We start from the raw sequence: 72,089 nt of genomic DNA, 5'->3' as shown, positions 1-72,089 counted from the left end.
TGCTCAACCTCACATATTTTAAATATACCACAATGTGGGAAATGTAGCATCAAATGATAAATAATTAGGCAATATAAGCAGCAACTTCCTTTAGTTATTATATTATTTGGGCAGAAGAAAGTTGCTTACTTCTAAAAACTTCAGAAATCTTATGAATTCTACATAGCTTTTTATCAAAATATATTAGAAATCCTCCTTATCTCATTTTATGGCCTAGTTTTAACCCCCTGGGCATTCTTTTAATACAATAGATAGGCCATAAAATATTTCCTTAACATGCAGCAAATAAACCCGCTCTTTCCACACAGCTTTAATCTAGTATGTGATTCTTAAAATCCACAATTCTTTGTAGACTTAAAAAACTTTGTTTTTGAGATTTTACTCTCTATAATTAAAATTCATTGCTTATTTCAAGGTTAATATAGAAACGAGAAGGTCCTTTCTAAAATAATTGAGACTGTCCAATGATAAACTATATTTTATGAAATGCTGTGTTTCAGAAATTAATTACTCAAAATTCTTTTTATAGATTATATTAAACTTATATAATTTTATTATAAATTATTAATATTAGAATACTATACTGTTGTATTCTGTCTATTAATACTGTACTGAGAAATGCAATTGCTATGAAAAGTTTTTGTTTTTAACTTTAGAGGGCTTTTTATACTTCACAGATAGGAGATATGAAATAAGCAGATGTTTAAATATTTGTAAAAGTCCATTTAATTCATACAATCGCACAGCTGCTTAAATATGGACACAAGAATTCATTCCTTGGTGAGGAATATTAACCAGGTTCAATCTTAAACAGGTATCTCTGCTCAAGAGATTCAGCACTCAGTACTGACCTTTGGGTAGCAATTAGCTCCAATGTGAAGGACAATTCATAATAATTTTCCACTTAGTTTAGTTTTTTGTGGCCTGTCAAGAAACATATTCAGGTATTCCAAACCCTAACCTATATTTCCCATTACAGTGTCTCATAAACTCTATATCATTTTGTTGGAAGGTTGTATAGAATGTTTTATTTAAGCCAAAGACACAGTTGGAAAAAATATGAAAAGAACATGATCTCTAAAATGTAATTGCTTATTATTAATAAAGCCAGCCAAAATTAAGACATTCTCAGGAATGATAAAATAAAACCTACTGGTGTTTCAACCAGTTCTTATCATTAATGCTCCTCGGAATGGTGGTTACATGGTAACTCTAACACATTTGCAGTGTTCTTCAGCATACTGTTTGGAATCCTGGTTCATGAAGCCACCTGCTCTTCCTTTTCAATCTGTTCAGGTTTCTTAGACACCTGCCTCTAGAAAACTGTTCCTGCTCTCTGTCTTCTCCTGGGGATTTATATATTCAAACTATTTCTTACTTTTAAAAATGCTTCTTATTGCAGAGCAGAGAGCTCAATTTGACACTGTTTCAGAATATAATTGTGGTTGGTACTAACATAACCCTCCTCAGTCTCCTCTCATTGTCCACATTGTGGCATAAAATTACTTGCTAATTGCATAGATTTTAGGAACTTCTTCCTGGGTCATTTTTAAGAATATCAATAACTCCAATATTCTCTTATATACTCATAACTATAAATTCTATCCTCATAGAGACTTGGGGATTGGGATAGGGAGTGTGAATACTTTTTCTGCTTTTGAAATTTAAGAAACAAAAATAAATAATACTGAGGCGTGCCTTGAAAAGAGAAAATTAAAGTTATGGAATTTTAGCCAATGCTAACAAAAGACAAGTGTAAAGATTTGTGACCTTACTACCTAGAAATAATCAATGAACTTCTCCAACTCTGCTGATTAGAATTGCCAATGAGTTTAAGCCCTCTAGTTATGATGGCATGCATTACCTTTTTGTAGTGGTAATAAAATATCATGACAAAAGTGACATTTGAAAAAGTTTCTGTTCACATTTAAATGGTTTAGTCTATTCTGCATTGAAAACTTGGTGGCAAGAATGTAAGGTAAATGGTAACTTTGTTACTGCATAGTTAATTCCTCACAGCCATACTGCAGGTTTGTTTCCTAGGTGATCCAAAGTCTCATCAAATTAGCATTCAACATTAACGCTTATAATTTTGTCATTTTGTTATTTTGTCATTTCCTTAAAAGTGAGAGCTTAGGGCACAGCATAAAATTTTTGTTCAGTTTCAATTTCTAACATTTCTTCATTACAAATTGTTACTTATAGAATTATAGTTTTAAAGTATAGTGGTATATTGTATGGAACAGATAATTTTCTGAGTGAATGCTCATTATTTATATGATCTTGGCTATGTGAAGGACTCCAATGGCTTGTACTCAGAAATGGCAAAGACTTCCTGTTGTCAGGTTCAGAGGTATGTCAAGACCTTCTCATGGTCACAGTATAGATGTTAAGGATGGTTGACCCTTGGCTTAAGCCTGTGTGTGCAGAACTAGCAAACTGTCAGCCACAATTGTCCTCCCTAGAGACAACACCTGTGAAACTGCCCTGCTACAGAGACCACCTGCTGAGATTAGCTACCCCACTTCCTGCTCATGCTGCTCTATAAAATAAACCTGTCTTCTTGGCTCAGGTTCATAAAATAAATGTGCTGAGCTTCCAGGCTGCCCCTAGTACTTTTCCATCAGTGTTCACGCACAACCCAGCTTGTGTGTGTGTGTGTGTGCGTGTGTGTGTGTGTTTTCTTCATCACTTTATTGCCAAAGTCAAGTCAACTCTGAAGCCATACAGATCTACATGTAGAAATTCTTTTGACTTTTCTCACTTTTGGGATCATTTACATAGGGCTTGATGAGTAGGCTTTCACAATTATTCCAGTGTTTGGAACTTTTTATCTTTGCTAACAAAAGTTTTTTGTTTTTCTTCTGAAATTTTGTATCATGACACATTACTTCCACTCATGTAAAACTGCTTGTGGCAATCATGGCTCTATTGCAAGAAAAGTAATCACATTTTTGAGTACTTAATTAACCCCAGCCAAGAGGTTACTATCACCAAACTTAGCATATTCTGTATCAATAATACTTTTCTATTCTTATATCATTTTGCACTCATTCAATAGAAGGATCCATAAAAGTTTCTGATTTCGGAAGCAGCATATATAATTCACATGTAAGACCTTATTTATAAACCAAACACCTTACAGCACAATACCTTGTCTTGCCTCCAATTTTTAAAAACCCATGCTTTCATATCATATTTGGTTTACAAATTGTTAAAAATGTTAACACTTTGCCTCACTTTCCCCCAAAGAATGTTAAAGGCTTCTAGACAATTGTAGTAAATAAACAATTAAGAAAATGTAACAACCAATTAAATAAAAATATGCCATACTCGTTGATTGGAAAAATCTGTGTTATGAGCATTGTTATTTCCACAAGTAGTCATTTATATTAAATGTCATCATCCTAAAATCCCATTAGATTATACTTCAGAAAGTATAAAACTTAGGTAAAATTAATTTACAAATTCTAAATACTTAAAATAGAATGTGGTAAAACTACATGGACTCAAGCCTTATTATAGTTACAAAAATTAAAATAAGGATATGAGCTATGGCTCAATTGGTTTTTTTTTTTGTTTGTTTGTTTTGTTTTTTGTTTTTATTGATTTTCGAGACAGGATTTCTCCGTAGCTTTTTCGTTCCTATCCTGGAACTAGCTCTTGTACACCAGGCTGGCCTCGAACTCACAGAGATCCACCTGCCTATGCCTCCCGAGTGCTGGGATTAAAGGCGTGTGCCACCACCGCCTGGCTCTATGGCTCAATTGGTAAGAGAACTTATTTCTTCTTCATAGGATGCCAGTTGTGTTCCTTGGTTCCATACCATGACAAAACTACCTGTAACTCTGGGGTCAGGAACTAAAAATTTTGTCTAGCCTACATAGACGGTAGTACATTCAAAAAATATATTTATAATACACATGAACACACACACACAAAACTCACAAACACCCATATATTCGCACACATTCATGCACAAGCAAAGATAAATACAAATGCAAATCTTGAGAAGAAGAAACTAAAAGAAAAAATTAATAGTAAATATTGGTTTAACTTAGCAGCCCCCAGAAAGAAATGTCTTTCTGCAGTCAAAAACTTCAAAGAAAACACAATAACATGCATAATGAAGACTCTGTGCATTTTCCATCTTCATATGACTTATTTTTCTTTTCTCCTTTTGTCTATGACTGTCTGTACTCTTTTATATTACTTTTACTATCTCTTTTTATATTACTTTTACTATCTCTTTAAAGACTAGTTTTGTTTTGTTTTTATAACTGTCTATACTCTTTTTCCTTTCCTTTCCAAGCCTATGTACATTTCTAAACACACTGTGTCTTGTTTAGAGGTCTTTTATGTCCATCTGTCTGATGATGTATCTGAAAACTCTTCTGACATGGAGCATTTTAAACGGGTAAGTGGTAGGGCTGCTGCAGCCCTGGATGCTGGCTCCACCTCTCTTGTCCTTTCAATAAGGCAGAAGTATGTTTATCTCCAGCTCTGGGACTTTTGGGTGGGAGCTGTGCTTACCACCTCAGCTCTGGGAAGCACCACTCAGCCTATAACCCTTCTTGTATGAGTAGAAGCTAAATCTGCCATGCAGCATGCTGTGAGGCCTGGAAATGCCTCCGTGTACAGTGGTAGGAATCCACCATGCTCTCCTGACTGTGCACACCTAGAAGACCCGATCCAGCTGCTTACCCAGGAGGTGGGATTCCACCATGTTCTCCGGCATGTGCACACCTAGAAGACCCGATCCAGCTGCTTACCCAGGAGGTAGGAGTGCTGAGAGGGAGGAGTGCTCTCAGCTACTTTCCTGCTAACTCAGAGCGGGCATACCATCATCCAGATTCGAAGTGTGTGACTGGCAACGTTGTTTAGCCCCAAGAGTCTGGGCACCATTTTTTTTTTAGGGGGAGACTGCTTTTTTGCTTCCTGGCAACTCAGACCCAAATAATCACATAGAAACTATAATTAGTTACAACACTGCTTGACATAATAGCCTAAGCTTCTTATTAACTAACTCTTAAATCTTATATTAACCCATTTCTACTAATTTATGTACTGGCAGAAGCTGTGGCTTACTGGTGGGAATCGGAGTCTGTCACCTTCAGCAGCTACATGGCTTCTCCCCGACTCCACCCGCGCTCTCACTCTATTTCCTGCCTGGCGTTACTCTTCTAAGCCATTGGCCAAAACAGCTTAATTCACTAACCAATAAAAGCAACACATATACAGAAGGACATACCTCATCAAAGATCACTTATGGTCCAAATAATAATAAAGAAAATAGCTATTCAAAATTTCAGTTTCAAAGGTTTAAGTATGAGCTAACTTTAAGTGGGTTTAAATCTAATCATGTGTCCTTTGAAAGTTAGTAATAATCACAGTAATATTGAAAAGAAATACTGGAAAGAGAGCTTGCTTAATACTAATTGTCCTCAACACCATAATTTCTTTTCTTCATCTGTAGTTCTGCTTCTAGTCCAAATTTCTGTTGAAAAATCTTTGTAACTAGACTCAGTGAGCTATGCAAAAAGAGAGAAAAGGAAGTAAAGAAATAGATACATTGGTTTATGGAGCCTGAGTGAGGGTGGACATGACCCAAAATACTTTGTGTGTATGTATGTATATATATATATATATATATTGAAGAAAATTTCAGAGAATAAGAAAATGTTAAAGTTTTACTTTGTCTGATAGGAATTCAAGTCCCAGTATCCACACCAGTATATCAGTATTTTTACATATAATTAAGGGCAGGTATGACCAAAAACCTTAGTTAAACAAATTCAAAGTTCTTAATTGATGAAATATTTTCATATTGTATTTCACTAATTTTTTCATTGAACATATTTCTAAAAGCATAGAACACTAATGAGCATAAAATAAAAGGCTTGAAAACATAAACAATTTAAGATTCTTAATAGAATATTAATGTTAAGAAATGTCATAAAATTCCACTAAATATCAGTCGTTTAGTTCTGTTAACGCTTCACACACTTGGAGTATTTATATTTTCTACTTTTCCTGGAGATTTTTCAATTTAAGACTTTGGGTATTTTTGGCAGATTACCAATTAAATTCACCCTGTGAGTCTATTCCCCATGTGAAAGGAATAGATGTGTGTGTATTGGCTCTGCTTCATTACCTGAAATTTAGGCTCAGGAGAACAATACCTTCAGTAATGTGCTTAGAATTTAGTTCATTCCCATTGAGAATTGAGACTAGCAACTCCAAAAAAAAAAAATCCTAAACAGGCAAAGCACAACTGATGCTTTTGTTAGAAAGAAAAAAAATGTGTCTGTGAGTACACCCTTAGTGTGAAAGCTAGAAACAGTTCAGCGTCTAAGTGGAAGGAACTCTGCCCACTTAAAATGCATGTACTGTGCATTTATGATATCTAGTTTGGCTTTCATAAAACACCAGATTGTCTTCTTAAACAGAAGCTTCAGGTGCTGTTTTTTAATTTGACTGACTTAAAACTCCAGGGATTGGTCTTTCCTTGTTACTATTAGAAAATCAAGTAGTTAAAAACCTTTATAAATAACAGAAAATAAATTTCTTTTTCATGTTTCTTAAAATAATTCAATACAAAAAATGCAGTCTATGTAATTTGAAGACAACTGAAGGGGTAAAAGAAAATTAATTTTGTTTTTAATTGGACTTTTTATCTTTTCATAGTCCACTCAGAATTTCAATAACTCTGATAAAACATATGGATTTAAAATTTACAACAATCAAAAAATCTCAAAGACAAATTAAAACAAAACCAGAGTCTGTGCTGTACATTTTGGATGGTGATGGTGCAAACCTTTATTCCCAGCACTCAGGAGGCAGAAGTAGGCATTCAAGGACAGCCTGGTCTGCAAAGTTACAAGTGAGTTCCAGAATAGCCAGAGCTGTTACACAGAGAAACCCTGTCTTAAAAGACCAAAAATTTAAATTAAAAATTAAAAAAATAACTGAAAAATTTAGAAGAACACATTAATCTATTATGTATATATGAATATTATATGACTACTAGAGACAGGGGTCTGTATTTAAGCTCATGTTACCAGAGGATATATATTCTTAGCATTTTGCCTCTTCACTGACTATTGTAACACCCTTCATCTTTGTCAGTCATTACCTACCAGAACTAAGAAAACAATACAGATTCTGTAATTTTCCACCATACTCATAAAATAGTCAAAGTAAATTAGAATTAAAATTATTAGTGGAAAGCATAATATTAATTTAAAGCTAGCTGTTTAGAGCTATCTGACCAGGATGATCAATTCTGTGGCTTATAATATATATAGCCTTAGAACTACCGCTTGTCATTTTCCCCTTGACAACTTGCATAGCACCTTCTGATCCTACAAGATGCAGGACTCAGGAGGAGAGTTTTAGGTTAGTTCCCATTCAGTTCCTTCAATCCTGTGCTCAAAACTTTGTGGTATCTTCAGAAGTAGCATCCTACCTTCAGGTTCCGGAAGGCAGTCAAGGGCAATGGCACTAGCCCATAATATATACAAAATTCTGCTATTCCCCTGGCCAGCATTTTGAGGGAAAATTTTTCTATTCCTGTGCCTGGTACTGAGGGTTTGAGCATTGCTTATGGGATGTGCACTATCACCCCAACTGACATAACTCCAATTGAGAATGAAAGAAGTATGTATTTATACACATGCTGTGGGATATTTGATCACACTGTGAACCTTGAGTTTGTGTTTGTATTAAATAAAAACAAACACTTTTGGGTCAGAAGGCCAAGTTAGCAACTAGTTGACAGAAAGCAATCATGGAGAGTTAGGGTATTTGTAAGATAATAGAAACATGTACAGAAAGTAGTAGGGAGGGACTTGGTGTAGCATGGGTTCTTTTGTGTTGACTGAGCGGAAGAATGTTCTCTTTCAGAGATACTTGCATAAAGAGCAGGTCAGCTAGTTGTTACTCAGCCTCTCTGGGCAAGCAGGTTTTCACTCCAGCCTCTGATCCTGAGTTTTATTGATAAACAGAATGATAGAGATTTAGCTACAAGTTTTATTTGGCAGCAAAGACATAGCCACTGCCTGTTGGAACAGAATTCCTTCCAGGTCATGGACTAAGCTGCCTGATCAGTGCCAGAGAAGCAGGTCAGTACTGCAGAGCCATATTTGCTGGCTAAAATGGCAGCAGATGAGAGGGCATCCTCTGTGCTGATAGAAGAGCAACAGATAGACATGAATGAATATATGTATATTGTGTTACATATGCGTTGTCTATGGATTTTTAAAGTAACACAATGTGTTTCACTGTATGTTTTTAAAACTTCCCTAGTGTTGTTTATCTCTTTTTCCCCATCTCCTTCTATTCCTCTTTCCTCTCTAAATAAAGCCTTCCATATTTTACCCACTGTTCACTTTATAGTTCGTTTCCTACTATTCCCTGCTTTGAGGAGCCTTCTCCCTTCCCTAACCATGATTTCTGTCTACCTTTTTTCTTCTATGGCTATTTCAAATTATAATCAAATATTAAGATTTAAAGCTAGAATTCTCAACCAAACAGGAACAAGTATATTTATATTTCTAGGTCTGGCTTATTACACTCTGTGTAGTGCTTTCCAGATCCATTAATTTACCTACCAATTTCATAATTTCATTTTCTTTGCCATGCAATAGTGACACTCTATATTGGAAGTAACAGCTGTCAATTGGATTTAAGACATGTTTGATGGGAGGGAGTTCACGTCTGATTGTGTAAAATTAATCAAAAACCCATGGTTAGAGAGGTAATAGACACTAGAGGAAAACCTACTCAGCCACTTTCCAGGATTAATATAGCTTCTAAATTCAAGATACTCTTCATTATATTCACAGTTTTATGGGGAATTTACCTCTGTGAATATGTTTGATTACCATTGGTTAATAAAAAGGCTACTTTGGTCTATAGAAGGACAAAATATTGGTAGGTGGGAAAACTACAGGAAATTCATGGAGAAAGAAGATGGCATCAGGCGGGCACCATGTAGCAGCTGAAGGCACCATGTAGCAGCCATGTAACCACCAAGAATCAAGAGATAGCAAACCATGAACCTTGTGGTAAAATATAAAATAATAGAAATGGATTAATTTAAGATGTAAGAGTTTGCTAGAAATATGCCTGAGTCACTGGTCAAACAGTGCTGTAATTAATGTAGATTCTGTGTTATTATTTCCAGTCTGGGCGGCTGGAAAATGAAAGAACAGTCTGCTTACAAAAGATAAGTGTAGTTCTCATTCCTCATCAAAGAAACTTCTTTTTGCAATACATGGAGCCTATTTCAGAGATCTATATCTGGTAAATGTAAATGTAGTACAGTACAGTGTTCAACCTTTTTTTTTTTTAATTTCCGCCTCCTCCCTGCCTCCCATTTCCCTCCCCCTCCTCCCACTCCTCTCCCCTCCCCCTACTCCTCTCCCCTCCCTCCACTCTTCTCCCCCAACTCCTCTCCCCCTCCCCCCACTCCATTCCCCCTCCCTCTCCAGTCTGAAGAGCAGTCCGGATTCCCTGCCCTGTGGGAAGTCCAAGGTCCTCCCCCCTCCATCCAGGTCCAGGAAGGTGAGCATCCAAACAGGCTAGGCTCCCACAAAGCCACTTCATGCAGTAGAATTGAAACCTAGTGCCGTTGTCCTTGGCTTCTCATCAGCCTTCACTGTCTGCCATGTTCAGACAGTCCGGTTTTATCCCATGCTTATTCAGTCCCAGTTCAGCTGGCCTTGATGAGCTCCCAATAGATCAGCCCCACAGTCTCAGTGGATGGGTGCCCCCCTCGCTGTCCTGACTTCCTTGCTCATGTTCTCCCTCCTTCTGCTCCTTATTTGGACTTTGGGAGCTCAATCCGGTGCTCCAATGTGGGTTTCTGTCTCTATCTCCATCCATCGACAGATGAAGGTTCTAAGGTGATATACAAGATATTCATCAGTATGTCTATAGGATAGGGTCAACCTTAACTGATACATCTTCATGCAATCTCTACTCGTAAGATGTAGTAGGGAATGCCACTAGTTAGGTCCTGGCCATTTAGCCCTGAAATAATCACACAGATATTATACGAATTAAATCATTGCTTGGCTCATTAGCTCTAGTTTCTTATTAGCTAACTCTTACATATGAATTTAACCCATTTCTATTAATCTGTGTATTGCCACGTGGCTGTGGCTTATCGGCTAAAGTTCTAGCCTTTGTCTCTGGTAGGACTACATCGCGTCTCTCTGACTCTGCCCTTCTTTCTCTCAGCATTCAGTTTAGTTTTCCCCACCTAGCTAAATTCTGCCCTGCAATAGGTCCAAAAAATTTCTTTATTCATTAATGGAAATCACAGCATACAGAGGGAAATCTCACATCATAAAACTCAGGAGATAATGTAGAAATGAAAGGAGAAAAATTTGAAAATCAGAAGACCAGAGTACTTATTGGAACATAGTGTCACCAAGATGTAATAGGGAAAATGTACCTGTGAAATTTCAACAATATGGTTGCCTGAATAAAACAGGTATAATACAATACCAGATCACATATTATGTTAACCAGGAAAATGCCTCAAATTACTATCCTTCGAGGAAGATTTACAGGTGACCAATGACTGTTGAGAGGAAATCAATTTCCTCTAGGAATGATAGCCTAGTTTTCTTCCTTTGGCTGTGATTAAGATTATGACCAAGAGCAACTTGGATTGATAGAGGACTATTTATTCTACTTATCCTAAATCCCAATCTATTGAGGGGAGTTAAGATAAGAACTCATGGTAGGAACCTGAATACAGGAACTGGAGTGGAAGCTATGGATTTAGAACACTTACTGGCTTGCTTTTGTGGGATTCTCGGGTTGCTTTCCTATACAACCCGGGATCACTTGCTCAGGGTTGGAAATGTCTACAATGAGACATTAATTAAATTTCCCACTAACTTGCCTACAGGCCAATGTGATAAATTTATTACATTAGTTGCAGTTTCCTCTCTCAAGATAACACAGGCTTTTGTCAAATTGCCAAAAAAAAATCTAATAAGCACAGTTAAGCTCCCAAATATTCAACCATGGATACAGATTCATAAAGGTAATGCTAAATGGATCCAGTAGATTTTATATATGTTATGCATATCAACACATAGCTCAATAAATACAGCTATCAAACATCTGGATTTCCAACATAACTTCCATCAGAGAAATTATGCAAAGAGGATTAGCACTCTATATACTGTCATATACTCATAAAACATATACTGAAAATCTTTAATGGGATCATAAACATAAAAAGAAATTTGATATTGAATATGTAGTCTCTCTCTCTCTCTTTCTCAATCTCTCTTTGTGTGTGTGTGTTTGTGTGTGTATGTTTGTTTGAAGAGATTAGTTTGCAAAGTGCAATTACTGAATTAAGTGCCAACATCAAGTACTATAGAATAACTGCTTTGAGAACATAAAATATCTTTTAATCTAGAATCAAAGAAACTAAAAATACGAAATTATGGAGTTTTAACTTAGAAGCATTATTTTCAGCTATGGGATTTCAATGATAGAACTTTCTCTCTGACTTACTGTGCCATTATAAATATTACAAATTAGGCATTTTGTGAACTTGAGAAATGTATTTCTCAAAAGTTGTGGAGGCTAAGGCATTAAAAACCAGAGCACATAGAGATCCAGTTACTGGTGAGTTCCCTTTACCTGGTTGATAGATGACCACTTTTTTGTAAACAGAGAGATCTCATCTATTTCACCCTTTTATGAATTCCATGCAGAATTTTTATACTGTATGACAAACAAGAATAACTACCTCTGGAAATATTTTACTTTCCAGCTTTTACAGGTTATCATCCAGGGAAGTCAGTGCAGGAGCTCAAGTAGGAGAGGAAGCAGAAAAAAGCAGGGATACTGCTTACTGGCTCAAAACTCAGCTAGGGATGAGCTCATGCTCATTCCTAGGGATGGTGCTGCCAAGAGTGGGCTTGACCTTCTCACATTAATCTTCAATTACAGCAGTGTTTTATAGATATGGGCACAGGCCACTGTGATCTTGGCAATTCTGCAATTAAGATTTTATCTGCTCAGGTAGCTCTAAGATGTGTCAACCTGGCAATAAAGAATATCGAACACAGAGTCCATCAGCTAATGGATGGACCATTTTAGACCTTTATTCTCCAAAGCAATTTAGGTGTTCTTGTTGCTGCATATCCAAAGTTGGAGAAACTAATACCATGTCCCTAACTGAACATCAGTCTTTATGAAAGTCAGTCAGTCACTTAAAGATTTTTCTCACTGAATCATATACTCTGGAAAGGTAGCAATTATTATTGGTTGGCATAAATGTGACATATTTCAGGCACAGATTAGTCTTGCCTTCTACAATATTATGGTAGATTTATTATATAATGTCTTATGAAATGTTGATTCAGCAAGACATCACATCACATGATATCACTCCTGGCCAGAGGAGCTCTGTTTTACCAGAAGTGAAATGATGACCAGAATGACGCCACTGTATCTAGCAATCATATAACATTCCACAGAGGCCACAAGCTTCTAGATTGGTGTTCAAATCTACACAAGAATCTTCCCACCTCAGGACTATCGGTATTTTGAGACAAGAAATTTTTTTTCACATGTAAACCCTAGAGGAGATTGCTGTGTTGGCTCAATTGTTTTATTTCAACTCAAAACTGTACTTTATTTTCTCCCATAATATAAATACTTCAATTAAGTCTGGACAGTTGGCTCACCAGTTACAAGCACTGGCTGTTCTTCCAGAGCATCCATGTTCAATTCTGACCACCCACTTGCAGCTCATAACTGTCTGGAACTCAAGTTCCATAGCATATGACACCTTCCCACCAATGGACATAAGATAAAAAAAATAAATGAATAAATAAATAAATGAATAAAATACTTCAACCAAATACCAGTAAAAAAAAAAGTAACCAAACTTTAAGGTAACACTACTGCTGATGTATTAGGTTTGTTCTTTGTGTCTAAATTCAGAAAAGTAAGAACATAAATTACCATAGAAAGGAAAAACCCACTTTCACCATTTGGAGGAAATAACACTGCCTTAACAAGGTAATAAATAGAAAGAATGAGAATTAAATTTAGCTGATCTATTTGAGTACTTCTTGATATTTTTGGCCATATCTTAAGGTAAAAATATAAAGGAAAAAGAGTGTTGTGTCTAGAGTCTCTGGTCAAGTCAACAATGAGGTACTAGATCATTTCATACGTTAGCCTAGCTGCTTTAGCAACTGAAAAAAGGGGTGAGAAATCTTGTAAGTTATAGAGAAATTAGCAAAGCGTGTTTACTATGCCCCCCAAACAACTTGAGACTGTCATAAAATTAGTCCCACTAATTTTCTTCCCCATTAATTCAGAAACGGTATTAAACATAAATTTGAATGAATTGTTCCTCAGATCCTATGGATTTGCATAGAAACAAGTAGATCCGAGAAGCACACTGGGTGGATGTTAGACTCCCCATACACAGCCCCGATCATGCCTTCAGATGCGAACTCTGGGATTTGTCTCACAGGAGAGATCCTCATGGAAAGTTGCTCCTAGCAAGAGAGGTGCTGCATACTGAGTATCACAGGCAGCAGGAGCAGAGCACATTCCATTAATGTTCAATGTAAGGATCTAATTGCTGGAGCCCTCACCTGAGCATTAGATGACACTTTTTAGTTCTTACTAAAACTAAGTGTTGCCTTTCTTTCAAATACAGTGGAGTTAACTGCTAACTCCATTTTTCTTATTTCATTACTTGTATATGTTCAGTCAAAGCATTCTGCAATAGTGTTCCCTCAAAATCTCCACTCAAGATCACCCAAAGAAGATATGAGAGTCAACATAGACCCATATCAATACTCTCCCATATTACACTGAAGTTTGTGTGGTGATGTAGGATTCCCTTTTGTATGCTGCGAATATGTTTTATTACAATTGGTTAATAAAAAAGCTGCTTTGGTCTATGGCAGAACAGAATGTAACTAGGCAGGAAAACTAAACTGAACACAGGGAAAAAGAAGTCAAAGTCAGGCAGACACCAGGTAGTTGCTGAAAGAGAAATAGTACACAACCGTATCGGTAAGCTATAGCCTCATGGCAATATATAAACTAATAGAAATGGATTTATTTAAGATATAAGAGCTAGCTAGAAATATGCCAGAACCATCAGTCAAACAGTCTTGTAATTAATATAGTGTTTGTGTGATTATTTGGGTCTGGGTGGTCAGGAAATGAAAAAGCAGTCTCCATTTACAGTGTGAACAAAATAAAGATAAATTTTATAACATATGTCCAAACTTGGTGCTTAAAAAAGATATTTTATAAACATTGCTAAGAGATTTTCTAGAAAAAATATAACTCATTTGATATAAAATTGTGTAAAAATAATCCAAGTTGTAGTGTTAATTAAAATGACTTTTTTACTAGAATATAAGTGAAACAAGTTGGCTGCCATAAATTGGATATCTGTATAAAGATTTTATTCTTTACTTTTTGCCTAAACCATATTCAATAAATATGCTTTGGGTTGGGCTCCTGAAACAGAGACTGACTGGATTGTAATGGAAGCTGAATATATAAAGGTTGACACTCATGATTCCATCTTTTAATGTTATCTACTTGTCATTTTATTGATTTAAAATAGCTTTGTTTGGGGGATATTTGAAATAACTTAAAACTCACCATAGATAATTCTTACTTTTAAAAGAGAAAATTAGTATAGTTTTTAAAATAAAATGTACTAGTTTTAGCATACTGACTAGGCTGAATTTTAAATTGCATTTTTCTCATTGAAATATAATAGTTGGATGATTTCATATTTGTAAAATGAAGTTTAAAGTCTTCGGATGACTAAATCTAACAGAACTGTGTAATCTTACTACAGATAACTGGACTTTGGAGTATATAGTAAAAGAGTTTGCAGATATTTGTAGTATGGTCTTGGACTATTTAAATAGACTTATAGTTTCCTTAGCAGAGAATAAATCTGAGTGGCTATTTAAGGTCTTTGTAACATTTATAGATGGAGAAAACATAATACTTCTATTCATAACTTGTATGTGGGATGCAGTTCAATGTCAAGAAGTTTCCCAAATTAGTCTCAGCAATCCTTAATAGTATTTCTTATGTCTTTCCAGGTTCTGAAGAACTTTTCTGGGGGAAAAAAACTAGTAGTAGAAAAATACAGGGGAGTTAAATAGGATTGAACATGCACACATTCAAAGAAGTAACTGAGCATAGCAGATCTCAGCCCATTATCTGAAGTTGGCAAGGATATTTCATTTCATACATCATTTAGAGGTTAATTCTCCACAGTGGTTCTATAAATGTAGTTGCTCTTAAAATGTTAATGGAATGAAGGGCGAAAAAGATTTGTTTTCAATAAATGTCTGTGCCAAGGTGCACAGAGCCAGTGAACTTTCTAGGCCTCCCAGGGACAAACTCACATCTGACTGAGCTAATATCTCCGAATCTCTAGCTATTTTTTAGTTTTAAAAAAGTAGAAAAAATAATGCTGCTATGAACATAGTTGCACAAATGCTTTTGTCATATGATAGGGCATCTCTTGGGTATATTCCCAAGAATGGTATTACTGGGTCTTGGGGTAGCTTGATCCTGAGAAATCGCCAGCTGGACTGGGACTGAATAAACATGGGATAAAACCAGAAAAAAAAAAGAAAACAAACACGAATCTAAGTAATAAAATATAGTAAGACAAAGAAATTTTAAAAAAAAGAGAAAAGATACATTGTTTTTTTTTTTTTTTTTTACTTATTTATTTATTTTTATTCTTTTTTAATTAAAATTTCCACCTGCTCCCCATTTCCATTTCCCTCCCCTCCTCCCAAATATTGCCCTCCCCCCACTTCCCTCCCCCTATCCCCACTCCTCTTCTCCTCCCCCCACTCCATTCCCCCTCCCTCTCGATACTGAAGAGCAGTCCAAATTCCCTGCCCTGCGGGAAGACCAAGGTCCTTCTATCTACGTCCAGAAAGGTGAGCGTCCAAACAGGCTAAGCTCCCACAAAGCCAGTTCATGTATTAGGATCGAAACCTAGTGCCATTGTCCTTGGCTTCTCATCAGTCTTCATTGACCGCCATGCTCAGAGAGTCCGGAATCAACCCATGCTTATTCAGTCCCAGACCAGCTGGCCTTGGTGGGCTCCCAATAAATCAGTTCCACTGTCACAGTGGGTGGGTGCATCCCTCGTGGTCCTGATTTTTTGCTCATGTTCTCCCTCCTTCTGCTCCTCATTTGGACCTTAAGAGCTCAGACCGTTGCTCCAAATTGAGACTCTGTCTCTACCTCGATCCATCGCCAGATGAAGGTTCTAAGGTGATATGCAAGATATTCATCAGTATAGGATAGGGTCATTTCAGGTTCCCTCTCCTTAGTTGCCCAGGGTACCAGCTGGGGACATATTCCTGGACACCTGCGAACCCCTCAAGAGTCAAGTCTCTTGCCAACCCTAAGATGGCTCCCTTAGATAGGATATATACTTCGCTGCTCCCGTATCCATCCTTCCTATATCCCAACCATCCCAATCCTCCGAGCTCCTCCCATCCTCCCCTTCTCATATTTCTCATCCCATTTCCCCTTTGCCCCATGCCACCTCACCCGCAAGTTCCCAGTTTTTGCCCTGGAATCTTGTCTACTTCCCCCTCTCCATGCGGATGACTATATGATTTTCTTTGGGTTCACTTTCTTATTTAGCTTCTATAGGATCACACATTATATGCTTACTGTCTTTTATTTTATGGCTAGAAACCGATTATGAGTGAGTACATCCCATGTTCCTCTTTTTGAGTCTGGGATACCTCACTCAGGATAGTGTTTTCTATTTCCATCCATTTGCACGCAAAATTCGAGAAGTCATTGTTTTTTACTGCTGAGTAGTACTCTAATATGTATATATTCCACACTTTCTTCATCCATTCCTCCATTGAAGGGCATCTAGGTTGTTTCCAGGTTTTGGCTATTACAAACAATGCTGCTATGAACATAGTTGAACAGATACTTTTGTCATTTGATGTGGCATCTCTTGGGTATATTCCCAATAGTGGTATTACTGGATCTTGGGGTAGGTTGATCCCAAATTTCCTGAGAAATCGCCACACTGATTTCCAAAGTGGTTGCACAAGTTTGCATTCCCACCAGCAATGAATGAGTGTGCCTCTTTCTCCACAACCTCTCCAGCAAAGGCTATCATTGGTGTTCTTGATTTTAGCCATTCTGACAGGTGTAAGATGGTATCTCAAAGTTGTTTTAATTTGCATTTCCCTTATCGCTAAAGAGGTTGAGCATGACCTTAGGTGTCTTTTGGCCATTTGAATTTCTTCTGTTGAGAATTCTCTGTTCAGATCAGTGCCCCATTTTTTTATTGGGTTCATTAGCATTTTAAAGTTTAGTTTCTTGAGTTCTTTATATATTTTGGTGATCAGACCTTTGTCTGTTGCAGGGTTGGTGAAGATCTTCTCCCAGTCAGTGGGTTGCCTTTTTGTCTTAGTGACAGTGTCCTTTGCTTTACAGAAGCTACTCAGTTTCAGGAGGTCCCATTTATTCAATGTTGCCCTTAATGTCTGTGCTGCTGGGGATAAACGTAGGAAGTGATCTCCTGTACCCATATGTTGTAGAGTACTTCCAACTTTTTCTTCTATCAGGTTCAGTGTGTTCAGACTAATATTGAGGTCTTTAATCCATTTGGACTTGAGTTTTGTGCATGGTGATAGATATGGATCTATTTTCATTCTTCTACACGTTGACAACCAGTTCTGCCAGCACCATTTGTTGAAGATGCTCTCTTTTTTCCATTGAATACTTTTAGCTCCTTTATCAAAAATTAGGTGTTCATAAGTTTGTGGGTTAAAATCAGGGTCTTCTACTCGGTTCCATTGGTCGACTTCTCTGTTTTTATGCCAATACCAAACTGTTTTCAATACTGAGGCTCTGTAATAGAGTTTGAGGTCAGGGATGGTAATGCCTCCAGACGATCCTTTATTATATAAGATTGTTTTGGCTATCCTGGGTTTTTTGTTTCTCCATATAAAGTTGATTATTGTCCTCTCAAGATCTGTGAAGAATTTTGATGGGATTTTGATGGGGATTGCATTGAATCTATAAATTGCCCTTGGTAGAATTGCCATTTTTACTATGTTGATCCTACCTATCCAAGAGCAAGGGAGATCCTTCCATTTTCTGGTATCCTCCTCAATTTCTTTCTTCATTGACTTAAAGTTCTTGTCAAATAGATCCTTTACTTCCTTGGTTAGAGTTACCCCAAGATATTTTATGCTATTTGTGGCTATCGTGAAGGGTGATGCTTCTCTGATTTCCATCTCTGCTTCCTTATCCTTTGTGTATAGCAGGGCAACTGATTTTTTGGAATTGATCTTGTAACCTGCAACGCTACTAAAGGTGTTTATCAGCTGAAGGAGTTCTTTGCTGGAGTTTTTGGGGTCGCTTATGTACACTATCATATCGTCTGCAAATAATGAAAGTTTAACTTCTTCCTTTCCGATTTGAATCCCTTTGATCCCCTTATGTTGTCTTATTGCTATTGCTAGAATTTCAAGCACTATATTAAAGAGGTATGGAGAGAGTGGACAACCTTGTCGTGTTCCTGATTTTAGTGGAATAGCTTTGAGTTTCTCTCCATTTAATTTGATGTTAGCTGACGGCTTGCTATAAATAGCTTTTATTATAGTTAGGAACGACCCTTGTATTCCTAATCTCTCTAAGACCTTTATCATAAAGGGATGTTGAATTTTGTCAAATGCTTTTTCAGCATCTAATGAAATGATCATATGGTTTTTTTCTTTCAGTTTATTTATATGATGGATTACATTGATAGATTTTCGTATGTTGAACCAGCCCTGCATCTCTGGGATGAAGCCTACTTGATCATAATGGATAATTTTTCTGATGTGTTCTTGGATTCGGTTTGCCAGTATTTTATTGAGTATTTTTGCGTCGATGTTCATGAGTGAGATTGGCCTGTAGTTCTCTTTCTTGGTTGTGTCTTTGTGTGGTTTTGGTATCAGAGTAACTTCAGCTTCATAAAAGGAATTTGGCAATGACTTCTCTGTTTCAATATTGTGAAATACATTAAGGAGTATAGGTATTAGGTCTTCTTGGAAGTTCTGGTAGAATTCTGCATTGAAGCTATCTGGACCTGGGCTTTTTTTGGTGGGGAGGTTTTTTATAACAACTTCTAATTCTTCGCGACTAACAGGTCTATTTAGATTGTTCACCTGGTACTGGTTTAACTTTGGTATATGGTACTTATCTAAAAAAGTGTCCATTTCTATAACATTTTCCAATTTTGTGGCATACAGATTTTTGTAGTAAGATCTAATGATTCTCTGAATTTCCTCTGAGTCTGTGGTTATGTCTCCCTTTTCGTTTCTGATTTTGTTAATTTGCGTATTCTCTCTCCACCGTTTGATTAGTTTGGATAGGGGTTTATCAATCTTATTGATTTTCTCCATGAACCAGCTTTTTGTTTCATTGATTCTTTGGATTGTTTTCTGTGTTTCTATTTTGTTGATTTCAGCCCTCAATTTGATTATTTCCAGTCTTCTACTTCTCCTAGGTGAGTCTGCTTCTTTTTTTTCTAAAGCTTTCAGGTGGGCTATTAAGTCTCCAATGTGTGCTTTCTCCGTTTTCTTTAAGTGGGCACTTAATGCTATGAATTTTCCTCTTAGCACTGCTTTCATAGTGTCCCATAGGTTTGAGTATGTTGAGTCTTCGTTTTCATTGAATTCAAGAAAGACTTTAATTTCTTTCTTTATTTCTTCCTTGATCCAGGTGAGGTTCAGTAGTTGACTGTCCAGTTTCCATGAGTTCATAGGCTTTCTGGGGATAGCATTGTTGTTGAATTCTAACTTTAATCCATGGTGATCTGATAAGACACAGGTGGTTACCGATATTTTTTTGTAACTGTGTAAGTTTGCTTTGTTACCGAGTATGTGGTCTATTTTCGAGAAGGTTCCATGAGCTGCAGAGAAGAAGGTATATTCTTTCCTATTTGGGTGGAATGTTCTATAGATGTCTGTTAAGTCCATTTGATTCATTACCTCCCTTAATCCTCTTATTTCTCTGTTAGGTTTCTGTTTGATTGACCTGTCCATTGGTGAGAGAGGAGTGTTGAAATCTCCTACTATTAGTGTGTGTGGTTTGATGACTGCCTTGAGTTTTAGTAACGTTTCTTTTACATAAGTGGGTGCTTTTATATTAGGGGCATATATATTCAGGATTGAGATTTCATCCTGGTGAATTGTTCCTGTTATGAGTAAAAAATGTCCATCTCCATCTCTTTTGATTGATTTTAGTTTGAAGTCAACTTTCTTAGAAATTAGTATGGCCACACCTGCTTGTTTCTTAGGTCCGTTTGCTTGATAAACCTTTTCCCAGCCCTTTACTCTGAGTAGATGTCTGTCTTTGTGGTTGAGGTGTGTTTCTTGTAAGCAGCAGAATGTTGGATCCTGTTTTCGTATCCAATCTCTTAGCCTGTGCCTCTTTATAGGTGAGTTGAGTCCATTGATATTAAGTGATATTAATGACCAGTGGTTGTTAACTCCGGTCATTTTTCCTTTCTTTCTTTCTTTTCTTTGGTAGTAGAGTTTGTGTGTTTCCCTTCTTCAAGTTGTGCTGGTGAAGGGTCTTTAGATGTCTGAGTTATTGTGGGCATTGTTGGACTCCTTGGTTTGTGATTTTCCTTCAATTACTTTCTGAAGGGCTGGATTTGTGGCTACGTATTGTTTAAATTTGTTTTTATCCTGGAAAACTTTGTTTTCTCCATTTATAGTGAACGAAAGCTTGGCTGGGTATAGTAGTCTGGGCTTGCATCCATGGTCTCGTAGTTTCTGCAGTATATCTATCCAGGACCTTCTGGCTTTCATGGTTTCCATAGAGAAATCAGGTGTAAGTCTGATAGGTTTACCTTTATAGGTAACTTGACCTTTTTCCTTTGCAGCTCTTAATATTCTTTCTTTATTCTGTATGTTTTGTGTTTTGATTATTATATGACGAGGACATGTTTTTTTTTGATCCAGTCGATTTGGTGTTCTGTATGCTTCTTGGACCTTCAAAGGAATATCTTTCTTAAGGTTGGGAAAGTTTTCTTCTATAATTTTATTAAATATATTTTCTGGACCATTGAGCTGTACTTCTTCTCCTTCTTCTATCCCTATTATTCTTAGGTTTGGTCTTTTTATTGTGTCCCAGATTTCCTGAATGTTTTGTGATGAGAATTTGTTGGTTATGCTGTTTTCTTTGATGAGAGTGTTTATTTTCTCTATGGTATCTTCAGTGTCTGAGATTCTTTCTTCTATCTCTTGTAATCTGTTGGTGGTACTTGTCTCTGTAGTTCCTGTTCGTTTATTCAAATTTTCCATCTCCATCCTTCCCTCGGTTTGTGTTTTCTTTATCACTTCCACTTCGTTCTTCAAGTCTTGAACCGTTTCCCTTACCTGTTTGATTACTTTTTCTTGTTTCTCTTGGTTTTCTTGGGTATCTTTGAGATATTTATTCATTTCCTCTACCTTTTTGTTTGTAATCTCTAATTGGTTGTGGCAGTTTTTCACTTCCTGTTTAAGGTCCTCTATTATTTTCATAAAATTCACTTTTGAGTCGAATTCTTCTAATTCTTCTGTATTAGGATTTAGACTTCTCATTTCGGGATTCCTGGATCCTGGTGATGTCACGTTGCCTTTCAAGTTGTTGGGGGAATTCTTGCATTGGCGCCTGCCCATCTTTTCCTTCAAATGGAGCCAGGAGAGGCCTGATGTCTTGGACCAGTCTTTGCTGTGACTAACTCTCTAGGTGTATCTCCTCAGTGTAGGGGCAGGAACCGTTCCCTTCCAGGTGAACTCCTCAACACCAAAACATGGATGCGTGGTATTCCAATGACCCGCGTAAAGAAGGCCGAATGCAAGGGGTCGGGCGGGGTCCAGTAGAACACAGGCGACACTGCAGTACAAGCTGGAGGTGCCTGCGCTCCCTTTCGGGGGGTTGCTGAGGCCTGCCCACTGCTCTGGTTGGGTAGCCTTAGTGTAGGGGCGTTTGTGCTCTCTACCGGGACCGTCCGCCCCAGGATAGTACACACTCACCCGTCCCGATGAAACTTCTTGGCACCTACACAGGAACTCCTGGATGCCCCAATGAGCCAGGGATTAAGGGAAGTAGGGCGCAGGCAGAGCAGGTCCAGCAGATCACAGCAGAGACTGCAGCCCCAGCAGCAGGGGCCCGCTTTCCCTGGCGGGGACCTTGAGGCCTGCCCTCTGGTCAGGGACTCACTGCTCTGGGTTGGTAGCCTTAGTGAAATGGCAGGAAACTGTCAGATACATTGTTTTTAAAACAATAAGCTTTCATTTCACTTGAGGGTTCTGTATTATATGTAGCAGAACATAAATTACATATTAAGAATGCAACAAATCAGTTCATTGCATTGCCGCTCAGGTCAAATTTGTACATTTTGAATTTGCATACATACATAGATACATGCAGAAAATTAAAAAAATTCAAGGTGTGTTGCATTTGTTTGTGCTGCGGAATATTACTTTAACTGTATAAAGTGGTATTGCATGCAGCTTCTGTGGCATTTGTTTAATTATGCAAAGATGTGCTTCATTTCTTTCACCTTTCACATTGCCTTACTAAGGCACCTAAGCCTAAGCTGAGTATTTGTAATTAATAAGAAGTCTCTGTGTCATGACTTGGAAGTTGTTTGATGGCACAAAAAAGTCTGGTACAATAACATTACTTTTCCTGGCCTTTCCTTCATCCACACCCTGCTATATAACCTAGATTTCACAAACGTGTGTGTGTGTGTGTGTGTGTGGTGTGTCTGTCTGTGTGTATGCATGTCACCTGTGTATGTATTCTCACGAAGGTCTTTGGGGAAGGTGTTGGATCCCCTGAACTGGAGTTCCAGGCAGCTGTGCATCAGTCAGTCACCTCTTTGTGGTTGCTAGAAATTGAACTCCCATTCTCTGGAAGAGCTACAAACAGGCAGATTTTAAGATGACAATGGGTCCAAATTATAGGAAGAAAAATCAAAGTCAAATCCTGTTTAGAAATCAAATTTTCAAAAGATACAGGAAATGTGACATAGAAATCAAGAGGTGCATTCGTTGCTTCTCTCATTGTTAGAGAAAACTTTGAGTATCTCTGTTTCATCACTGAAATATAGAACCTTTCGATTAACCTGTACATTAAGACCCTGGTGTCATATAATAGAAATGAACATAGAATTCCTTGTTTTAAAATCTCTGTATTGTTGAAATAAGGAGCTTAATGTAAGCATCCAAGTCTCAAAAAACACAGAAAAAGAAATGTAGAGCTATTAACTGGACATTGGGAAAGACTATATTGTTGGCAGATGCTGCTCATACATTTCCTGGTCACCCAGACCCAACATAATCACACAGAAACTGTATTACAACACTTTTTGGCCTATTAGCTCACACTTTTTATTGGATAGCTCATATTTCTAAAATTAACCCATTTCTATTATTTTATATTTTAACATGAGGCTAGTGGTTTACCAGTAAAGTTCTGGTTGACAGCTCATGTCTTTCTCCTCCTGCAGCACATGGCATCTCCCTGACTCCACTTACTCTCTTTTCATCTATCTCCTTGGAATTCCCACTTTGCCCTATTCTATGCTGCAATAGGCCCAAAGTAACTTCATTATTAACCTGTGTTATTCACAGCATACAGAGGGGAATCCTACATCACCTCCCCTTTTCTGTCTAAATAAAAAGGAAAGTTTTAAGGTTAACATAATAAAATTATATCTAACAAAACAGTTATCAAGCAAGAATTATATTACAGCTGGGCGATGGTGGCGCACGCCTTTAATCCCAGCACTCGGGAGGCAGAGGCAGGCGGATCTCTGTGAGTTTGAGACCAGCCTGGTCTATAGAGCTAGTTCCAGGACAGGCTCCAAAGCCACAGAGAAACCCTCTCTCGAAAAACCAAAAAAAAAAAAAAAAAGAAAAGAATTATATTACAGTATTTAATCCATTTACATTTGGCAAATTAAGGAAATTTCTCTATTATCTTTCCCGTCTTTGTGAGGCTAAAGTACTAATTTACCTGTTATAATTATAGCCATCTTTCTTCAACTCCATCAAAGACTTCAGAAGAAGTATATAATATTACCTAAGTTAACAGGAAGTGCATTGTAAGCAACTCTCAAAACTCTAGAGATGGCAGAGACGTCTCGATGCCTGGATAGTCACCCAAAGTTCTTCTGTACCATTGTGGCATCTATCTGCAGCCTACAGGCCCATAGTATCTGGCAGACATTCCCGTGAAGCAGGAAATTTGAAGATCTCCTTTGCCTTGTAATGGTTCATCAGATCACTTCTTTCATATCCTTCAAAATGTCTGTCAATCCTTTTATTGAGTATGAACCCTGAAGGACCCTCTCCCCTTTAGGCAACTTCAGAAGTCATTTTTCTGTGGGTCTTCCATGTCCAGTTTATACAGCATAACACCAAGCAGTCCAGGCAAGAGCAATTTCTTGCCTACATGGCTGACCACCTCTGTAAAGAGCCTCTTTGATGCCCATCTTCCTCTTGAAATAATTGGTGCTGTTAGGAACAGATGAGTCTCATTGTCATGAAAAGTCCTAAGTTCTTAAACATTTTAAATGCCATATTCTGTTAGTCTTTGAAAGGTTTTAAGAATAAATATCTAGGGCTGGAGGGATGGCTCAGTGGTTAAGAGCATTGCCTGCTCTTCCAAAGGTCCTGAGTTCGATTCCCAGCAACCACATGGTGGCTCACAACCATCTGGAATGAGGCCTGCAGGAAGAATACTGTATACATAATAAATAAATAAATATTTAAAAAAAAAGAATAAATATCTATCTGAAATATATCTCTGTACATCTAGAAAACCTAACTAACATGACTACAAGCTGGACTACTACAGATGACTATATATTAATCTGTATTTTTAGTTATGGATTACATTTTTAAATGAGCAGCACAAACACAGTACCTTCATCAAGAGTCGAAATATTATTTCTACTATATATATAACAAAATCAACCTTAAATTTGTAACAAATTAACCAAGATCCATACCATTGTAATGTATTCATCTCTATATTATATCCCCCTTTAAATGTAAACAAACATTTATAAACAATATTTGGGAATTTTGTCATAGTTCTATCCCAATTGCTTCTAGCATACATGCACTCACGCATACACATACACACATGTGTGTATGTACTTATGTATATATATATGTGTGTGTGTGTGTATAGTATGTAGGTAGGTAGGCAGATAAATAGGTAAATAGATCAACAGACAGACAGACAGATAGATAGACAGATAGATAATGCATGGGTGGATGGGTAGATGAATAAAAGTTTCAGACACCTTACTAATTTAAAATTGTAGTTTACAGAGCAATGATAAATCTTATATTATTAATACTATTAAATGAATGAAAAAGTCAATATTACAGTTCATACTTAAATGCCTTTAAACCTAGGTCTTTGAAGTTAGAGGAACTTGAATCGCTGAGTTCAAGGCCAGTCTGGTCCACAGAAGAAATTTCAGACAGCCAGAGCTACACAGAGGAACATTGTCTCAAAATGGAAAGAAGGAAGGAAGGAAGGAAGGAAGGAAGGAAGGAAGGAAGGAAGGAAGGAAGGATGGAAGGAAGGAACGAAGAAACGAAGGAACGAAGGAATAGAAAAGAAGTTGTGATTAAGGAATGCATAGCATGTCAGTCTGGATGGAAAACAAGGTCAGCTTTCTTCCACTGTATAGGAACCTTACATGCAAAAGTAAAATGTTATAATCACTCTGAGAATCCGCAAACATAGGTCTCAAATATTTCTCTGGGTACCACTATACATTACAATTCTAAGTAGGTCATGGTGACAGCATTGTAGTCTGCTTTATGTCTTGGTATCCAGGTAACCGTGTTATAATTGGTATGCCGAATAGTTTTATGTCAACTTGACATAACCTAGAGTTATCTGAAATGATGAAACCTCAGTTGAGAAAATGCCACTCTCAGATCAAGTTGTAAGGCATTCTCTTAATTAGTGGTTGCTGGAGGAGAGCCTAGACCTTTGTGGGTGGTGCCGTCCCTGAGCTGGTGGTTCTGGGTTCTATAATAAAGCAGGCTGAACAAGCCATGAGGAGCAAGCCAGTAAGCAGCACTTTTCCATGGACTCTGCATCAGCTCCTACCAGAATATTCCTGCCCTGTTTTTGTTTTCCGGTCCTGACTTCCTTCAACAATGAAAGGTAACTTGGAAGCTTAAGCTAAATAAACCTTTCTTCTTTTCAAATTGCTTTGGTCATGGTGTTTCATCACAGCAATTGTAAGTGCAACTATGTCTGGTGGAATACCATCCTCATTATAGTAATATTTACAGAATTATTTCGGGTAATATAATACTGTATATAATAATAATAATAATAATAATAATAATAAATACCACAAATACACTATAAATACAAAAACATACATAAACTTTTGTATATATAATAACACCATAAATATAAAATCACTTTCAGTAAAGAAAAAGTTAAGTCAATTCTGTTAGTATTTAATCCTATTTTATCTTTTATAGCCCAAACATCTTCAAGCCAAGGGCTTAAAAAATATCAGCTGATGTAATTTCTGGAAGTAAAAAATAGTTAATCACGAAATTTTTCACTGGTAAAATTCACACCATCATTATTCATCCTCTTTTCATGATCTCGCGAGGATGCCAACAGCTGTTTTTGTATTAATTATTTAGTTAGAGACAATTTTAATTTATGTGTAGCTTAAACTCTAAAGGGAAATTGTGTAAAGATCTTGCATGATGGTAGTATGTCACAACCAAAAACTTAAATTTTAGATAAGCCCTCAGTTTTATTCAAAGTTTACTAATTTTACATACACTAATTCATCTATGCATATATAAAATTTTAATTCGTCCACGGGTTTTTGGACCACTTTTACAATTACAAGATAGTTCTGTCATAATTGTGTGATTATACTAACATAATTCCATAATCATGTATAATCATGTATACCTTCTAAAATTATGAGTACAGCTACTTCCTTCCAAATCCCTTCTAGTTCTCTTCAGCAATCACTTACCTGTTTCTTATCTCTCCCATTTTACTCTATTCAGAATGGTATATATATATATATATAATATGTAACTTTTTGTCAATGTGAGTTTTTCATTCAGGAAAATTCTTGTGAAATTCATACAAGTGTTGCCTGTACCAATGATTTATTTTTGATTTTCAGTTATACATTATAGATATGTAGTGTGTGCCAAATTATGTTTTGAACAATATCTGCATTGTAGAATGCATAAATCTATCTAATTAGCAAACACTTGGTTCACAATTGCTATGATTTTATGTTATAGAACTTTCAATTAAATTAGAAAATTAAGTTCTTGAGATTTATTTTCAAAATGTGACTTTCATTAATAAACATATATTGTTTTCTTTCTTGACACTGGTATAGTATAAAAAGTAGTAACACAATATTTCAGCTATTTTTTAATTTTCCAAGCTATTATAAATAAATTTGCTTTTAAGATTTTATGACATTTCTTAAATGCTCATGGGCTTAATACAGTATTGTGATTATATTTAGAGTTAGATTTTTTAATTTAAGGAATTATTAAACATTTCTAGAGACTCTGCACCAGTGTTACCGACAATGTATGATATATTTTTCCAATATTCCTAGGCACTTGTCTTAATTTCTGTTTTATTTTGGTCATTCTGACTATATATGTGGTGATAATACGTTTGTCTTAAATCCACATGTTCTTAATGGAAAAGGGTCAATAGAAAAGGATGCTGTTCACGCTTCATCTACATACTTATCTTTAAGTGAAAGTGAGAAGTCTTTTTTTGTATATTTTCCAATTGTTTGAACAGTTTGGTTCACATGTTTTAGGAGTTCTTGTTTATTTGAGACACAGGCATGACATTGAATATGTAATTTGCTACTTTTTAATCAGTCTGTTGATTTTTATCTTTACACAGGGTTTCGCAGACAGCACTTAATCGTACTTTACACAAGTCACGGAGTTAACCCTAGCAGAATAACAGATGGTTTCAATACCATCTTTCACCAATACAATTTAAGAAATTAAACCAAAAAATACACAGAGAAACATTGGACATACATGGAGTCATACAACAAATTGACCCATCAGAGTACTTACATGATTTTCTATCCAAACACAGGAGACCATACACTCCTATTAGCAGTCCATGGAACTTTCTCTAAAATAGACCACATAGTAGGATTCAAAACACATTTCAATAGATGTAGAGAATTAGAAACAACCCCTTGTAGTTTATCTAAGTTCAATGTACTAAAGATAGATATTAACAACAGGAAAAACCTTAGAAAATATACACAATTATAGACATTAAAGAATGTAGTAATGAAAGTACAATAATGAGCTAATTATAGGATAAACACAAAAAAAAATCCTAGAATTCAATGGAAATGAGAACATATACTCCAAAATCTATGAGATACATGAGGAAAATCCTAAAAGAATAGTAAATATTAATGCATAGGTCAAATATTTGGCAATTTTTATGCATCCATATAATGTAATTTGAGAATAATTTCTTTCCTTTGATTGAATTCTCCATCTTCACTTTCATTTGTCCACTTTATCTTCCTATACTGTAAATATATATATATATATAGATATATATATATATATTCTAGACCCCGTGAATAAAAAATCCAAATTTTCATTCTAAAACTAAGCTTACTTAATCTGATCATTTCCAGTTGCACTCATTTTCCTACAAATGGTGGTTGTTTCTTTCTTATGCCTGAAAAAAGAAACTTCCATTGACTATATACCTCATTTTCTTTATTTATGGATCCATATCGGATCCATAACTTAGCTGTTGGTAAAGGACTCTAATAAACACTGTACAAATATTTAAGTGAGACACCAAGCAGATGTCTAAATAGCTGATATTTATGTTGCATATGTTTATCTCTTATGGAAAACTAAGATCTTATTCCATTTCATGAGTTTCTAGTCAATCTATATGGCCTTTGATCAACCACTCTTCTAGAGTGTACAGCAATTATATTACACCAGAAATGATTTCATGCTAATCATATTTTTGAAACTAAATTCTGAAGTATTATTGTCACTTAAATCCTTTCAAATATTTTCCTGGAGCCCTATTCAATAGTGATATATAACTGATTCTATTGCTATCTTCTTAATTAGACTTAACCCTATAATTTATTAATTTAACACTTTTCATTGTAATTTTCCACCTCACGTATTACTTTCTCTACACTTTCTTGCCCAGAACATTAAAGATCCCCTTAGAATAGGAAAGTAGGTCACTCACATGGTCCTGAATTAGGAGACGTTTGTATTTGTGCCGAATTACAGCTAGTTTTCTCCAAACCGTTAACCACAATGAAATAAACCACTGTTCATTTCTTTATTTAGGAAACGTGAAATCAGGTGCCACCTGAGAGCTCTTCATGTCCCCTCAATGGATTTCCATAATGTGTTCCAGGTTACCTGTGACCCAGTTTATCCTACTTTTCCTACAGTCTTGATAACTTGTTCACTTAAAGTTTAAATGTAATCATGCCAGTTTCCTACTTACTCATTCTTGGTAAATATCTTTCATTTGATATAATAAATTAAATTCCAAACTGACAGTTGTCTGTATCTCTACAATCTTTATCTAGTAAGTCATGTTGAAGCTAAAATCTGACTTGACATACTGTATTTTCTCAGTCCCTAATACCGTTTATTAAGAAATGTTCACTGATATCAATTGCAAAACACATTTCAATTCTCTAGGTATCTTCATCTTCATGAGACAGATTTTCTTTCTGCACTGCAGCCAAAAACTTTAATGCACAACTTTGGCTTTCTGCTAATCCATAGTTTAAAGAATAAGCCTGGTCACTTTATAGTCTCCCAGAATTTCTTTCTGGGCTGTTCACTATATGAAAATTGAAGAGATCAGTCTGACTCCCCAGAGAGTTTCTCCATGACCTGTCCTTTATCTCTGGTTTCTTTTAGTAACATGATTCTTATTCTCTGTGTAGTCTTTGCTCCCTTTAATCCCTTCCCTTCTCTTTCTCCTGATTATTCTCATTTCCTGAATATTCCAAGTGATTTTTAAAAAATATTACTTACACATGATAAACTCAAGTGTCACACTATGGAGAAATCTTAATCAACTCCTTCCTATCTCATATTGACACAAGTGTTCTAATTTCTTTAGTTGACTAAACAGCAGCTTTAGTTGACACTTTTAAGGCTATTTTACTACCTGAAATGACTTAATGTCTGTTTTATGAATTATTCATAAAATGATATTACTCCACTGATAGAATAAAATAAAAAATTTATTTACTTTTAATTTTTAGAACACAAATTATATATATATATACTAAAATAGTATTTTTGAACATGCTAATATGTAAAAAATATAAAACTACAAGCTAATCTATCACTACATCTATCAAACATATTTTCAAAATGTGAATGAATGCTAATTTGAAAATCTTTTTCTGAAGATTGTGTATTATACACTTTAAACACAGAATATCTCATTACTCTCTAAATACATTATGAGTTTCCTAAATTTGAATACTCCCATCTTTGTACCCATTTTTGTCTGAGAATATTGTATTTATATTATCTTACAGACAATAGAAATGTCTCATTATCTTGACTGTAAAAAAAATTTTAGTTCCACGAAGTACCATTTATTTAATGTCTGTCTTAACATCTTTGCTACCAGGGGTCATTATTAATCCAATTCCTTATATTGTTACACCCATAGAACCGTGCATCTCTCAACACTCATCAAAGAAGCTTCTTTTGCAGTAGATAGCACCAGTGAGGAAACCACACCAATCAAGGTACAGAGAATAAGGAAATGCTCAGCCCTAATAGAACATCTGTGACATATCATTTCTCCCAGCTTTCAGGGATCTTTTGGGAAGAGGATACAAAAAAGTTTCTGGTTTCTGTTTAGGAACCAGAGTGGTAGATGACTAGAAGGAATCAGTGCCTTGTGTACATATCTGAACTCACAAGCTTTGTGAATGAGTGTGTAAAAACAACACATGCTCAAACTACACAAAAACCCAGCATTACAGGGAGTGTATGTGTTTGCAGCGGGGAGGGGTGGCATAAAGTCCCACCAGTAACGGAAGTATTATTGTCAATTGATAGCTGCTGGGAGATGAAGAGCATTTTCTTTAAGCATGTGTCCCGTGGTAAGTGTCCCATGCTCCAGTGGAAGGGTAAGCAAAAGTTGATGGACAGCACAAATTAGGATTGATTTTGGTTTTAAAGTAGAGCTCACGGAGTTGGGTGGGTGGGAGATGGAGGGTGGATTTAGAAGGAGTTGGGGAAGGTGGGTAAAACATTAAAATATTTTGTGCGAAGCTCTCAAAGAACTAATTATAAAAAGTCTGTTTTAAGTATCACTTAAAATAGTGGCAATTAAATATGCACAGTATTGAATAACTCTTATCAGAGTTATCAACAAGCAACAAAGGGAGTTACTCAGAAAAATTTTAGTGGTTAAGAGACCTCAATTTCTGGAATGTGAGACCTTTGTAAGAGAAGCATTGATTTCTTTTTCTTTATCAGAACTTCAGAACATAGTCTCTGGCTCATTTTTACTAGGTTAACACTAGGTTTAGAATTATCCAAATTGAACATGGCAAATTTCCCATGGTCAGTGTCTCAATTTAAGGAAAAAATGTCGTCTACCACCTCCAAAACTTAAACTTTCTAAGTGGAAGTTAAGGAGTGTGAGAAAAATATGAAATTTTGCAACAGACCAAAACTGCTTTGTAATATGCAGAAATTGTAACAACTCACTGTGAACTGAATAAATGTTAATGAAATCAAAGTGGGTATATTTATAAATAACGACTCGATTTGGTTATCAGAGACAAACTGGGACCCATGCCACCTAGGATAGTAGCCCTATTGGGAAGGGTTGCCCGAGCTACATGGAAAACTTCATGTTGAAGGACCATGATCTTATAAGATAGCATATTGAATATACCATTCTTAGAATTATAACCCTGTCAGGAGATTGTTGACATCAACCAGTTTTTAATGGGATTCATCTGGTCCCATAAGCCAAAGCAAGAACTGAATGACTGATTTTTATACATAGAAAATATGAAAGAAATTCCACGACAAATTTAAAATTGAGTCTATTGTTTTTATTTTTCTATTAATATCTTAACTAATTTTAGGGGCCATGCTGCCTGCGGACCATTGAATCACACTTTAAAATTATCTTTATTTTATGTGTATGAGTGTCTAATTGACTGTATGTATGTGTACTATGTAAATTTCTGTTACTCATGGAGGACAGTAGAGGATACTAAACTCCTGAAATTGGAGTTGCATACAGTTTTGAACCACCAAGTGGGTGCTCGGAAGGAAAACCAGGTCCTCTGTAAAAGAAGTATGCTCTAGTCCCATGACGGTTTTGTTTTATAGTGAAAAAAAATTCTCCTGTATTCTAGTGATTTCTCCAAAACAGAGGCTTTTAAATGGCTAAAAGATATATATCTCAGCTCCTATCTAGGACAAACAAGGATGTTATAGTTGACAACTCAGAACCCAACATACCAATTCCAATTCAGTACCTTGTTGTTATGGAAATGTACTTGCCAATCTATATTTAATTGTGTTCCAAGATTCTTAGCGTGGTCTGGCTCTAACCCTGGTGCTGATTTGTTGACTCAGAGTGGCACCCTATGCCCGAATAAAGCAGGTTTGGCCAGATATTGAAATAATCCAATTAAAACAACCAACTCAACAGCAAAAAAAAAAAAAAAAATAGCAAAAGCAGGGTGTATTTAATGTGACCACATTGGAAAGAGGAGCAAGACAATCTATGACCACTCATCCAAGTTCATTTTCAGTGACTGGATAAGAGGAAAGGTTTACACAGAAACTAAGATGCATGGATAGCTAAGCCACCCAGCCAAGGCTTAATCCCTACAGCCCATCTTTGTTTTAGATCCACATCTCTTCTGACAAGTCATTAGACAAGCAGTAAATCTCACTCCTAGAGACAAGTTCATGATTTGGGTGCATGTTTCTTTTATGAATAAAATCCATGAGGTTTTGTTTTTTCCACTCTGCAGTGGGAAATTACTGGGGAAATTTTAATTTCCTTTAGTCCATCTTTCCAGTAGTTTGGTAGTCAGAGAGGAGCACATGTTCTCTATGACATATTTATTCCTGATAGTAGGTCCATTCTAGGCACACCTTTGAGTTTGGCCCATCAATCTGTTTGTGGCATTAGACCCTTTATCCATCTGTCCCTCACTAGAACTTCTGCACCATCTGGTGACACTCTGGGAAGCTACTCTTCCTTACTAGAGAACTCACTGGAGGTCCAGAGCACAGAAATGCCAGAGCTCTTTCTAATGGGAAAGACTCAGTGATAGAAGTTATTATTATTTTTTTTGAGATAAGAAGCAAAAAGTCAGTCTGACATGGATCATTTTTTTAATTTGTGTGGATAATTCTTCATTCTTGGAGTTCCTGTCGGAATTAACCTGTGGCCGATTGGTTCTAGCAGCACATTTCCTGGGTAAGGGGTCTTCTCTGCATTCTTTTCTTAAGACCCTGGAATGGTTTGTCCCAGTCACCATGACTTTTTTGAATTCACTCAGTAGGTGACCTCCTACCCTCTTCCCTCCTTCATGTTTTATTTCTCCAGATGTGTGGCAACAGAGATGCCTTCCAGGCAGATGGCTTTCAGTGGATCTGGAGTTCAAGGAGCAAGTTGGACATCATAGAAGCCACAATGCACAACTATAGAGAGTTGATGCAGGATAAGAGGAAACTGAGCAATGTTCATGAAGAAGAGCCCAGAGTAGCCTGTGGATACCTAGTGCCAAAGCAGGACAGCCAGTCCCAGCTGTTTGGCTGCCGGTTGGATCTGGTTGAAACTCTAAGCATCTCACCCGAAGACCTTTCCCTGTTGTTGGCATGTGTCTACTGCACAGAAACAGTAAGCATGCAAGGAGTATGAGAAATGGTGCAAGAGGGCCATACCATACTGAGGAAATACTCACCAAGCAGCTACCTATCTTGCTCGGCCCTGAGTTCTCTAACAGTATTTTTGCAATTTTGCTGCTTGGGGGACAAAAGGAAGAAAATTGCTTTCTAATATACTCATGTTCACTAAGTTCAAATTTTTCATATTGTGACACGTCTTTAAAATTAATAATTTCAAAAGTTAGGATTTAGTTGAGAAAGGGAGATGCATAAGTAATAGGAAATGATTTCTAAACTTGAGAGTTGTTCCTTGCCATTGTTCATTACTTGCATCCTTATTTCTAATACTCCCTGCTTACCCCCTCCTCTCCAGCTTTCTTATATCCATGAAAATATGCTAGAGCAGCAGTCTCAGGGTCATATAACATGAAGTACCACTACTAATGAAGTAGAAACTTTAGCATAAGAAAAGCATTCTGTGTTAAAGTCAAATACCGCATAGAAACAATGATATGTTTATTTTTTTTTAAATACGGAGATGCCAAAAAATTGAGTTAAAAAATTCCCAAGCATGTAAGTACATTTTTGATGGCAGGCACCTTTTGCCAGCAGCCTATTTACTTAGAAGGAAACCTATGACACTTTCTGTGCTTTGGTTGCCTAATAGTATTCTGTCAGAGCAAATTGGGTTTCTGGTAACACATTTGCTCTAAAACGGCATAAAAACTAATGACCATGTCAAGCTATGTATACTGCTAGCAGCTACAGTGTGCAAGGGTAATTGCTTAAATTTGGATATCTGACACCCTTGCTCAAAGATCCACGTTGGATGCCAGCAGTCAAAATAATGAATCGGCTGTGTAGCTTATGGAGAGATACAAGTTCAGAAACAGGCTGTTCTTGCAAGAGATCTCTAATACTAACAACAGTGACAATGCTCCCTCATTTTTCAGTCTGCCTTCCCAATATAAAGCACCAGCAATTTTCGACCTGTGGAATGAGACATACTGAAGAAAAAAGAAATTGAAAGGTTTCTTGGGGATAAAAGAATTGTTATAAGTTTGTTAGAGTCCTATTTATTCATTTATTTATTTACATCGCAATTTCCCCTCCCTCTTTTCCTCTCAGTTCCTCCTCCCTCAGCCCATCCCCACACCATAAACTCCTCTGTTTCTCTTCAGAAAAGGGCGGAACTTCCATGGCCCTGGTATATTAAGCGGCAGTAATACTAGGCACCTCCTCTTCTATTAAGGCTGGACAAAGTGCTGGGCAGTGGTGGCGCATGCCTTTAATCCTAGCACTTGGCAGGCAGAGGCAGATAAATCTCTGTGGCTTCAAGGTCAGCCTGGTCTACAAGCGCTAGTTCCAGAACAGGTTCTAAAGCTACAGAGAAACCCTGTCCGAAAAACCAAAAAATAAACAGAGTCAGAGACAGCCCCTGCTCCACTGTTAGGAGTCCCACAGGAGGACAAGACACACAACTGTAACACGTGGACATAGTCATGCAGGCTTCCTGATTGTCAGTTATGTCTCTGTGAGCCCCTATAATCCCAGGTTAGTTGATTCTCTGGGTTTTCTTGAGGTGTCCTTGATCCCTTTGGCTCCTATAGTCTTTCCCACCCCTCTTTCATGAGATTCCCTGAGCTCTTCCTAATGTTTGTCTGTGGATCTCTGCATCTGTTTTTTATCAATTTCTGAAAGAAGCCTCTCTGATGACAAGTGGGATCTGTGCCAATCTGCATAAAGCAGAATATTGTTAGGAATCTTTTCATTGACTCCCTTTATGTCAGTCTTGTTTACTTCTTAGCTAGGTTTCTGGGCATTCGAACCTCCAGAACCTCCAGACCCTCCAGGCAGTGTCAGAGGTGAGCTTCCTCTCGTGGCATGGCTCTCAAGCTGGATCAATCGTTAGTTGGCTACACTCACCATTTCTGTGCCAATTTACACCAATCACATCTTCTAGGCAGGACAAACTGTAGGTTGAAGGGTTTGGGGCTAGGCTGGTGTAAAATCCTGACTCTGTAAGTCTTGATTGGTTATAGGAGACGGCCAGTTCAAGCTCCAAATCCCATATTGCTAGGAGACTTAGCTCCGGTCACACTCATGGATTCCTGGGAGTTTCCATTGCACTAGGTTTTTACACATTCCAGAGATGCCCCAGGTTCCAGCCGTACCTCCAAGCACTGAATTCTTTATTCTCCTACTACCCTTATCCCTCTGATTCCCATCTACACCCCAATAGAGACCCTCTCCCCTTGTCCACTAGCAATGCCTATCCTATTTCCCCTTTACACTGAGAATCAAGAATCCCTCCTTGACCACCCCCCCCCACTCCCCGGCATTGTCACTTATCTTCTTTGTGTCTGTGAATTGTAGCATGGTCATCCTTTACTTTACAGATAAGATCACGTTTTAAGTAGGTACATGCCATGTTTGTCTTTCTGGGTCTTTGTTACCATACTCAGGATGATGTGTTCTAGCTCCATCCATTTGACAGCAAATTTGATGATGTCCTTTTTTAACAGCTGAGTAATATTTCACTGTGTAAATGTACCCTATTTTTCTTTATCAGTTCTTCAGTTGAGAAGCATATAGGCTATTTCCAGTTTCTGGCTATTATAAAAAGATTGTGTGAACACAGCTGAGCAAGTGTCCTTGTGATATATTTGAGCATCCATTGGATAGTGTCCAAGAGTGGTACAACTGGATCTTGGGGTAGATTGATGGTGTGGGAAATCCTTCTGTATATGTGTTGCCTTTATTGACTAATGAATAAAGCTGCTTCTTTGGCCTGTGATAGGGTAGAATAGAACTAAGTGGGGAAAATTAAACTGAATCTGGGTGAAAGAAGATGGAGTCAGAGAGAAACTATGTAGCTGCAGGAGGAAAAAGACATGAGCTGTCAGCTGGAACCTTTCTGATTAGCCATAATTAAGATTTCAGAATAAACATGTTATATTTGACTGATACTTATCGATGATGTTTTGATCCTTGACCTCCGTTCTTATGAAGCAAATCTTTATTTTTATTTTTTTTATATTTTATTTATTTATTTTTCCACTAAAAATTTACACTTCCTCCCCTCCTCCTATTTCCCTCCCGCTCCCCAACTCACCCTCCTCCCTCCCCCTCCCTCCTTAAGAGAGGGCAGGGAACCCTGCCCTGTGGGAAGTCCAAGGCCCTCCTCCCATATCCAGGCCTAGGAAGCTTTGCATCCAAATACACTAGGGACCCAAAAAGCCAGTACATGCAGTAGAAACTTTATTCATGCCTTTAATCTCAAGCATATAATTTTATACTTCTCCTGCAGCTTCTTCCTCTAGTCTCCCTATTTGGTGAATTTAAAAGTACACTTACAAAATATGATCCTGGAGTATAGTTTACTTGGTAGAGTATGTTCTTAGCATACAGAAAGCACGAAGTTTGCTTGCTGACACCACATAATACTAAGTGTGGTGGTGTATGCTTCTAACCCCCAAAGGGGTATAAAGATAAGAAGACAAGAAAAGTGAAATTACCTCTGACTGCATAATGAGGTAAAGGCTGGCCTGTGGGAATAAAGTCCTGCCTCAAAAGTATATACACACACACACTAAGGAAAAGTTATAGAGAGACTAAAACATTTAAAATAATTTTAAACTCAGGAATTGTAATTTTTCTTTTATACTTACTCTTTCTAAAGATGCTATTTTGCCCTCTAGCTTTGAAATGATCTATGTGATGATTCTGAATTCCATGAATTCAATATAATACCTTTACATTGTCTCTTCATTTGATCAATTGTAAACTAGTTAATATCTACACAGTTAAGTTATTTCTATTTCATACTAGAGGCTAAAAGATATACTTTCTGAGGCTTGCCTCAATTTATTTTAACCTAAACTATGCTTTGTGTTTCTTTACTTTTATATTTAATATACATCATCTCTCCTCTGTATTTTGATGATTGCATGTTAATGGTTTTAATTTGCATTCATAATTGAACTTCTACCAAAACACAGACATATTTATTGGCAAAATTGGATGCCTAAAACTGAAAACAAATAGATCTCAGAGACACATTCTTGTAAGCTGAACTTCTTGAAAAATAAAAGTAATTAGATTAGACACTTTTAATGTTTGCTGTCTGGGAACTTGCTCTTGTTTCCTTTGTCTTAGTAAATTAAAAGAAAAGTATGCACTTTGTTGAGTGATGTCCATACTCCCAAAATTGATTTCTAAAAGTTGTCAATTCTAAAAAATTACTTAGGGTGTTAAAAAGCTGCTTGAGAATGACTCTAGTCAAATGCTGAGGAAAAACTATTGAATTTTCTGAACATAATGTTTATTGATTTATGACACATAAGCTTCTCTTAGATTGTCCTCTATTTTGTATTACTGATAAAATATTTTAGACTATGATGTCCAAATCTCAGACTGTTAAAATTCATTATCTTTTCATTTTATTATTACTTACTCCTGTATACTTTTCTTTAATATGTGAGTATTGTTTCATTTTACCCTTATTAATCTAGTAAGTTATTTTTATTTACCACTTTCATAAAACTTGTCAATAGTTTGAGACTTTGTTTTCTTTTATATTTTTAATTTCTTTTGAAAAATATTTACTATACATACACACACATGTGTATATATATATATATACATATATATATATATATATATATATTCTGTGTTCATGTATGCCTGCAGGCCAGAAGGGGCACCAGACCTCATTACAGATGATTGTGAGTCACCATGTGGTTTTTGAGAATTGAACTCAGGACCTCTGGAAGAGCAGGCAATGCTCTTAACCACTGAGCCATCTCTCCAGCCCTATATTTTTTAATTTCTAATGCTAATACAATTGTATCATTTATCCCTTTCCACCCTTTAAATCATTCCATATCCCCCTCTCCAATCTCCTCCAAATTCATCACTTCTTTTGTCACTAATTCTTAATGCATGCATATAAATATATACATACCACACACTGTACACACATATACATGTATGCATATATATGCACATCCATATACATATTTTTAAGTCAAACTGCTCAGTTCCTATCATGTCACCTGTATGTATATCTTTAGGTTCGACCATCTGGCACTGGACAAACAATTGTGCTGTTCCCTCATGAAGGCCATCACACCTGCTGCTAACCTTCCTCAGTTGTTAAAGACCTTTATGTAGGGTTGAGGTCTCACAGACTTCCTTCAGCCCACTTTGGCTTATCCATTGGCTTATCCTTGTTCAGTTCATATAACACTCTCACACCTAATGCTTATGAACTTTGTAGAAGGACAAAGAGTTGAAAGTGTATAAGGGCCATGTAGTGGCTTGTGAGATTGTATCCCTGGCAATATTGGAAAGTACATACACACATCTAACTAACATGACTGCCCAAACATGAGCTGAACAAGGCCTTGCTTTCCTTACTGATCACATGAGCTTTGGCTGGGAGTATAGCTTTGTGTACATGTGAGGGAAGGAAGGATGTAGAGGATGACAGGTAAGATAGATGGAACTCCTAGCCCTTCTCACTGATCTTGGTTTTTCACTGTGACAATCTTTGGACTTTTCCATATTTGAACCCAATCTCTAGGTTTCATATCAATATAATTTTCTGTAAAAATTATATATGAACAAGGGAGATCAAATTCATGATGAAGAAATCTACAGAGACAGCTGAACCAAGCTCATGGAAACTCATTGACTCTAGACCAACGGCTGTGGAGCCTCTATGAGACCAAACTATGCCTTCAAAATGTAGGAAACAGTGGGGAAGCTTGGACTAGCTGAAAGGCCCCTGGCAGTGTGACTAGGGTCAATCCCTGGTGCATGAGATAACTTGTTGGAGCCATTCCCTGTGGTGGGATGCCATGCTCACCCTTAATGCACAGGGGGAGAGCATGGTCCTGTTATAACTTAACGTGCCAGACTTTGTTGATTCCCCATGGGAGCCCTTACCCATTGGGAGGAATGGATAAGGGGATAGGTTGGGGGTGGAGCAAGCAAGGGGGTGTGGAAGGAGAGGTAGGAGGAGAACTGAGGTTGGAGGGTAAAAGAAAATTTAAAACAAATGAATTTTCTAATTTGCCAAAGAAAATTTTCAATAAACATGAAACTAATCTTTCTGTGCATAAATTGTTATTGAGGTGAAGTGAGAACATCAAGGTATGGAGAGTTTTATTGTTGAGCCAGACCAAACCACATGGACTATTACTTATAGAAGCACTACAGTATATCAGATGGAACTCATGTTTTGTCAATTTTCCTGAATATTTGTCAATGGAGAGTACTTATATAGCTGAGCACATGGTTCGTCTTCTTTCATCACTTGGCATATATTTTTCCCACACACACTGAGCAGGCTCACCTCCTGAGCTGCCCTCTTTTCACTTAAAGAGTTCCAGTTTTCTTCATCTGCTTTCTTTTTGACATCATTTGGAGTTGATAATTCACAGAAATAAAAACAACCCATCATTTATATTTTTATGTCAAAATTTCTATACTCTCAAAGAAATTTTGATAATTTTTTTCTGTACTCTGTCATAATCTCTTTAATCATCATGTTAAAATTTCTACATTATGAAAAGTATATTCTAAATAGCATTTTCTTAAGATTGCATATTGAGCATGTCCTTGGTGCTTTTGCAAGCTTGAAAATAATTATTATTGTTACATAATGTAGCTGTTGTTTGACATATAATTGTGTACATTTTACATGAATATGCATAAATTTATCTTCCATCTTAAATTTCTTAAAATTTACTTGTGTGTTCTAATGCAACAATAATTTACCAAACTTGTTACCTTTCTTTGAAGGAATCACGTTAGCAGAGGTGATTAGAAGATTATTTGTCCAGTGTAAACCACTGATATATTCTATCAGGGAAAAGCTAGCATTCCAGATCATTTTCTAATCTTTCTTTGAATCTCTGCTTATTATAGGCAGTTTCCTTTGAAACACATCTACAGGATGTAAAGGTTAAGCTGAGACAGAAAATCCAATGCTATAAAGTTCACTGATTATTTATCCAACACAAGTTCTGTAAAGAAGGCAGCTCTCTGAATGCTTATCAGTCCTGTTGTTTGATATCTTGGCATCCAATTAACTGGTGCCCCAAGACTTTATCTCAGCTACATACAAAGGTAAAACTTACAAAACATCCTTTCAATGCTATTCTAAGACGTTACAGAATATAGCACTGTATTTGTACATTTTTCAGTTTATAATTTCATTAGTTTTATAAAAATTAAATGTCTTAAGCAAGGATAACTAGTAATTCTCAAAATATTCTTAAGAAAACAGTTAAGGCCGGGCAGTGGTAGTGCACGCCTTTAATCCCAGCACTCGGGAGGCAGAGGCAGGTGGATCTCTGTGAGTTCGAGGCCAGCCTGGTCTACAAGAACTAGTTCCAGGACAGGAACCAAAAGGTATGGACAAAAGAGGAGAGAGAGAGAGAGAGAGAGAGAGAGAGAGAGAGAGAGAGAGAGAAAAGAAAACAGTTAAGTCTGTGTAATGGAACTGACTCCCAGCCACTCAGACGGAGTAAGTTCAATCACAAAATTTGCCAATGTCATCAACCTCAAGGACTAATTAATGTCTATGAGAAATGACTGTTTCCTCGAGATTCATGCACTTGAAATAATTTAAACTTCCAAGGCTATTAAAGAGCAAGTGTTTTAGAGGAAGCAATGGATCAAGAGGCCATAATGTCAAGTTTTAGTGTCCAAAAAAATTAATTTTGTAGTCAAGTCCTTAGGCAAAATTATTAGGTAAAATGTAATTAGTTGCAATGATTATCATTCTTATATATTTCATTTGATGGAGTGTTCTTCTGTTCTCTGTACAGGAGTAGGAGAGGATTTTTTTTTTCTTATATTTCAGTCTTACCTCCATGTCAGACATCTGCTTTTGAGTAGTTTGAAACCACAGTGTAAAGGGTATGGTATAGTGAAAATTTTGCTCATTCACATATTTTCAAATTTTAAATTGTGTGCTACAGACTTAAGCTAGGGCTCTCTGCTAAGTAGGACTCTACTAGTAAGCTACATACCCCCTCTCTATGTCTCCTTCTCTCTCCATATACCTACGAAATATGTTTTCATGTATTAAAATATATACACATTTCTCTACATAAAAAAGTTTGTTTGAGATAAAGTTTTCCTATGCTTCTCAGGGTGGCCATAAACTCACTGTATAGCAACTTAAAATTTATAATCGTCCTTACCTCAACTTTCTTAGTAGTTTGGACTATAAACATATGACACTCAGCCTAGACAGCACTTAAAAAATCTGGAATCTTATTCTGCACTGAGTTGAAAATTAAAGCCAGTTGACTTATGTCTCTGTACAATTTCTGTATAAGTATCCCCTCTTGAGATAAAAGTATTTGAATTTAAATTTTATACATCACTTTGTCTTACTAAGTGTCTTATAATTCCTTCCACAATCCAGAAAAAAATGTCTAACCTTTATTCCAGAGAGTTGCTAATTTGTTTATTTAACTCTAGTATAATGTGATGGCCAACGACTATGCATATCAAACAACATTAATGTAGTGTGGAGCAGCAGGCCTCTCCCTGCCGCCCCAGCTCCCAGCCACCCAGCTAGCTTTACACCCGAAATAATTACACTGAAACTATATTCTTTTAAACACTGCTTGGCCCATTAGTTCCAGCCTCTTATTGGCTAGCTCTTACATATTGATCTAACCCATTTCTAATATTCTGTGTAACACCACAAGGTGGCTTACCAGGAAAGATTTTAACCTGCGTCTGTCTGGAGTGGGAGAATCATGGCAACTACCTGACTCAGCTTCTTTCTCCCAGCATTCTGTTCTGTTTACTCCACCCACCTAAGGGTTGGCCTATCAAATGGGCCTAGGCAGTTTCTTTATTAATTAACCAATGAAAGCAACAGATTAGAAAGAAATCACTCCCACATCACATTAACTTCTTATTTTTCTCACAAACTTCCAAAAAATCAATAGTGCTTGATTGTAATGAGGAAGTACTTTCACTAATATGTATTTTACTCTTTAAAATAAATATTAGCAGCAAAATTAAGTGTAATACAAAATAGCAAAGTAAACATTGTCCAAAGTTTTAAAAACATCTTATAACTATAAAATATTTTAAACCAAATATAGCAGAGAGACAAACTGTAAATCAACGAATCAAAAGCTAACATTTAGGAAAACCAGGTAATTACAAATGAAAATCATAAAGAACAAAATGAGTAAATGATATATGAAATAGGAACAAATTGAAACAATGAAAACAATGAATCTTCACATTTCATAATGGCCTTGAATGTGAAAAGATTCTAATCCCCACTGGAAATACACAGAGAGCCTAAACAGACTGAAAAGCCGCTACACCCAACACCATGCTTCCTGTCAAGATTCCCTTGTTCTTATGGACAAGCCTGGGCTCACGAAATGCTGCACAAATATAAACAAAAGAGAATACGAGCATTCATAGTCAAGGTAGCTCAGTGGATAACTCTGCTTGCCACCAAGCCTGATGGCCCGAGATCTGTGTCACGTCCTCACAAGTTCTCCTCTGACTGTGGTGTCTCTACAGTGGCATTCCTGTGCCCACACAGTTAGATGTAGCACAACAAGAACTTAAGATAAACGGAAATAAAGCAACTCAAAACCCAACATATAGCAAAAATAATTCTGAAAGGGGGATTTTTATAATCACAAATAGCTCTATCATTAGAAGAAAGTTCTCAAATCTAAATAGCACTATTAGGAATAAAAGTTTAACAACCACTCAAGTCCAAAGATGGTAGAAAGAAATAATAAAGATAACATAAAAGTAGGGAAAAGAGAAACGATAAAAACAATAGAAAATATCAAAACACTAAAAATTGGTTTTTAGAAAAGCAAACTGAGTGTAAAAAAAAGCTTTAGCAAAACAATAAATGAGTGAGAACCTAAACAAGTAGAAATGCATTAAAAACATGTATTAGTCTAAATACAAAATATCATGAGACTATCAGTAGCCACTATACAGAAACAATTCAATAGTTTAGAAGAAATGGTTGGATTATTTAGCTGAAGACTGAGTTATAAAGAAGAAGAACATGAGAAAAACAATAGTGAATGAATAGAAAAGTAAACAATAGCAATCTTCCATCAAATTAAAAGTCCAGAATCTACTCTCAGGGATAAAACCACAGGGAATTGTAAATCAAAATCACAATGTTATATTACCTTAAACTGTGCTCCAGTGCTGTTGAGGATGTGCGGAAAGGAGCCCTATACACTGCTGATGTGTGTGATATAAATATGCTCATTGCAATAAATGTTTAAAAATAGCTTAAACTCTTAAAAGTAAAACCCAGTGACCCAGTGATACCACATTATGTACACATTTGTATATAAAAGACACAGTATATATTCCCAAAAGACCAAATATAGAATCAACTAAGAATCAATGAATAAATGCATGTAGAATAGTTGGTATATGTCAAAGAGAAAAAATGTTCATCTATAAAAGTACGTATCATTTTGAGGAAAACATAAAAGAACATGGAAGAGAATGCCTCAAATCAGCTTCAGAAAGACAAATATGATGTCATTCATGTAGTGTTTAAAAATGGTTCACATGGCAATTGGGAACAGAAGGTGGTTACCAAGAATATCATGACTTGAGGCAGATAGAGTGTCAACTGGAAAACAACAGTCATTCAGACGGGAGAAGCAAAATCAGAATGACTATTGCACAGCATATTGACTCAATTTGGTAGCATAAGGTACACTGAATGGCTTTTAACAGCTTATTATTCAGAATTGTTGAGTGTACTGACCTTTCCTAGTAGGAAACGTTCAGTTGATTGAGCTATTCCGCAACACTCTTATTTTATTAAAATATGAGCATTGGAAACTAGAAGGCATCATGGAAAATTGTCCTATAGAATCAGTCAATTCTCACTTTGTATTTCCTTTACTGCTCAAATATTGTATACATGTATCACATATCTTATGGTGTAAAAAAAAGACCCATTTTAACATAGAAACTTCTTTTGAAGGGAACGGGAGGGGTTTTCTTATGTGGAAGAGCCTCTACCATTTCCCACAGGGAGAACTGAAGTTTTCAGAAGTGTACCAGAAGACCGCAGGCTTTGCATATGGAAAATGTCAAAATAAACTCTGCTCAGTGAAAATTGAATATTTTCCTACAGAGAATTTAAAATAGTCCTGTGAGCTGATTTCCCTTATATTCCAGTGCCCCCTGGAGGACAAGAATCTAACTGTTTGACCAAATCCACAGAAATCTTATGTCATGAATTATCAAAAAAATTATTTTTAATGGTCAAATGTGTATCACAAATGAAGACACACTTATTGTAAATTAGAGGACTATTCAAGTATTGCTTTCTATGTACTATTGTTCTTGAATAATAAAACTGCATAAAAGAAGTTTATCCTACTCAAAATTCAGATATAAACCTTTTCAAGTTGTATATTTGTCATTACAGAGGGATAGTAAGTTAGATGACTTTGAGCTTCCATAGTTTAACCTATCCATTTTCTCGAGATATTCCTAGATCCCTGGCTGTTTAGTCCAGTAGTCACAGAGGGTTTAGTGCTGGGCTGTGGTACTGAAGAAAGCTTCAGATATTCAGATATTAAGGCTTGCAGTGGTGGCTGCTAACATACCTACTCTGCTCTGTAATTTGTACCTTTCAGTCCCCTTGTCAAAACTCGGGGCAGGTCTCTCCCGCTTTTAGAAGTTCCTTCTTTGAGGGTAAGAACATATATTCCATCCTCTGCTAAAGTATTTTTTTGCTTCATCATTTCTTGATATACTCATTACATCTGAAAGTTCCTTTCTCCAAATGTTCTACATTTTTAAACAGTATATAAAATGTAAAGCCATCCTCATTTTTTTCCTCTTTCCTTAGCATTCGTTCTTGTAGCAATGGATGATGGATATCTTTCATCAGTCAAATGAGAAGGACTAGAGAGACAAGCTACAGTGATTTTTCCTTTCTTTTTCTCAAACTGCTCTTACCATTTTCAAAAACTTATTATAGACATAGATCCTCAAAACTGTATTAACTGAAGAGATGTAACCAGTGATTTAATACAGTATTCACATTGGTATTTTATTTTGTTTTTCTAGATTTAAATTGATTCTTCCTTATTAGATATATGTCATGATAAACATTTTAATATATTAATTCTATTCTTTTTATAAAATATCAATTATCAAATTAAATCTGGAGTACAAATAAAGTGTGATTCCCTTCCAAGTTTTAAATCCAGAATATACTAAGTTTATAAGTATGCAAATGTAAATTTGTTAAGGATGGGAAGCTATTAAAATGCAGTGTGGCTCTTTTTGCCCCATCTACTGCGAGAATGAAGACCATTCTCAGCAATCAGACTGTCGACATTCCAGAAAATATGGACATCACTCTGAAGGGGCGCACAGTCATTGTGAAGGGCCCCAGAGGAACCCTCTGTAGGGACTTCAATCACATCAACGTAGAGCTGAGCATTCTTGGGAAGAAGAAGAGGCTCTGGGTTGACAAATGGTGGGGCAAAAGGAAGGAACTGGCCACCGTCAGAACCATCTGCAGCCACGTTCAAAACATGATCAAGGGTGTTATGCTGGGCTTCCCCTACAAGATGAGGTCCGTGTATGCTCACTTCCCCATCAACGTCGTTATTCAGGAGAATGGGTCTTTGGTTGAAATCCGAAATTTCTTGGGTGAAAAAATATATCCGCAGGGTTTGGATGAGGACAGGCATTGCTTGTTTCGTCTCTCAAGCCCAGAGGATGAATTAATCCTTGAAGGAAATGATATTGAACTTGTTTCAAACTCGGCAGCTCTGGTACAGCAGGCCACAGCAGTTAAGATCAAGGATATCAGGAAGTTTTTGGAAGGCATCTATGGGTCTGAAAAGGGAACAGTGCAGCAGGCTGATGAATAGACCTAAGTTAAATCAAGGGTGTTACGCTGGGCTTCCCCTACAAGATGAGGTCCGTGTATGCTCACTTCCCCATCAACGTCGTTATTCAGGAGAATGGGTCTTTGGTTGAAATCCGAAATTTCTTGGGTGAAAAAATATATCCGCAGGGTTTGGATGAGGACAGGCGTTGCTTGTTTCGTCTCTCAAGCCCAGAGGATGAATTAATCCTTGAAGGAAATGATATTGAACTTGTTTCAAACTCGGCAGCTCTGGTACAGCAGGCCACAGCAGTTAAGATCAAGGATATCAGGAAGTTTTTGGAAGGCATCTATGGGTCTGAAAAGGGAACAGCGCAGCAGGCTGATGAATAGACCTAAGTTACCAGCTCCAGAAACAAGATCCTGAATTTTAATACGATTTGGGGTGTCTTTGAGACAGTAAAAGACTTGTATTGAAAAAAAATGCAGAGTGCCTCAGAGGTGAAAACAAGTTAAAGTTTAAAAGTTTAAATTAAGAAAGTAAGCAAGAGCAAGCTTGTAACTATGTGGGACAATTTTTAAAACGTCAGAAAGGGTATCAAGTTTGAAAGTCAGTGTGAGGGGAGGAGGAAACACCATTTGGAATGCTGACTTCAGCTTCAGGGTACCATGACAGATTTTGCAAAAACTAGGTAAAACATTTTTAAAAAAATCACAGGAGTTTTGGGTTTACATGAGTGACAATGAAAGTTGAGTTTCACATACTTAAGGGAATTTGTACTCGTGCATATGCAAATGCAGAAGGTGCCTACAAACATGGAAAAGGTGATATATTGAGAACTGGACAAGACGTATGAGGGACAGTAATTTAGGACCAGCACAGTGTCTAGGACTATTGTGGAGAAATGCTTACACACTTACCAAATGCTGACTCTGATTACTCAAAAGACCAATAACCTCAACCCATGCTGACCGTTCAGAATTGGAACGACGGTACATTTTTATTTGCCAGGGAGGTCTTTCTCCTCTTCCTGTTCTCATTGGTCTAGACAGTACAGGCGTCTCTCTCCGGTTACCGCACTCCTATGATTCAGTTGTGTCGTCGAGACATTAAGCTTGGTCATGTGAAAATCAAGAATTTTCAATTTTCAAGTTTATCTTTAGATTAAATATAAACATTTCTCCACAAATATAATTAATACTGTTTTCTGGTACCAGCAAGACAACATATCTTATTTGTAAAGTGTGGCAATTAATATGCTATTTCATGTCTCCTGTAGATGATCGTATATATGAATCAAAATCAATTATATTTGAAAACACATCCCAAAGAACTCTTCAAAAATACAATTTCAATAATTAATAATAATAATAATAATATAGAAAAGTCAGTTATAGAAAATAAGTGTTTGTAACTTGCTTTTGCAGTTTGGATTCCATTGCTATGTTGGACACGGCCAGAGCTAATAAATTAAAGGAAAACATTATTATAGTGGAACTTGGTGGTTCATGGTGTCCCTACAAGATCAGTTGGAATGTTTTCCTCACAGCTCACACTTAACAATTTTTAAAAAAAGAATTTGTGGACATAAAACTTTTGTATATAATAGATGTTTAATAAAATAAAAAATTTCTATTTATTTATCAGAAAAATGATAAATAGCATCTACAGCTGGCAATTTTTTATCAAGAGATATGAGGAACTCTGTTTCTTCTGCCTGCTGTAAAACTAGAGCAAAAACAAAGCAAACAAAACAAGATTTAGTGGCTTGTGGCAGCAAGTATTCATTTTGTCATTATGTCAAAGTTGTGTGCTTGAAAAATTCACATCATTGGGTCAAAACTAAGCTTCTCATTTGGGCTGAATGCTCTGATAGAGAATCAAGATCCTTGCCTTTTCTAATTTTTGTCGCTACGGTCACTCTTTGGTTGTTCCTGTAACACTCTAGTCTTATTCTCTATGTTTATAATGTCTTTTCACCTTTCCTGAATGTCACATTGTGGAATAGGAACAGACCAATTGTGGCTCAAGGTAACATGCTTAGGAACTGAGATACATGTTGTATGTCTTCAAATAAATTCAATATGTAAGCTGTGTCCTTTAATGTTTATTTGTATTTTGTTTTATTGTTTTGAAAACGGTTCTCTTGAAGCCCAGAGTGGCCTTGAATTTGCTAGGTAGCCAGGGATGACTGTGATCCTCCTGCCTCTCTCTCTCCAGATTGTTGGGATTAAAAATTGCACCACCACATTTGCATTAATAATGAAAACATGAACATGAGACACAGGGCTTCCATGGTGAAATACTATCAACTGCATGCAAATTGCCTGTAGATAATATTGCTAGCAGTTAATAAATTTGATAGTTGACTTTATTCAGGAGCATTTTAATATTTCTATAGATATTTTCATAAAATTCATGCTGTGTCAATTTTGTTAATTCAGTAGTAGCAAATGTCTGTAGGAAAATAATGTAACTATTTAAGAATTAAATATTTCATAGACAATAATGCAGTTTATACACATCTTGGGTGATTTTATAGAATGAATCCTTTCAGCCAGCACATTTTAATCGCTTACAGGTTGAGAAACAGCAACAGATAGAACACAGAACTTACCATCATGAAGAAGGTTTAAAGCCAAAGAGTTGGCATGCTAAGACTATTAATAAACCAGTCAGTAAAACAAAAATTGTCAGCATGCAAATTAATATACACAGAGCATTGCACAGCTACAACAGCAGTCAAGCATGTCTTCAGACTTTACTTTTTTCATTTGCTAGATATATAATCTCAAACGAAATCACTTACTGAAAATTGTATCTCTTAAGTCATTACTGTAGCAACACGCCAACTAATAGAATACATGAACAATGTGAGTTCTAAGTAAAAGACAATTATATTAGTCTTCCATTTGTAACAAGTAACGTTTGTAACAGTCTTATGTGGTCTGCTTATAATCACACCTCACCACTCTAAGAATGGGGGAGACTAAATCTAGAATCATTTTGCAAACATCCAATGTCAGATTTCTTTCATGATTTATACTTTCAAATTACAACAATTTCAAATAACAGAGATGCCTTCCGAAGCACAGAGATCCAAAAGATTTATGGAATTTGACCTTAGTTTTACAAATTCATTCTTAAAGAATCTACTGTATGAAAAAGAAATAATAACCAAACAGTAGACATACCTTTTGAACATCCTTTCCAATCGTCATGCTCATAGTTCTTATTCCCCAAGACTTGTGTCTCAAAGGAGAATTTCTCACAGCTCTTTCTATAGGCTTATTTGATTTCAGAAATGCATTAAATATTATGAAATATAATTGGTGTAGAATTTTAAATTGAATAATAAAAATTCAGTTTCCCCCACTATTATTGTTTTCTATCATTATAATAAAAATGTAAATAACAATGGGTAGCTCAAAAATATAAAAAAACCAAATAGATAAAATGATTTTATAATTATATTGATGCCCTTGGATATGGTAGTGTAGCCACTGTACATGTGAATTTGCTGTGACTCCTACATATTTGAATTAAAACTGCTGTTATCTAAATATTAAAGAATGTGTACCACAATTCTTTTGACTGGGTAGTTATGGCTTATGCCTCTAATCACAGCACTTGGGAGGCAGAGCAGGCAGATCTCTGTGAGTTCAATGCCAGCCTCATCTACAAAGTGAAATCTAAGACAGCCAGGACTGTTACACAGAGAAACACTGTCTCAAAAAACAAAACAAAACAAAAAAACCAAAAAACAAAAGAAACAAAAGTCATAAACAAAAACAAAAAACATCTCTCATGATGCTGTTGCCAATGTCAGGAGAATCAGAGCGTTATAATTATAAGACTATCTATTATCTGTTTCCCAAGGCTTTAAATTTTCCATTAAGATCCTAAGAGAATATACTGCAGAAGTGCCTTTTCCATAAGACAGCTTCCTAATTTAAGTACAACTTTTAAAAGCTTATCTTTCCTTTAAAAAACAGCATTTGAAGATTTCCCAAGCACAGTTTGTGTCTCTTATCTCCTTAAAATATAGCCATGGACGGTTAAATCAGTCTTATCTTAATGAGGTGGAGCATCACTGAAAGAATAAAGTTTTATAATTAACATAATAGAATAAAGGACTTAAGGTTCCCCCATCCTCCTTCTGTGTGTATTTGTGTGTGTGTTCATTTGTCTGTGCAATGTTGACTTTTATAATTATTATTCTTTTCCATTCAGAGCACTTTTATCTGCTTTATCAAATGTTTACACTGCTACCTAGTTTTGTAACAACTCTTACACAGTATGTAGTATATCCTTCTCTCTTTTCAACTAATCAAATAAAAGCAGGGCATCTAATGAAGAAAAGAGAAGCTCAGGGTCCTAGCTGGAGTCATCCTTGTGGGTTCCTGGGAATTTCTCTAAAGCCAGGTTTCTGCTAACCCCATAATGGCTCCCTCAATCAAGATATCTCTTTCCTTACTCTCATCTCTGTCCTTCCTCCATCTCGACTATCCTATTCCCTCAAGTTCTCCTTAACTCTTCCCTTCTCCCCTCCTCATCCCCTTCCACCCTCCCTTCACCCCGCCCCCATGCTCCCATTTTTTGTCAGGTAATCTTGGCTGTCTCCAATTTCCAGGTGGATCTATATATGTTTTTCTTTGGGTTCACCTTATTACCTAGCTTCTCTAGGATCATGAACTATAGGCTCAATATCCCTTGTTTATAGCTAGTATGCACTTATGAGTGAGTACATGTTAAAGGAGCTGTGGGCTGCATTCCTGCCACTCAGCTCCCAGCTGCCTGGCTAGCTTATGCCCCAAAATAACAACACACAAACTATATTCATATAAACACTGCTTGGCCCATTTCTATTAATGTGTGTAGCTCCACGAGGTGGTGACTTGCCAGGGAGATTCTAGCCTACGTCCATCTTGGGTCGAAGCTTCATTGCATCTGCCCTGGACTGGAGCAGCAGGGCATCTGAGCTCACTTCCCTTCTTCCCAGCATTATATTCTGTTCACTCCACCCACCTAAAGGCTGCCCAATCAAATGGACCAAGGCAGTTTCTTTATTAGCCAATGACCTTCCTCCCTCAAGTACATACCATATTCATTTTGGGGGGTCTGTGTTATCTCACTCAGGATAGTGTTTTCTAATTTCATCCATTTGCATGCGAAATTCAAGATTTCATTGTTTTTTACTTCTGAGAAGTACTCTAAAATGTAAATGCACCACATTTTCTTTATCTATTCATCAATTGAGGGACATCTAGGTTGTTTCCTGGTTCTAGTTATTACAAATAATGCTGTTATGAACATAGTTGAACAAATGCCTTTGTAACAATAGAGGAGAGGGGGCCCGATCTTGACTTGCCCTGTAGTCAGACTGAAGAATATCTTAAATATCATCATAAAACCTTCATCCAGCAACTGATGGAAACCGAGGCAGAGACCCACATGGGAGCACTGGACTGAGCTTCCAAAATTACAGTTGAAGAGTGGAAGAAATGAGAATATGAGCAAAGAGGTCAAGACCATGAGGGGTTCACCCACTGAAACAGGCTACCTGGGCTAATGGGAGCTCACTAACTCCAACTGGACAGGGAAGGAACAAGCATAGGACCAAACTAGTCCCTCTGAATGTGGTTGACAGTTCATGGCTGGGGCAGACTGAGGGGCCACTGAGAGTGGCACCAGGATTTATCCCTACTCTATGCACTGGCTTTTGGGGGGAACCTATTCTCTTTGGATGTACACCTTGCTCAGTCTAGATATAGTAGGGAGGGCCTTGGACCTTCCACAAAGCAATGTGCCTTACCCTCTCTGAGGATTGCAGGGAGGTGTGGTGGGAAGGTATGTGGAGGAAATGGGAGGAGGGGAAGGAGTGGGAACTTAGATTGGTATTTTTTTTTAAATCTAATAAATTAAACAACAACAACAAAAAGAGAGAGGCTCATATCACATAGCGTTTCACAGTGTTAGTGCATTATCCAATAACTAATAATCCTAAGAACATGGTTCTTCCTGCTATGTTATAAGGAATATGTAAAGCAATGCATGTGAGTGTTAGCCTTTGCCATCACTTCACTGTCCTCACGGAACACTAGAGCATAATTGATTACTAACGAAATTTGGAGTAAATTTACCTCTGATACTTTCAGTGTTGAAGCAGGTAGAATACTTTCCTCTTAAACTTTAGCATAACTGCATTGGTGGTTTATTAAATTGATATCACAGTGGTAGATGCACTAGTATATAATATTCTTATACATCAATACAGAGATGTAAAACACGAAGCAGAGCAGGTAACATTTGCTGCACTGGCTGTACCATATGTAATAAGGTATTCTTTATTGTCTCTTACCAAATAGCATATTGATTTTTTATTAAAATATCTACAAAATATTTTTAATTTTCATATATTCTGGGTGCTCTTAAGTCTGTATGTATACATCCTTTTAAGAATATTAGAACCTTCATTTGTGTTACACGTTAATAATGTTTGTCATAACCCTGTTTACATCCCATCATTTTTCTATAAGTATTGTGTAGTCATTTACTATTACAGACTGCATTTCAAATTTAACTGATTGTCTAAAAATTGGTAGAAGAAATTCTAGATTATAACCTACAATCACTAATTTACTGATTGATTTTAATTTAATTAATTATTTCACATCCTAATTTCAGTTTCCCCTCCCTCCTCTCCTCCCATCCTCTTTTCCCCACCTCCCCTCTCTCTTTCCTCAATCTAAATATCCTACATGTCTGTTCAGAAAATAACCATCTTCTCTTGGTATTAAGAAAACATGAGGCGGGTGGTGGTGAGGCACGCCTTTAATCCCAGCACTTGGGAGGCAGAGGCAGGCAGATCTCTGTGAGTTCAAAGCCAGTCTGGTCTACAAGAGCTTGTTCTAGAACAGGAACCAAAAACTACGGAGAAACCCTGTCTTGAAAATTAAAAAAAAAAAGAAAGAAAACATGACATATCACAGTGCACTAAGACTAAGCATTTCCCCTTGTACTTAGGCTGGACATGGCAACCAAGTTTGAGGAATAGGTTTCCAAGAGCCAACCAAAATGTTAGGGAAAGGCTCTGCTCCAGTTGTTAGGAGTCCCACAAGGAGACCAAACTACGCAACTGTCACATATATTTAGAAGTCAGTCACATGTAGGCTCCCTGGTTTTGGTTCTGACTCTATGAGTTACTGTGAGCCAGGCTTGTTGTTTCTGTGGGTTTTCTCATAATGCCCTGACTGCTCTGGGTGCTTACAATCCTTCCTCTTTCCCTTGTAAAGGATTCCCCATGCTTGGCCTAATGGTTGGCTGTATGTCTCTTCATCTGTTCATGACAACTGATAGAATCTCTCTGGTGACAACGGGAGTAGTCCCCAATCTCATCACAGGAGATGGCCAGTTCAGGCTACGTATCCACTGTTGCTAGGATTCTTAGCTGGGGTTATCTTTGTAGATTAGTGGGCACTATTATTGCATCAGGATTCTACCTAACCCTGCAATACCCCACTATTCAAGTCATTTTCTTCAGTAATCTTGCCCCCCACACCTGTCCAACCTGATCCCTCAAGTTTCCATCTCTGATAGCCCTATTTTACTCAGGAGATTCTTCTATTTTCCCTTCCTAGGGAGACCCATGCATTCCCCCCATGAATCCTCTTTGTTACCTAGCATCTGTGGGTCTGTAGGTTGTAGCACAGTTATCCTCTACTTTACAGTTAATATCCACTTATGAGTGATGTTTGTCTGCGTTACCTCACTCAGGATGATTTTTTTTTTCTAGTTCTATCCATTTGCCTTCAAATCAACAACTTAGTAATACTCCATTTTGTACATGTACCATACTTTCCTTATCCATCCTTTAGTTGAGGAGATACTAGGTTGTTTTAACCACTACAAATAAACCTGCTGTGAATACAGTTGAGTAAGTATCCTTCTGGTATGACTGACCATTCTTTGGGTTTATCCCTTAAAGTGGTGTACATGAGAGTTGAGGTAGATTGATTACTAGTTTTCTGAGAAATTGCCATATTGTTATCATTCTTTATTTGGTTCAGAGTTCAGGTAAAAATGATTCAAATTTTCAAAATGCATTTTCCTTTTCCATCTTTTGTCAAGAGAAAGTAAATTATACAAAGTTCTTTGGAAATAAAGATTCTACTTACTTTAAGATAGGAAATTCTATTACCAATAGAAGATATGCAACTGTGAAATGCATTGAAAACACTTAGCATACTAAAGAGGCAGCACATCAGCGCTTGGTAAGGTTCTTAACAGCAAAGTCCATGGGTTTCTGGGGACTGTGTTTTACTCTCAGTGCACAGTATCCAGAAGATAAAATATCTTAAATTGGGCAAGCAAAACCTAAATATATTGAACAATATCTTCAAGTCTTAAGCTGAAAACACTTTCTGCAAATGTAAGCTCGAAGAAAAAAATATTTCAGAAAAATAAATAGAACTCATATACAAATAATGAACTGTCTGAGAGAGAAATCAGAAATGAGGAAAATAACACCTTTCACTGTAGCCTCAAATAGTGTAAAATGTCTTCGGGTAGCTCTAACTAAGCAAGTGAAAGACTTGTGTGTTTAAAAACTTCAAGTCTTTGAAGAAAGATAAATAAAATTAAAGAGGATATTAGAAGATGGAAAGATCTCCCATGCTCTTGGATCAAAAGGATTAACAGTAAATATGACATCTTATCAGAAGCAATATACATATTGAATGCAACCCTGATCAAAATTCGAATTTAATTTTTCATGGATCTTGAAAGGACAATTCTCATATCTACATGGAAATAGACATATACACACAAAAAAACCAAAAAAGATTAAAAAAACAAGATTGTTAAAAACAATACTGAATAATAAAAAATGGCCAGTGGTATCACAATCTCCAATTTCAAGTAGCACCACTGAGCTGTATACAAAACAGACACACTAATCAATAGAATCCAACTGAAGACACAGACATAGAGCCATATTCTTATAGACATGCAATGTTTGATAAAGTGGCCAGAAATACACACTGGAAAAAGAAAGTATCTTCAAAAATGATGCTGGTTAAATTGGATGTCTGTACATAGAAGAATTCAAATAAATCCATATTTATAACCCTGCACAAAATTCATGCTCATGTGGATCAAATACCTCATTATAAAACTAGAAAAATTGAACCTGATGGAAAAATAATAATCTGAATTAGCACAGGATAAGATATTCTGAACAGAAAAACATTAGTGCAGGTCTTAAGATCAACAATTAATAAATGGGACCTCATGAAACCTAAAACTTCTGCATGGCAAAAGATAAGGACAACATCATTCATTTAAAGTAGAAACCTACAGGAAAAGATTTATACTAATTATGCATTTGATAGAGGCTAATATACAATAACCCACAAACTTAGATATATAAAAAAACAAATAACCCAATTAAAAAGGGGTACACATAAACAAGGAATTCTCAAGAGGAAACTCAAATGACTCAGAAACACTTAAAGGAATGAGTGTTTAACATCGTTCGCCATCAGATAAATGAAAATCAAAACTACCTTGAGATTTTGTCTTGTACCTTTCAACAAAATAAGTGACAGCTCAATTATCCATTGCTGGTGGGAGTGCAAACTTTTACAGTCATTGTGGAAATCCATGTGGAGGTTCCTTAAGAAGATGACAATCAATCTACCACATAATCCAGCTATGCCACTCTCAGACCTATTCAAAAAAGAATTTCAATCCTATAACAAAGACACTTCCAGAACCATGTTTATCACTATTCTAGTCATAATAACAGAAATTGGAAATAACCTAGATAGAAAATGCGGTACATTTACAGAGTGGAGTACTATTCAGACATTAAAAATTGGCATGAAATTTGAAGACAAATCGATTGAACTAGAAAAAAATTATCCTGAGTGAGGCATCCCAACCCAGAAAGACAAATATGGTATATATTCACTTATATGTGAATATTAGCTATTAAGTCAATGATAACATAACTATAATCTGTAGAACCACAGGGTAGGAATAGAGTAAGGGACCACGATTTATAGTTCTCACTAAAAAAGGAAAATAGAATAGACAACTATGGATGGGAGTAGGTTGGAAGAGGAGGCTCAAATGGGGAGTTTGGGAGTTTGAGGGAGGGAATATGGGAAGAGATGGCTAAAATTAAAGTGCATTTGAAGGGTGGTATGGAAACTTAATACTGTAGAAACTTCAAAAATATATACATATATGAAAGCAATCAAAATGAAATCACTAAGTAATGGGGGCAATAGAGTCCTAACTGGCCAACCAAGCTTCCTGTACAATGATTGGGTTTTGTCTAATTGAGTTGTTGGCCAAAGAATCCCATGGAAATTCCCAAGCAACCCCTGCCTTTTCCAAACTATAGGTTTCTCTCTGCAGTCTAAAGGCAAGGTCCCATTTCTGAATACAACAACTACAAAACTCATTGAACGTGGAGAAATAAAGCTGGTGCCTTCATAGAATCTCCACCCTGATGTTCTAGAACCTTTGTACAGGAAAGTACTCCGCCTCTGGCAAAGGAGTCATAACATGAATCCATCCTTTAATTCTATGTCTACAATGGTGTCTCGCCTGGTGGTGGGAATATCCAAACAATAACAGATTTGACTTAAGTCCTGCTCCATGAGATGGAACCCATACCTGACATTCCTTGGCTGACAAAGAAGCAGAGACTAAGTAGCCCAGGACCTAGGCCAAAGCCAAATACTAACAGTGAAGAAATGCAAAAAACAACCAACAAAATTGAAGTACTGATAAAATAACTAGTGGCATTCTACTTTACTCATAGATCAGTGCCTTGTTCAGCCACCAAGAATCTTTCTGCTGCCGATGGGAGCCAATATAGAGACCCACAGCAGACACTATGCAGAAAGTGAGAAACTTTGGAACACTCAGTCTTAAATAGGATGTCTCCATCAAATTCCTCTCTTCACAGATCAGGGAACCACAAAGAAGAGGAGGTGGAAAAAGTTTAAGAGATAGGGGTAATGGAGGACACCAAGAAAACAAGACCCTCTAAGTCAACGTGAGAAAGACTCATGTATACTCAAAGAGACTGAAGCGGCATTCAAAGGGCCTGGATGAGTCTACATAAAGTTTTCTGTGCTCTATTATGGACTTCCAGTTTATTATTTTCATGGAATTCCTGAGTATGAAAATGAGAGTGTCTCTGATTCTTATGCTGTCTCTTGAGGTTTTTTTTTCCTTTTGTTGGTTTCTTCTGCCAAATTTCAATATGATAGATTTCGTTTCATCTTATTATATTTTATTTTGATAGTAATAAAAGAAAAATACTATAATAGCCACAACATAATACATAAGCAAAATTTTCTCTGCAATCTGAGATCAAGGTTTTCATGTATTTTATCTCATTTTCAATGTTTAATAATTCGCATTAAGTTGAAGGTTTTGAAGATTTTAGCATTTGTGGAGATTCATTTCGATGTGGCAGTCCAAGTAAATGGAAAATCACCACGAAAAGAAAATCACTCTATCTTTAAGAATTTAAGGCATTTCCAGTATCTATGTAAATGAACTGTTAGAATTAATTTCTTATTGATCCAAAGTTCTAAGGAATAGAAATAAAATAGTGATGTTTCCTTATTCTTGACAAGAGAGGAATAAGTAGAATAAGTAGAGAAATAAAATAATAAGTACGTTTTTTTAAATGTATTTTTTTATTTATTAAAGATTTCTGCCTCCTCCCCGCCACTGCCTCCCATTTCCCTTCCCCTCCCCCAATTAACTCCCCCTCCCTCAGCAGCCCCAAGAGCAGTCAGGGTTCCCTGCCCTATGGGAAGTCCAAGGACCTCCCACCTCCTTCCAGGTCTAGTAAGGTGAGCATCCAAACTGCCTAGGCTCTCACAAAGCCAGTACATGCAGTAGGATCAAAACCCAGTGCCATTGTTCTTGACTTCTCAGCAGCCCTCATTGTCCGCTATGTTCAGCAAGTCCGGTTTTATCCCATGCTTTTTCAGACCCAGTCCAGCTGACCTTGGTGAGTTCACGATAGAACATCCCCTTTATTAATGCTATGTTTTCTAGTTAATCAATATGGGATTTCAAATATGGACTACTACAGTAGAAAGTTTGCTAAATATAAAAGCAAAAATGTTTTGAATTAGATCTAGTGTTACTGATTCAAGATTATTACAGTCAGACTTCTTGGTTCACATTGAATGCTCAAAATTACTAACCATTTAATTGATAAGGATATATAAAATATCTCTTTACTCCATATTCTGATTTTCGCCATTCTGACTGGAATAAGATAACATCTCATAGTCATTTTAGTTTGCATTTCCCTGATGGCTAAGGATGTTGAGCAGTTCCTTAAGTGTCTTTCGGTCATTTGAGATTTTTGTGTTGAGAATTCTCTGTTTAGATCTGTACCTCATTTTTAAATTGGGTTTATTTGGTTATCCCAGTTTCAGAAGGTCCCCTTTATTTATTGTTTTTCTCAGTATCTGTGACACTGATGTTATATTGCGTTTTTATGTAGGAATTATGATAATGCTAAAATACTTTATAAACAATTCTGTCTTTTGTTCATAATTAATTTTGAGAATATCATATATGAGTATACTCAATTCACATTATTATTTCTGATTTTTCTTTTCCCAATTCTAACTCCTCAAACTTCTCTTGTTGGAATTTCTGACCCTGTCCTTTCTCTCTCTCTCTCTCTCTCTCTCTCTCTCTCTCTCTCTCTCTCTCTCTCTCTCTCTCTCTTTCTCTCTCTTCACAAATATAATACAAATACCTATCATATGTTTGGATGTATATATATAAACTCACATATCATATCATACACACAACACATATAAATCTTATATCATATGATTCCATTTAATCTATTTAGTGTTTCTCATGTGTAAATGAATTTAGGGCTAACCTTTTTGAATTATATAGCCTATCTTGGAACCTATTATGAAACTTTTGCCTAGAGGAACTAATTTTTTTCTTACACATCAATCATTGATTGCCTTCAGTTATTCATTTGATTGTGGGGGCCTCATGGACTTTCTCCTACCCACATGGGCATGTTGACCGGCATCATGATTATTCAGATCCTGTTTGGACCAATCAGTTGCTGGGATTTCACGGGTTCAACATCACTATCATGTTTAGAAGTTAATATCAAGAAGTAGACATCCATTTCCTCTGACTTCTTTTCCATTCTTTTTTATTTTATTCCATTTTTTTAAAAAAATAATTTTATTTATTTTATATAAATACCAGTTCCTCCCACTCCATTCCTCTTGCTCCCCTACCTTCCCCCACCCTATCCTTATCCACTCCTCAGAGAATATGAGGCCTCCCATGGGGAGTCAGCAAAGTTTAGTGCACCAGTTTGAGGCAGGACCGAGGGCTTAGCTGAGTAAGATATCCCTCCATAGGGAATGGACTCCAGAAGATCTCTTCATGCACTAGGGTTCTACTACAAGTGGTCGGACAAACTGCCCAAGCCACACAGCTGTCATCCACATTCAGAGGACCTAGTTTGGTACTATGCTTGTTTCTCAGCTGACAGTCAGGAGTCAGTGATCTCGTGCTAACTCGGGTCAGCTGTGTCTGTGGATTTCCACATCACTGCCTTGACCCCTTTGCTCATATTTTTGCTCCTCCCTTCCTCTGATAATTATAAGATTTCTTCTCTCTTTTTCTCGATATACCCTAAGCCTTATGTGTGGAGCTTGTACTGTAGGAATAGAAAATTGGTAGGGTATGTCAAGGCCACTTATTCTCTGCATTTTGATCAGTGATGAATCTGTGTAGTAGCTTCCATCTGTTCCACAAAGAATATTCTTTTTGAATGGTGAGAGCTATACTAATCTGTTGGTATAAGGATTGGAATTTACAATACAGCTATAAGAAATACTGATCAGGGAAATGGCTGAAGTAGATTTGCCTCTACAGTCTCTGCCCTCTTCTGTCAAGAATAGTTAGCATGAATTCTTTTCTCAGGTCACTGTAAGTCCAATTAGACAGCTGCTTGTTACCCTCAAGATATAATTTTTATAGACAGATATTCTGTCTCTCGTGAAGTAAAAATAAAATGTCCTAATAAACATGCACATTAAATGTTAAATTCAGCCCATCTTTTCAATAATAGCTATTACGTTTAAAATTTCCTTATTTAGAGTGTGATCAAAGGTATTTTTATGTATTGATACTTGAAGAGATTTGTATATCTCATATCATCAAAACTTCACTTATGTAGTTATAAAATCCGGCTACTCGTTTAATAGTTATTATCTCTGAATGGTGAAGTTTCTCTGGTTGGACACTAGATGGTGGTAGAACACTTTTAACAACCGAGCACATTCTAAACTTCCAGGAATTCTTGTTTATCTACATAAGTGAAATGAAAGACAAAAACTACTCAGTGAATAAATGTGCTTTGATTTTTTTAAATACAGAGATAAAATTTGTAATTTTCTGATAGCTATTATATTCTGGCTCAAATAATACTATGATTTTTAAATAAATTCACACTAACATAATTCATGAGACTCACCACGTTTTGCGTTAACGTTTAATCTCCTTGTAGCAAAGTTATCAAGATAATATTAAATATAAACGCTTACACAAATTCAACATAAGGAAGTCTCTGATAAATTACTATGATATGTATGATAAATTCCCAGATGAAGCCTAAGTATAAGCTTTCACAATATGGAAAGACTACACTGTGAAAGAATAGTACTCCTTTATTTTTTCCTAGAAGAATATCTAAGATCACTACAGGAGTCCAGGGGGGTCGACAAAACCTACAATACCCCCTGAAGCTTACTCTTTTTGAAAAATTTGTATCATAACAATTTTAAAACAAGTCAGCCAATGAATCAATGAATAAACCTTAAATACTTGTCTCTGCCCCACACAGAAATATCTGGGGAATGATAATCCTTATATTTGTTTAATCAATCTTAGATTTTAATAAAGTTTTGAATTGTGAATGTCTTAACAAAAATCTCTTAGCATTTACTTAATATGAAAACTTAGAGGTTATATGACAAATCAGCTGTCACAAACTAGAGCATCAGTCAAATATTATTGTAAATAAATCATTTATGATGCATTTCCAATTTACTTGCCTTCACATTGTGAGTTATCTTTATGATGTCTGGCCATTTTGGGTGTGATGTGGGATGTCCTTCTGTATATGTGTTGCTTTTTTTTGGTTGATGAATAGAGCTGTTTCAGCCAATGACTTAGAAGAATAAAACCAGGTGGGAAACAGAGATATAAAGAGAATGTAGGCGGAGTCAGAGGAACACCATGCAGCTGCCAAAGGAGAAGGACGGTACCAGAACCTTATCGGGAGGCCACAGCCTCATGGTGATGCATAGATTAATAGAAATAGGTTAAGATATAAGAGTTACTTAATAAAAATCCTGAGCTAATCGACTAAACAGTTGTAATAAATATAGTTTCTATGTGATTATTTGGGTCTGGGCAACCAGGAAACAATGAGCAGTCTCCATGTACAAAACGGTGCCCACAGTCTGGGGCATGGATGCACATAAAACCTGAAAATAAAGAGGGCCTCTAGACACGAAAACAGGAGTCAAGTGCAGCTTCTTGGTAACCTCTTTTTTATAGATAGGTTTTGTTTCCTGGCAGTGAGCAGAGGTGCAGTTCCTTTAAGAAAAGGCTTTCTGATTCTACATTAGCAGCAAAAACTGTACAGGCACTTTAAGAGTTGGTGGCTTCCTGGATCATGCTAGCAGCAGGAACTCTGGCTCTTTGGGGAGGTAATGAACTTAAACGGGTTTTGTGAGAAGTGTGCTACTCATTTCTTAATGGCAACATCAGCCCATTGATCATGGCTAGCAGAGGAGTTAAATATACCTCCACCATGTCGGATGGGGCAGTGTCAATGAACAGGGCTGTGGAGTTGATCCTAGCCAATTCCAAACCACAGCCACATAGCATTTTTTTAAAAAAAGGTGATCCTGGTCAAAAAATAATTGCAGATACACAACAGATTCAGACATAAAAGACCTCTAAACAAGACACAGTGTGTTAAAAATATGTATGTAGGTTCTGGAGAGCGAAGAAAAAAAGTATAGACAGTTCTTTTTTTTTTTGTGGATCATGTATTTATTGTCATGTCTGTGAAACCACTTTGTAAACAGAAATTAGGTATTTTGCCATTTCCAGTGAAAATTTCCTGTAGCTGATATACTGTAATCTCACTTCCCCAATTACAGCATATACTTTACCAAACACCCAAGGGGTTTAAGTATAATATTTTACCAAATTCTTAGAACGTTAGAAAACATATTTAAATCATATTTCCACAAACACTCCTCCCCCAACTCTTCCCAGATACATCTCTTCTGGCTTCCCACTCCTAACTATGTATCTTCTTTTTTTGTTTGTTTGTTTGTTTTGTTTTTGTTTTTCTAACCTTATTTATTTATTTATTTATTTATTTATTTATTTAAGATTTCTGCCTCCTCCCCGCCACCGCCTCCCATTTCCCTTCCCCTCCTCCAATTAACTCCCCCTCCCTCAGCAGCCCCAAGAGCAGTCAGGGTTCCCTGCCCTGTGGGAAGTCCAAGGACCACCCACCTCCTTCCAGGTCTAGTAAGGTGAGCATCCAAACTGTCTAGGCTCCCACCAAGCCAGTACGTGCAGTAGGATCAAAACCCATTGCCATTGTTCTTGACTTCTCAGCAGCCCTCATTGTCTGCTATGTTCAGCGAGACCGGTTTTATCCCATGCTTTTTTTAGACCCAGTTCAGCTGGCCTTGGTGAGTTCCTGATAGATCATCCCCATTGTCTCAGTGTGTGGGTGCACCCCTCGCGGTTCTGATTTCCTTGCTCGTGCTCTCTCTCCTTCTGCTCCTCATTTGGGCCTTGTGATTTCAGTCTGGTGCTCCAATGTGGGTCTCTGTCTCCTTTCATCGCCTGATGAAGGTTAATATCCAGGAGGATAACTATATGTCTTATTTTGGTTCAATGGAAGAATGGATGAAGAAAGAATGGAATATATACATATTAGAGTACTACTCAGCAGTAAAAAACAATGACTTCTTGAATTTTGCATGCAAATGGACGGAAATAGAAAACACTATCCTGAGTGAGGTAAGCCAAACCCAAAAAGAGGAACATGGGATGTACTCACTCTAAATGGGTTTCTAGCCATAAATAAAGGACATTGAACCTATAATTTATGATCCTAGAGAAGTTAAATAAGAAGGTGAAAGTCAGTTCTCCAAATCATATTTTCAAATATGCATATTTTGAATATGTATACATACATATATTTTAGTTATCATCCACATATGCTTAGCATCTCCTTTCATTTATTTCTTTTTTCTTTCTCCCCTCTTTGTTTATTTGTTTTCCTTTATCATTTGCTTGTGGATAGTTTCTTTTACTTTTTGAGACAGGTTCTCATTATGTAATCCAGTATGTCTTTAGCATCATGAATGCTGCGATTACAAAAAGCTCCATTCTCTTTCTATGTGATTTTGTTAATATATAATTATGAAACTTATAAATGAAAAATAGATAGATAGATATAAATATGTAAATATAAATTATGGCCCAATTCTATATACAACTGATATCAATATTTTATTTTTTCAAAACAACTGAGGCAGTCTAGTGCCAGCACAAAAATTGGTGAAATTAAATGAGACCAGAAAGTATTCAGACAGTTTTCAAAAGTTCAGCTCTGGAAGAACAGAGAATAAGCAACGTCTTTTAAATTTTATTTATGTGTTTATTTATTTATTTCGTGCCAATCCCAGTTTCCCTACCCTCCTCTCCTCCTTCTCCCTCCCCACCCCATCCACCCCATCAGTTCAGAAAGTATAAGGCCTCCCCTGCAAAGTCAACTAAGTCTGTCTCAACATCTCTTGAAACAGGGCCAAATTCCTCCCTCCACACCATCCTGTACTGAGGTCTAACAAGGTGTCTCTCCATAGAGAATGGGCTCCACAATGTCAGTTCATGCATTGGTGTTAGATCCTGGTCCCACTGTTAGTGCCTCCATATACTGCCCAAGACACATCTTTGTCACCTATATTCAGGGGGCCCAGTTTGGTCATCTCTCCGTCAATTTTCCAATGTGCTTGTCTTAGCTTTGTCCATAAATCTACTTCAACACATATAAGCTATACATGTCCTGACTTCATATTATTATTTTAACCAAAACACAAAAGGATCATGAAGGATTATAATTTAAGATCGGTTCTTAAAATAAATGTATCATTCATTCTTTGTTTATCTTATATTTACTTCAAAAAGATTTAGACAAATTCCAATAAAATTCATGTGTTTGATGTAGCATTTCAAGCAGTGAAAAACATAAACTGATAGTTATTTCAGTTAAAGAAAAGTGGTTGGTATTTTAATTTATGTGCATGTTTGTGAATTTCTTGGATTCCAAAGGAGATTTCCATTCATTTTTGTGGTGCTGGACCTCTGAAGTAAATATATAGCATGACTCTTCATTTGCGGTGCCAGATGATCTTAATGGATGTTGGATTCAACCACACTTTATAGTAAGTAGGAAAATTCTCCTTAGCCTGTAGCAAAATTTGCTCTAAGTGTTCACAAAATGTTCCCATAGGCTTCCAGATCTCTGAGGCTCATATTCCTTCACAGTCACTGAAGGATTTAGTGTGGTTGCTATTTTAAAGTCTTTCAACCTAGACACTGGATTTTACAGTTCAAAGTCAATTGTTGGCTTTAGAATTCTCTCACAATTCCTTCGTGCCTTTTTATACACTTGTTTCCTACCAGTTTGATGTGCCAACATCCATACCCAAATCTTATTTTTTGAAGTAGACTTAACACTTAATATATGTTGCTGTGTGTCCTTTCCTCAAGTAAACCTGGGTCCGTAGGATCTGTGTAGAGAAATGGGAAGGTGAGCACCCTTAATCTGACTTTTGCTATAAGGCTAATCACACAGTTTAATTGAATAATTTCATTGGATTTCTTTTAAAACTTGTTTGTTTAATCCTCTGCTATTGGTGAAAGAAAAGAGGTTGGGCTTTAGTTCTCTTAAAAAAAATAAAATTTATGAAGTTTCTCTATGCCTTCGTAGGTGTGCTTGTAACTTTCCAGCTATGTTCTAATCTTATCTCCTTTGTAATCATTGCCAAAGGCATGTGCACCAGTCAGTGCAATGAGACACTGGTTAAATATGTCTATATTCTTACCAAGTTATTGCAGGTGATAATTTTGCCCATTGGTTTGAAATTGTGTATATTGAATCATCACAGTTCAAATTATATAGCAGTAAATTACTCATCCAAAACATTCACTTAATATTACAATTTTTCTAATTGATAAAGAATTATCAAATCTGATCTCAGGTTTAACACAATAACTTTACTCCATATTCTCATACAAATAAGAAAAATCATAGAGACTGTTGTTCAAAGTTGTTTGGAAATTTGAATTCCATATACCATTTCTCTACTAATAGAAATGTGCTTCCTCTGGTCCTCAGTATCTGTGCAGTGCAGTGGAGAGAGATGACGGGAGAGGATAAAATAAAAGAGAGATAGAGAGGTGATATAGATATATAGATATAGATAGATGATAGATAGATAGATGATAGATAGATAGATAGATAGATAGATAGATAGATAGATTGATTGATTGATGAAAGGAAGGAAGGAAGAAAATAAAAATAAATAAGGTAAGTCAGAAAGATGAGAGCTAGACAATATAGAGGAGGAGTCTAGAGTCTATATTCTAATCTGGATTTACTCACCTCAGATTTAATATCACTGTTCATAAGTAAAGAAGATACCATACTAAAGCCTTCTTGTGTAGAACAGAGGCATCTGTAAGTCAAGGAAATGGAAAGTAACAGCAGTCAACAGAATCTGGAAAGCCAACATGGTGAAGGCTTTCATGCAGAACTACCAGAAGGAATCAACATATCTGACACATGTAATTCAGGCTCCTGTCCTCCACAGCTGTTAGAAGAATACAACTCTGAGTTTCTGCAAGCCAGCTTCTAGCAATCTGCTGAACAACCTCTGGGAATCTTTTAAAAATTGAATTTTAATGGTGGTTATATAGGCATATATACATTACGCATGAAAATTTCTTGCTAATTTAAGAGGAGAGGTACATTTAAAATACTGAGATGTTGGCTGAAAAGCTGGACCGTCAGGAAAACCTTGTCCTAGGACCCTCACCACCTGAGTTGGGATTTGAATCCCATAGGAGAAGAGAAGCAATTCCTGGAAGTTACCCACTGATCTCCATGTATATGCTGTGGCATGTGTGTGTCTCTCACTCACACATCATGTGACTCAACACACAATTGTAAATTTTTTTTTTATTCTTTTTTACTTAAAATTTCCAACTGCTCCCCGTTTCCCATTTCCCTCCCCCTCCTCCCTCATATTGCCCCCTCCCCCCGCTCCCCTCCCCCTATCCCCACCCCCTAGTTCACTCCCCCTCCCTCTCGATACTGAAGAGCAGTCCAAATTCCCTGCTCTACATGAAGACCAAGGTCCTCCCACTTCTATCTAGGTCCAGGAAGGTGAGCAGCCATTTAATAAAATTTTAAAAATACTGAGATAAAATTTTTGAGTAAAACTAAAATACAATGTTTATGCATTCTCTCTCAATGAGATTGCCTTGGATGACAATATTGTGATCACTCTGAGAAGGAACACAGTCATGTAAAAATAGCATATAATGTACATTCTCAAGCCATAATCACCTATAGGAATATATCCTGGTAAATGAGATCATATAATATAAAATACCTAGTTACAGAATATGCATAGAGAGACTATGGAAAGCAGGAAAAGATAAAATAAACAAATTAAGAAATGTGAATGAACCAAATCAAATACTTTTCGACCACTAGACACAACCTGTATTAATAGCTATATAGCAAAATTGACTTTAAATTTGTACCAATAGATCATGATCCATACCAATGCAAAGTATTGCTCTCTATGTCATATCCACATTTAAATGTAAACAAACAATTATAAACAATCACTTAGGGAATTTGGGTGTACTTCTCTCCAAACTGATTCCTCTTTTTGTTGGATGAAGTAATTTTTTGGAGGTTTTCATGGTGACCTTTCAGGTGGTCTTGGTCCATATAACCACATTAGTCTGGAAGAAATCCACAGGTTCTCATCTTCTGTGGAAACAAAAAAGAACCTCTTTTCCAAAGCAACATATCCTAGACTCAAATTTTGAAGTCAAGAAATTTTTAAAACATATATGTTGGTTTAGTTCAGCGGTCCTCAGAATCAAATGTCTCTCTGCAGCCAAAAATTTCAAAGAAAACAGAATAGTATACATATTCTACCTTTACTTGGCTTTTTTCTTTATTCCTGTTACTTTTTCTACAAGTTTACTGTCTCTTTAAGAACTTTGTTTTATTTCTTAAAAACATTTACTTTTTATAACTCTTTATAATCTTTTTTCTCTCCCAAGCCTATTTGCATTTTTAAACATAATATGACTCATTTAGAGTTCTTTTGTGTCTGCATCCTTTTTTTAATTTATTTTTTATTATTAAAAATTTCCACCTCCTTCCCTCCTCCCGTTTCCCTCCCCCTCCTCCCACCCCCTCCTCCTCCCTTTCCAGTCCAAAGAGCAGTCAGGGTTCCCTGTCCTGTGGGAAGTCCAAGGTCCTCCCTCCTCCATCCAGGTCTAGGTGAGCATCCAAACAAACTAGGCTCCCACAAAGCCAGTACATGCAGTAGGATCAAACCCCAGTGCTATTGTCCTTAGCTTCTCAGTCAGCCTTCATTGTCTGCCATGTTCAGAGAGTCCGGTTTGATAACATGTTTCATCAGTCCCAGTCCAGCTGGCTTTGGTGAGCTCCCAATAGATCAGCCCCGCTGTCTCAGTGGGTGGGTGCACCCCTCGTGGTCCTGACTTCCTTGCTCATGTTCTCCCTCCTTCTGCTCCTCATTTGGACCTTGGGAGCGGAGACCAGAAACATCCTTTTAACAACTTCTAATTGATCATGGCTAGGGCCAACATGGCCTGCCTGCTTGCTTTGCCCAGTCTAACATGGCAGAGACATGTTTGCTACCTCTAAGAGCAATGAACATTGCCCCATTTTTAGGTACACAGAGGTCTTTGTATGTCATTAAGCAAGTTATATTACTCCGCTCACAGACTCCATTTAAATTTTCCTTAGCCAGATCTTCCAAAAGAATCAGAGTGGCTGTTTATGCTGGCGAACCAGGAAGCCGTCCTAAAGGAGACACACAGTTTTTGGTGCCACTGCTGAGTGAAGAAGCCTTCTCTTTAAAGAATTGTGCCCTTGATTGCATCTAGCACACAGAGCCTACCCTAGCAAATGCTTAACTTGTTTTTGTGTATGTGTGTTTGTGTGTGTGTGTCTACAATTCCTTTTTAAGCTTTCTCAGGTTTGACATGGATTTAGTCAACCACGTTGCTGTGCCAATCTGTTGGGGGAGGCCCTTGTTCGTTTCCAGCTTCCCAGACATGAAGTAATCACACAAAAACTGTATTATGTAAATCACTGCCTGGTCATTCACTTAAGTGTACTGCTAACTAGTTTTTCTATCTTTGGTTAACCCATTTCTATCAATCTGTGTATTGCCATGTGGCTGTGGTTTACTGGCAAGGTTCCGGCACATCTGTCTTCTGTAGCAGGTTACATGGTTTCTCACTGACTCTGTCTTCTTCCTCCCAGCATTCAGTTCAGTCTTCCTAGCTCTATTCTACCTTATCACAGCCCACAGCAGATTCTTTATTCATTACAATGAAAGCAACACATATACATAAGGACGATCCACATTACCTGATACTGTACGTTCACAAACTCGTGAATGGGGAGCCCTTGGACCTCATGGGTGAATCGACTACCATTATTTTACTAAACAAATACAGTTTAAAAATTCCTTCTAGCCTGGCGGTGGTGGCACCCGCCTTTAATCCCAGCACTCTGGAGGCAGAGGCAGGCAAATCTCTGTGAGTTCGAGGCCAGCCTGGTCTACAAGAGCTAGTTCCAAGACAGGAGCCAAAAACTACGGCGAAACCCTGTCTCGAAAATTCAAAAAATAAATAAATAAATAAATAAAAATAAAAATTCCTTCTAAATTACTATCTTTATACACTTAGATTGGTGCACCTCTTGGACCTTAACAGAGAAATTAATTTCTATAGTGGAGGAAGTAAAAGCAGAAACTCAAACATGTCAAAGTGCAGAGAACAAGTGTCAATGATGTATGTGCTCAGCAACAGATAGGCACCTGTATCATACCTTCTACCCCAATGGAAGAGATGTCAGAAATATTGTAAAGTATAGACTTGGGCCAAGTAGTGTCTTCTGCACATGCCAGGACCACTGCATTGGTTTACTCAAAGTCACTGTTCTTACTTACCTGTGCAAGATCAATCAACCAACATTCCAGTGTAGTGTGAAGAGGGATTATGATCTCTCACCCCTAGCTGCGCATTTATTTGCTGCTAATAGCTAACAGAGGATGTTTACTCATTTTTCTTCAGGAGGAAAGGCAAGGGAGGGTTGACGAGTTTTCATTGTATGGTCCCATGAATTGAATTTGGCAGTTAATAAGAGTAAAAACAAGGAGTTGGGAGGGAGAAAATAGGTAGACATTGAATTTTAGAGGAGTGTGGGGGTAATATCAAAATACATTGTATGGCTTTTCTGAGAGCACATATATGTTTGTGTGCATATATATACATATATATATTAATATATACATATATATTAAAAGGGCAAGAATAAGTAAACTAGGTGATCACTATTAGTTTTTGAGCTTACACAGAACAAGAACACTCAAAATAAATTTGAGCACAAAATTTATTATCTTGATAAGATTTTACATGCTTTTAACTAAAGGGTAAAACTAAAAGGTAAAACGAGTATATGTGTGTGTACAAAGATATGTTTAATATAAAAAATTAATTGTTTACAAAAATCAGTTAGCATTAATGTGAAATTATGTTATAAATTTCTCATGAAATAAAGAGAATAATGTATCCTCAAAAACTCATGTAAATGTAAATCAAATAAATATGCAAACAAGAGTCTGAGGTTGAGTATCTAGGAAGCTTTTTAATCTTTTGACTCATACTGAGAAAAGAAAGTGGAAAAAATAAACAAAGAGTCATAAGCTCCAGACATTGCACAAATAATAGAAATAATAAAAGCTTCATTTGAATATTATCAAGAAACTAGAGAGAATATTGACACATTAGAGACATAAAAATTCCATCAATGTCTCGCACTGAAAATTACCATTGTCTAAGTTGAAAAATAAGATAAAATTACCAGCAAATTAGGCACTGCCGAGATGAGTATATAAGAATGTTTATAAATATTAGCTATTTTGAAATTTTGTTTAAATTTTTATTTATTATTTTTTGCGTTCATTATTTTAAGATACTTGCACTGAGAACTGAACTTAGGTCCTCTGCCATAACAGCAAGCATCTTAAGGAACTAAACATCCCTAGATCTCTGCTTCCCAATATAAATTGTTTCAAATTGAAAGATAAAGTAATTGGAAATATATTAATAGAATATCAGGATTTGGGGAACACAGTTTATTGCAACTAATACATATAAAATCTTGTCGTAAACAAGAGGATCAAACCAAGAATGCTTTTAAAATAATGGTCTTAAATTTTACAAATTTTATACAAAGCATAAAGTCAGAAGTCCAGAAAGAAGAGATAGATTCAACACATACCACACCGAACAAAGGATGCCAAGTTAAATAATAAAATGCTTTTAAGAAGACTCAAGCAAACATGCCTACTGCTGTCCAGGGGCAGTCAGGAAGTCCTGACACAGTTTTAAAGTGGGCAGGAATTGTTTAAAAACATATTTCAATGTTGGAGAATATACTCCACTATATTTCCATTATCCTTTTAAAAACTACTTACATATTTTTATGTTACAATTTATTTTCAAGTTCAATGGCATGCTGTCAGAAAAGCATACAAGTTACCACACTTCACATACTGTTGAGCCGGCTTTGACTGTGGTAATATGATATTTAACCTTGAGTCTGAATGAGTTTGGTGAATTGAAATCTTTAAATTTAAAGATTACAATAAGCTTATGGAAT

General features: G+C 36.6%; 1 pseudogene; it reads left to right on the top strand.

The window, feature by feature from the left end:
- Positions 1 to 46,417: 46,417 nt before the first annotated feature.
- LOC130867025 (60S ribosomal protein L9-like) lies at positions 46,418 to 46,993 on the top strand (annotated as a pseudogene).
- The last annotated feature ends 25,096 nt before the right edge of the window (positions 46,994 to 72,089 follow it).

This window comes from Chionomys nivalis, chromosome 26 (assembly GCF_950005125.1).
Source record: "Chionomys nivalis chromosome 26, mChiNiv1.1, whole genome shotgun sequence".
NCBI classification, from domain to species: domain Eukaryota; kingdom Metazoa; phylum Chordata; class Mammalia; order Rodentia; family Cricetidae; genus Chionomys; species Chionomys nivalis.
Note: the sequence above shows the minus strand (reverse complement) of the source record. Positions and strands in the feature narration are given on the sequence as shown.